We start from the raw sequence: 68,888 nt of genomic DNA on the forward strand, positions 1-68,888 counted from the left end.
ATACATCTAAAAAAAATGTGTGTCTCGTACCAAAACCCGTGCGAATGCACAGATTTGTTACTAGTTAACAATAACATATATAACATAATATGGATAGCAAAATTCAACCGAAACATAGCCTTAATTGAACTCACAAATATCATATAATACAAACATATATATATATATATATATATATATATATATATATATATATATATATATATATATATATATATATATATATATATATATATAAAAACAAAGATTTACATAATGCTCATTCTTTCTATATGATCAACAAATGTCTTAGGCGGTAAACCATTAGTTAACGAATCCACTGTCATTAAATTTAAACTATTATGTTCAAATGATACTTTTTGTTTCTGCACTTCTTCTTTCAACGATAAGTAGTTCAATTCCATGTATTTAGCACATTTAGAATAATTATCATTCTTAGATAAGAAGATAGTTGTAGAATTATCACAATAAATTCTTAGCAGCCTAGCTATACTGTCCACAATACCAAGCTCAAAGATGAAGGTTCACAACCAGAATGATTGAATTGTGGACTAATAGAACACCTCAAATTTTGCCGTCATATTTGAAGTAGCAATTATAGACTACTTTTCACTTTTCCAAGATATTGCTCTTCGAGCCACAACGATCCTCCTTACTGAAATGCGAACTTAACGTAATGAATTATCATTGTTTTCATTACATTAAATTTGTATTTCGGCACTTTCATCCAAGATGGATCATTGTGAATATCATTATCATTGTTTTTAGAAATATGTACAATGTGTTTCTTCCTTTTTAAATTTTTTACCATTCACTACTTTTTTTATAAAGTTAATTTTGTATAAAAATTATATTTATACACCAAAAAATGGGGGACTTAAGACAAAACCCACTCAAAAGCATCTAAATTTAAAAGTACGCAAACTAAGCCTAACTTTTTTTGCATAATTTCTTCTAATATCAATAGGCAAAGAGTAAAAAGAGTGAAGATATTAAATGTGCGGCTCTAATTAGAAAAATAATTATGCACATCTATTTTCTTCCCTACAGATGTGAGAGATAATAACATTCATGTCTAAGATTTCCTTGATGCAACTAAACAATCTGTTTTCTTTTGGGTTGCAATATTTTTCTAGATGATGCAATTTTTTCTTTGTTGAAAAAACAATTATACTTTTATAAAATAAATATCTTAATAAAAAACAAAGTCTCATACCTCAAAATAAAATTCTATTGTTGATAAATTGATTCCTTGATCAACTTTCTTTTCGTCCGGTCCAACATTAATAATAGCACAATGCATAATAGAAGATGTATTATACTAGTTGTATTCAATAATATGGTCCTCTTATTTAGATACTATTATCAAAGCTACCGTTGATAGCTATTATCTTTAAAATCCAAAGAGACAGTGTTTTGGAAATTCGATCAAGAATAACATGAGATTCATAGTTAGGTATCTCTAATTTCTATTATAATATTAATTATTATTTAATTAAAAATAATAGCGATGTAACTTATTACCCGTTTGTATGTTATTTATATATAACATTAATTATATAATTATGAATTCTATAATTTAATTAATACTACTTTTATTATTCTTAATATTTTATTAGAATATTTTAATAAAAGTATTATCCTCTCTTTCTTTTCTTTTAGGTATTGTTCTTAATCTATATAAAATTATCAATTGAGTTATTCATTATCTGATGGAGGGAGTAAATATTTTAATCATTATACTACTATCTATCGTGTTTTCAAAAACACCAATACATAATTTAAACGAAAAAATCATATTACTCTGTCATATTATTCTAAAAAAGATTTCATCATAGACCGAAAGACATTCATGCATTCATGTTCAAGAATATTGGAATATTTCTCGCATAACCTTAGATTCCTCTTAACATTATATACGGCACGCAGTATCTTCTTGGATTAGTCTTCACAAGATACTAAAACTTGGACTCTCATTCCTATTAGTCCCAAAAAATTATAAAGGTTATAGTTGTCTATGTTGACGGTTTCTTTACATGAACCTATGGAAATTGACATGAAACGTATCCCATTAAACAATTCAATTTAAATTTTTAATACAAAATAATTTGAATTAATATTTTTTTAAAGAATCATAATTAGAATAAATCCAGTATATATTATAATCATATACAAATATTTTACTATAAACATATACAATATTTTAATATAAACATATAAAAATATGAATTATATTGACGGGTATGTAATGTTTAGTCTTTTTGTTAGACCATATATGTAATGTTAAATAAGTGACATGTAATTAGATAATTAGATGTTGATGTGTAATATTATAAAGATAATAATGCATATACATATAAATAAATAAATAAAATTGGAGAAAAATTTATAAAATATTCCACGTGGGTCAGTCATGTAATAATCAGATAACCATAATATTTTATTACAATAATTACAAGATGATATAAGCAGTCATGTTAAACCGTAAGTAATATATAATTTAATATCACTCTATCACTATGTAAACTTGAGAAAACAAAAACCTATCAATTTACCTAAAACATAAATACTTTAGTATTAAAATATTAATGAATTACCTTTCAATAATATCTAAACAACTTGCACAATATTATATGTGTTACATATTTCATTTTTTATTTAAGTATAGTTTTATTTTGAGTAAAAAATACTTCTTCTAAAAATTGACTGGTAGATTTTTTTTTTATAAATGAAACACTAAAAATATCATTTGCATGTAAAATTCTAAAACAAGAGAAATATTTATTTGTCACCGATAAATTAATTAAATTTAAATTTTATTTATATTTTTAAAATAATAATATATTAATTTGAATTTATTTAAAATAAAAATTTATACTTTAGATAAAAATTTGTTTATATAAAATAAAAATAATTATAATATATTAATTTAAATTTAACGTATGTTAAAAAATGTCACCGGTGCCGTTGGCACTCTTCAACGGAAGATTTCTTACTCACCACCACCCTTGTAGCGCCGTTGACTTTTGATACAAGTAGGTCAATTTCTTGTTGACTTTGTGGGACTTGAGTAATTTGTTAGCGCAACAATCAGGGGTCGAGCGAGGAACATTCTATTTTGTGGGACATTTCTTGAGCAACACACGTTTGTGAGAGACACACCATTTTATTCACCCAAAATCTTAAGGTGATAGGAGAGTGAGTTCTCCCACTTATAAATGCTCACATCTCCACTTTCTTATTCAATATGAGACTATTTCCTCACACTACTCACACTTGATATATTCTGAACACTTTTTATATTACTTTTGAATTATGACATCTAATTCATTTCTTTTTTTGAAATTTCTAACATTATGCTAATAATAATTTTAGTTGGGAAGATTCCAAATTTTACCTTGGTTAGAGATAGATTTTGAGAAAACTCTATATAGAGTGACACTTCTCACTTTACAATTTGGTTTTATAATGTGTTATATCAAATTTTAATTCTAATATGATACTTGATTTTATCGGTTGAATCATGTGTTGCCAACTGTTTATATACATGTATCAAATCCAATTGGACGTGCCTAAATATCACATTGATTAGAAATAGAGTTTTAATAAAATTTATATACAGAGATATTTGTAATAATTGATTAGGTCAAAAGTCTAAATCTAAGAATTTTTTTCTATACTTCAGTTTTATTCAAATTATTTTTTAAAACACAAATCACTCAAAAAGTTGTTGAATTGTACAATTCATATATAGAACAAATATTTCTCCCAGATCCATTAATTAAATTAAGCATTTTTTATAATTTTAGAATATAAATAAGAAGAATTATAATATACTAATTTGAGTTTAATATATATTTAAAAAGTGTTTTCAATAAATTCATAACTAAATAATTTTAAAATTATTTTAAAATTATGACATCTAATTCATTTTGTTTTGACATTTTAACCATTGTCTTATTTTAACTACTAATGCATTAAAGATAGTTATAATTTTCATCTATATTTTTGGTCAGATAAATTTAGTTTTTTCATATATTCTAAATAAAGAAATAGAGAGATGAGGTGGTGGTGCTAAGCATTCACACCTTTTCATTTATTCACTAAAGGAATTTAACAACACTTAGAAAAGATATATAATTACATAAATTCTGACGTTGTTATGTAGAGTGATATTATAAAGGGTTAATAGTAGTTTACTCCTTGTAATATGAGCGTGTTTCGGTTTACCCCCACCGTTATCAAAGGCAGGTTTTGACAACGGTTTTTTTGAAAAAACCGTTGCCAAAAGGTAGGGAGGGGGGAAAAGCAAAATTAAGCGTGCACAACCGTTGTGATAGACTTAAAGATCTTGGTTTCGATTCTCAACAGAAACATTTTAGAATTTATATTATTCATGTCAGCATTCAATATACAACCACGATTAGTTGTTAAAATCGTTGTCAAATTATCTACTGTTTTTAAAAAAAGAATTCTTTGCTTCTAAAACTTTTCTCATATTTTAACCTTGAACACGCCTATTGACAACCATACTTTACTAACAAATATTAGTTAAGATACTCCACTCACCTTAATTCAAAAGATTTTTCAACTTGTAAATTCTATAATCTAAACAGTCTAATTGTAGTTATAATCCTTAAAAAAGACGTTAATAATTATAATATTGTGGGTAAAGACATGTGTTGTCGCCCATTAATATTAATTTTTTTAAACATATTTCATTATCAATGTTAATAATTCATCTTAAAAGAAGAAAATAAAGTTAAAAATATTAATAGATAAATGATACTTTTAAAAAAATACACACACCACCGAATCCCACCAAATGCACACGTTAAATTCATTGTTTATTTTTCTTAATATATCTAAGAAAATAATGAATGCTTATAATATTAGGTAATAAAAGAGCACTACTAATAATCCTAATGTCCCTATTTTAATAATCTGTCTCGAGCTGAAACTTTTCACCAACCTCACCTCAAAAATTATTAGTATTAAATAACCAGAACATAATCAATCAAAGATATATTCTAAAATCAACACATTTATCTGATATCTTATATTTTTGTTGAAAATTGAAAACGATCCAAAGTATGAAAAAAAAAAGAAGGATATTTTGAGAAAACATAAAAGGTAAAAAAAAAAAAAGGGTGCTAATAATAGTCTCCTTTATTCATTGAAAAAATGCAAAGAACAAAGACCATTATTCAGTGAAAATATATGATATCCAAATAAAAAGTAAAAAAAAAAATGCTTACTCAAATTAAAATTAATTGGCATATATTATTTTATATAGACCTTATAAAAGTTTCATTGAATATTAAAAAAACAAAAGAAAAATGTAAAAAAAATACGTTCGTAGTATTTATTTATTTACATTCTTTAATTTGCCAACTTATTGATATACATTTGTAAATATGAATTTGAAGTTCAGTTTTAATAATAGTATAATTCTAATCATAATTTTTGGTACCCTAGTTTATTCTTCAATCTTATTCTTCTCCTTAATAAAAATGATTATCCAACTAATCATAATCAATCAATGATAAGAAGACCCATTCAAACCTTGAATATGAAATCCACTAGTGTAACAATAATATCAAATAGTTTTTCTCTTTTAGATTAAGTGTCTCTGTTGTTTTACTTTAAAAAATATTTTTTTTATGAAAAATAATTTTAAAATAGTAAACATTATTTTTAACTAATTTTTTATTAATTAAAAGGTTAATTTTGAGAGTCAATAACAAATATATATATATATATATATATATATATATATATATATATATATATATAGAGTAAAATATAATCAAAATTACATAACTTTTTAAATAAATTATCTCAAAATAAAATTTAATCTACAAAATAAGTTAAAATAAAATGATGAAATATTTGAAGTAACATTTTTTAATTGATTCCTAACTATCAAACATTTAGTCTCGTACACCATCCCAAGTCTTACTAATATCCATACAATTTTTTCTTCAACTTGAGTGGTGCTTTTGTATAGCTTAAAACCCTTGAAGTCTTATTCATTTTAATGGCCTAACTTGAATTCGATGATTTAATTTTCAATTTCTTCATGTTTTGTATTACGAATTCAAAATATTTAAATAGTGACTTATCGTAGGAATTCAAAAACTTTTGTTTTTATTTATTTTTTTATTTATTTATTTAAGAAGTTATTTAGAAAAGATACAGTAAATGCATATTTAGAACAATTTTTTATCAAATGAATGCTTATAGTTAATAGGGGTGGAAGTAATATATAGGAAAAACTAGAGCATCAAATAAACACATTAAATTCAATATCTACTTTTCTTAATATATGTGGAAAGAAATTACATATAATTAGAGATAAAGATAGCACTACTAATATTTATAATGTGTATTGTGTGGTGTCCCTATTTTGATAGTATAATTAGTATTAAATAAACAAAAACGTAATCAATCACAGATTTCCACCATCCAATCAATAATTGAATAAACATCTTCCTATTTTTAAAATTATCATCACGTCACGTGCATGGATTTGGAAATTGGGATGATTAAATATGAGGAACAAAAGAAATATATATACAGTCAGACTTTATTGTCGCATATGCATAAAGCGGTCCTATCAACAACAAAAATATGTACAATTTAGTTTTAGTGTGACAGTGTTACAGAAGACAAATATTAGGAGACATTGTTGCAGGTTTGATATGGAGAAGTGCATAATTGAGGAGACTGTGACAGTTTTATACCTCACAAATATTTACAGACATTGTTACAGTTTGGTGGAGAAAAGTATAATGGGAGAGTATGTGATATTGGAAATCCTTGATAATTCAAATGTAATTTGGAAGCTTTTGAGATCGTTTTGTGGAAAGCAGTTTATTGAAAAAACATTTATGGAAGTCTGAAAAAATAAAGTTTTGAAGAGGAAATCCATTATCCAATTTGGAGAAATCGATTTCCTGAGAGTTGTGCAGTTTTCCATTTGTTTTTTTAATTGGGGAAATCGATTATCCCTCTTGATAATTCAAATGCATTGTGAAAGCTTTTGAGATCGTTTTGTGGAAAGCAGTTTATTGGAAAAGCACTTCAGAAAGTTTGGACAAATTTTCAAAGAGGAAATCGATTATCCAATTTGGAGAAATTGATTTCGTGAGAGTTGTACAGTTTTCTATTTGTTTTTTCAGTTGGGGAAACCTATTACCCCTGTTTGGAAAATCGATTTTCATCGCGATTTTTTGTGTTTTTAATTGCTTTTGGGCCTGGGCCTATTTTTGGTTCCAACTTATATTGTTTAGTATCCTAAAAGTACCCCTCATGTAATATGGTTTGAAGTTAATGCCATTTATTATTATTTTCCGCAATTTCTCTCTCTCACTCAATATCTCAATTAACTTCATCTTCTTCAACCCTCTATTTTCTACATTGATTCACCTACAAAATTTGTACTTGTTCTAACCAAGCGGTTGAGCTCCATTGGCAAGGAGCCCCGTCCAAGGACGTACTCGGGGAATACCGAGTTCGATTCCCAGGCGGAACAATCTTGCTTGGCCAGTGCGCATGCCTCTCCGCACGAGCCGGATTAGTGGCACACCTGTGGTGGGTCGACACCGGTGCGAATAGCTAAAAAAAAAAAAAAAATTGTACTTATTCCAACATGTGAAACACCCGACACCTAATGTGCAAATGACAGACAAAAAACAAACAACATTGAGTGCTTATTTAGCAATGGTAACACACCTAAAAAATAACCAAAAAAAGGAATTGTCATGTGAAAATGTTTCACGAACACCCATTTTTCTTACACATATGCCCACGTCCGAATAACTATGTGAAAAAATGTTATTGATTGAGTTCAACAAATAGTCGACTGGAGATAATTGGAATAAATTATGAAAACTAATCAAAGTTTGCATCATCTTCATCTTAAGCAACCGTTTTGCAATAATTGCTCAAGAATTATTGAAACTCGCATTCATGCTCTAAGAGATTTTTGCTATGCTAACCATACTTTGAAATCTTTGATTAAGCTCAAGATGGATGATGACATTGTCAATGGAAATCAGGATTGGACAACATTCTGGGCCATAACTTGCCATACAATTTGGTTCTGGAGGAATTAAAAAGAACACATTTATGATTATGTTCTCCCAATTATTTTATTTTATTACTACCAATCACTCCTATTATTCGTGGACCATAACTTGCCATACAATATGTGTCATGTCATAATCCTTAAATAAAATAATTTTGGTAGTAGTACTTAATACTCATTTTTGTGTTAATATAAACATGACACGTGCGCAAAAAGAGGCCACATGTAAATATGATTTATCATGATCAATGGCAACGTTTATGAAGTGCGTTTAAAAATAAGGTCTTGTTAACCAGTACCCTTAAGGTAATGATTAAGCATCCAAAAAAAAAATTTATAAAAAATTTAATATTTTAAATTTTGATGCATTAAATACGCAGATTACCAAGATAAATTTACTATTTTTTAAAGTCTATTGGTTAGCATTTTCCTTAAAAATAACAATTATTCTTTAATAACAATAATTGCTTCCCAAAAATCTAGAAACAATTATTCTTTACAAACAATAATTGCTTTCGAAAATTCTAGAAACAATTAGATTTAAACGTAATTTTATTTCACTGTATCTAAAATACACACACTATACGTTAGTTAATTTATGAGTAATTGATGCTGGATTTGATAAGAAATATCACCGTTCAATCTTCTACAATTGTAATTGGAAGAGAGTTAAAATTACTTGATATCATAATTGATTCTAAATCAGATTAGTCAATTCAATAAATCAAATACTGATGGGGAAAATAAATTAGAAAAAAAACTCCCAACATCTATACAATTGTGCAATACAATCACTGTCTAACTATTGTATTTTGTTTTGGCAAAGATTTTCTGTTTTTTTTTTAATCAATGGAAATTTTTGATTAATTAAAAAAATAAGAGGTATAAAGCGATCGTAAAAGATCTAGCTCCAAGAAATTAAAATGACAAAAGTCTCAGCTCTTAACATATTAGCTTAGCTAAGTATTGGCGTAATTTCTTATTCGTCCACCCCCTGTATACTATCATATCTATAATTTTTTCCTCTATTTTTTGTGTATGTACATTATTTTGAAAACATGTATCATTTCTATACTTTCATATTTCGTAAATACTCTCCGTTGCTGCAAGTTTGAGGATCTTCGCTCGCGCCCCTTTACCTTTAGAAAATCTCATGATCCATTCAATTTCTTGACTCCAGCCACCAACCGTGTGTTGGAGTTGCAGTCACGCCAGAATTTTTTGCCAAATCCCTTTGGTTCCGCTGCACTCAAACAACAGATGTTGTTGAGTTTCCTCTTCTGTGCATAAACAGCAGCTTGGCCTATCGACCATCCCGAAACGATGTAGCCTGGATTTTGTAGCAGATTTTCTGTTTTTTAATAACAGCTTGTTTGAAATCTTAAATATCGTAAAGATATATGTTGTAGATAGATTCTTCTTGACCTATTTTTTTTAAATGCAAATATAATATATTAATTAATAATTGAAAAAGGCACTAATAGCCAAAAAGTCACATAGATGTAGAGCTGTCAAAATGGGTTCGGCCCATCGGGCCGGCCCATAAGCCCAAAAATTTAACCGAATCGGGCCGTAAAATACCTTAAAAAAACACGACCCTGTCTTTTTGGGCCAAGCGGGCTTTGGGTTGACCCATTAAAAAAATACTTTGGTCAATTTTGGGAAAAAAAGATTGAGATAAGATATGATTTCATAAATATGTTTTCAAGTGATAAAGAAAAGTTAAAGAGGATGAAGATATATTTTCAAGATGATGTGATTAAGGAAATGGTTTAGAGATGGAGAGAAAATTTGATAAGAATTAGTGATAATATTAAGTTACTTTGTACTTTTATATATATATATATATATATATATATATATATATATATATATATATATATATATATATATATATATATATATATATATATATATATTTTAAACATCACTTATATACGTTTATGATGACTCTCTACTTATGTTGTGTTGCATTTATCCATTACATCTTTTTATAAAATTAAAACTATAATATTGAAATACGGGCCAGGCTGACCCATCGGACCGCACGGGCCTTTGAAAAATGGGCCGGATTCATTTTATGTGGCCTATTAAGCAATCGGGACGGGCCGAACCAGCCCATTTAAACACATTGGCCACCGGACCGAAGCGAGCTGGACCGGAGCGGCCCATTTGACAGCTCTACATAGATGGCACGAAAATGGCAGATGGAGTGTCAAACCAAGTCAAACAACAAAGACAATAGTAACACACAAAATAATAAAGTGAACGAGGCAAAAATCAAGAAAAAAAACCAAATAAGAAGAAAATCAACAGAGAAACCATAATTTAGACATAACTAGATTTCCAGTTACAGATACTTGCAAAACAAAAACCCACAAAAAAACCAACAAAAACACATCTTAAGGAAGACCGAAGCCACTCAACTCAATATTAGCTGAGAAACAAGAAAGGATTCTCAAGCTAAGCCAATACTATTTTCTATTGTGTATTCAAAAGATTTTTTTTTTAACATGATCAAAATGAAATTTTTATGGAGTGTCTGAAAAATATATAAGGTATATTGAAAATTTTAGAAGTTTAAAGGAATGCCGTAAGGTCAAACTTTTACCTAAATATAAACTCTTCTATTTTATGGATAAAAATTTATGAAATCTATAAAAAAAAAAATACTAAATTTTTTGATAGCAATATTGAATAAAGAGATCAAGAACATCATGATTCAAAATTACAACAAAATTATAAAAGTAGAGACTTTTACATATACTCATAAAAAAACTTATTTTACATCATTTAGCTTTGAATACAACACACAATTATTTTTTAGCAACATAAACTCAAATTGCAAGCACACTAGTACTATCTTATTGCAAATCACATGCTAGATGAACCTTGTGATTTCAACTTAGGGACCCAAATATAATTATCAGCTGGAAAAAAGTGACACACAGAAGAACTTCCTGGTGTAACACCAAGAACTTGAAATGAAACATGACTAGGTGCCCATTGTGATGTATCCATGTGACACACAACCATAGCTTCAACTTTATCTCCATTCTCACCCCCTAGTAATACTTTATACACCCTATTCTCACTTTCTTGACTATGACAATAAAAAACAGCAAAAGGGTAAGGCACAGTGTGACAAGCCACCATTTTTGGAGCTAGAATTTCCATCATAATTTCTACTATAGTGTAGTTTTGAAAAGTAACACTTGATTTTGTTTTATGCAAAGTTGCATAAACTTGGATTTCGGAATTTGAACCAAGAACATTTTGTGTGAATTCAAGCATGGATTGTAATGAAGTAGCGCAGAATTTGACTTCTCCTTTGATGTGTTTGCTTTCACATTCTTGTAAGGTGTTTTCCATGGCCATGGCTTGTGGAGTGTTTGGAGAAAAAGAGAAGAATTTGAGAAGATATGAGAGATGGTTTGATGAGAAAGGAAGTGATTCTGCTTTTTCTTTTGGCCATAACTTTGGAGAAGTTGAAGGGTCTCTCTTGGGAAAATAAATTTGCATTGTTTTTCCAACTTTTAAATCTTTCAAAGTGAAAAACACCATTAATGAAGGATCAATATTATGAGTCATATGATTATGTTGATGATGGTGTTGAATTTCCAATGATGTGTTTTTTGTTTCAACCAATTCCCTTGCTCGGTTTCCATGAGAACACTGCAAAAATTCAGTAATATTTGGAAATAAAAGAAAAATAAATAGAGAAAGAGAGATTCAAGAAAAGAAAGAAAGAAACATACCAAAAGGATTATGAGGAGATGAAGAAGGATGATCCAAGATACAAAATTTATTGCCATATTTCTACTTTCAACGTTGAATTCTTCACAAAGTTATCACTGAAGTCAAATGACTAGAACTATAAAGAGATCGAATTAGAACATAATCAAGTGGTTTTTATTTACTGTGGAGTTTTGTTTTTGCTTATAATATTTAATCTAATCTACTAGCATATAGTTTTCCAACGTTTTGAACATTAGTTCAATTTGGTATATGGGTGTTTTAAACCCCGGTTCAAACTTGCTAGTTGGACCGGAACCGAAGGATAGAGCGGTCCAGTAAAAGCATATGACTTATTGCCTAATTGATCCACTAACTAATGAATTAATGAATTTTTTAAACCGGCGGATTAATGTTTTAATATTTATTTTTTAATTTGATAAAACAACGTATTTTTGAGTTGGGAGTAAAAAGACTAAAATTGAAAGAAAAAAAAGGTTTTCCCTCTCTTACATTTAGAAAATCTTTGAAATCTATTGTATTGTATCGTGAAAAACTCAAGTCTCATATTGATTAAAGATAGAATCTACAAAGAATTTATATAAAGTGACACCTCTCACCTTACAAACCATTTTTTAAAGGGATAGTTACCTCAAATTCTAATTCTATCATGGTGTCACAGCTTATCGATTCGGGTCACCCACAATTTATATGCGCGCCAAATCCTATAACAATAGGCACATTGGGGTGTATTAAAAAACTTAGTTTCACTTATTACGTTATTCAACTTATTTGAGTGAATAATTTCATAAATTTTTGTGTGTAGATTTTATAGTAAGAAATTTATGTCAAAAACTTTATTTCATGAACCACTTATTCGACCACTAACTTAGTAATCTAGTGGCTTGATTGCATCGATGACTGGTACGAATTTTAAAATTACTGAAACAGTTTGGTTGAGCAGTATGGGTATTGTATATAAACTATCATCAATATTTCTCAACTAATGCAACTCTTTGAGGTGTACCAAAAGAGTTGTCCTCTAGTAAAATTAAGGGAGTAACGCAAGTCTTTGAGGTGTACCAAAAGAATTGTCCTCTAATAAAAACTAAGGGGCTAAAATGGGTTAAAGAGTCTGACCCTCCTTCTAGCACCAATGTTCTGATCGAACTCGAGGATGTTAGCCACTGATCATGAGGTTACGATGTATTGTTCACTTTGAGCGTAAGAACTCATCACACCTTTATCTTTTGAAAAAAAATCGTTCGTTGAAATGAGGAGTGTATGTTCTATAAAAATTACATTTAATCTCAATTCTCAAGCAATGTGAAATATCTTGATGTACTAGAACCGTTTCTCCCATGTCAAGGTTAAAGGGCTAAAAGTTCTAACCCTTAAGCATGTGGATCTCACCTTTTTACTAGCGCTAATGTTACAATCGACCTCAAATACACTAATCAATGCAGGTAGGAAGTATTGTCCATATTAGGTGTGAAATTTTTCGTTGCTTTGTCAACGAAATTTCCGGTACACCCTACCAAATTTTCGGTACGAGGAAATTTCCGGTAGTGTATTTGAAATTTCCGGTATACCAAAAATTTCAAATTTCCGGACAGTACCGAAAATTTCATTATAACTTAAATTTTCAGTATGTTTCAATATTAGGTTTTTTCAACGGTTGAGATTTTGTCGACACTTTTGGAGGGTCCTAATTGCACCGACACATATGTGTGGTCTAGAATGCATCATCATTTGTATAAATAAGGGTCTTAGGATTATTGAATAACATATCTCAACAAAATGTCTCTTCCTCAGTATTTGATTAATGTATAAGTGTATTTCGATGGCTGCAACCCTGCTGTCGGAGGAAGGCGTCTAGCACGTAGCTCTGTGGCATGCGCCTCATCAACAGCTTGAGCAACCGCACCGGCTCTATCGGTGGTCCGTCCCGCAATAGAACCGTCCCTGCCTCTGGTCCTCACTGCAAAATTTAAAAATAAAAGGAAAATAGCTTCTAATACCTGAAATTTCGAAATTTCCATTATGATAATACGCACCGGAAATTTCAAAATTATCGAAAATATTAGTAAATGATAATACTGGGAATTTTAAAATTTTCTGTAGCAAATACCGAAAATTTTAAAATTTCGAGTACAATATACTAGAAATTTCATAAATATACCATAAATCTAACTTGTTTTCGCCAAATTTCAGATACGCCTTCGAAATTTTTGATATCGTCAAAGAATTTGAAAAATTCGATTCTTCTTGTAAATTTGTAAAAATATGGTAATGAAAATTAATTGAATAATTTGATCTTTTTCATAGATTTGGAAGTGCCATATATAATTTGGAAGTGGCAAGATAAATAATTGAAAAGGGTGAGTATTGTTTTAGATTGGGTCAAAGCCCAATCCAATTAGGAGCCAAGAGCCATAACTTATCATTCAAAGTAAGGATGGAAAATTTTGTGTACGAACGAATATCAATATCCGTTATTAATTTGGTAAAATTATCAAAGTACTATATTGCATAAACATAAATATTAACTGCATAAATGAAATACAAATTTAATTGTTTAATCTGATTTACAATTTATCGTTAAAGTGAAAGTGCGGTATTAATATAATTGTGCTGTATGTTATTTATTTTTTTGTTAAAATAGGAGAAATTTTTTTATATATTTTCACAACATACTAATCTTTAAAAATTTAAAACAATGATATTTTTTAGAAAATTATCGAAGGTATAATTTATAAAGGATGGCAAAATAGGAAAATTAGATTGCACCTTGCAACTCTAATACTTTAGTATTATCGATTATGACGGCTGAATCTTATGATCATTCTTGTTTGTAAAGTTTTTTTGACTTAATATATTCTTTGATTTGATTAAAAAAACAATTATATTTTTAGATATTCACAAATACAAATGAATCACTCAATAAAACAACGATTCCAAACACAAATATTGAAGATTTTTTATAATAATCAAGTTTTTTTTTAAAAATATAAAATAAACTAATATTTCAAAAAAATTACTCATTTAACCCTGTTTGAGAATGTTTTTCACGTAGGTGCATGGCGCCTCCTATATATTTTTTTAAATTAATCTAATTACCTGCAGATTTAGTGTTATCTGCGAATTTATCTTACGTGGAAAATATCCCCAAACATAATTAGATAGATATTTTTTTTAAAAAAATATTAGTTTATTTGGTTTTTTTTTAAAAACTTGGTTAAACAAAAAATCTTCACAAATATTCATTAACTATAATCCAAACACAAGTCCACAAAAACAGAGTGGGAAAATTATTTTGTAGAGTCACCATGCTGCCCCCAGAACATTTGTGACAAACTAATAATTGTTCAATACAACAACACTAATTTGTTTATGTTTGGAAGATGACAAGACAGAAAATAAAATATATTTCATATTAAGAAAAAAACAAAACTTCATCACGTGAGTGCGCTAATAATACACGTGAATAACGACCCAACTTGTTTCTTTATATATATAATATATATATTTATTTTATTAAAAATATCAATATTGTCATTTAGCTAATTTATCTCCCAATATAATGAAAAAATAGAAAGAAAAAAATTTCAAATCTTTTGTACTAAACAATTAACAAAATATTATACATTTTAAATAATTAGGTTAAATATATTTTTGGTCCCTACAAAATTATCAAATTTGACTTTTAGTTCTTATAAAAAAGAGTCACATTTTATTTCTTATAAAATTATTTATGTTCGTAGTTTTAGTTTCTGTAGAAGGACTAAAACGTCATGAAAAATAATTTTACAATGACTAAAAATAACATTTTTTTATAGAAATTAAAAGTCAAATTTCAAATAATTATGGAACCAAAAATATATTTAATCTTAAATAATATGATATTGAATTTGATAATTTTAGATGAATTTATAATTTATACATTATTAAAAAGTTATATAAATAAATAAATTTTGAATGGGCGTAGTGAACATATGTAGAATAATTAAAATATATTACATGTTTTAGTCACATCTCAACAAAAAATAATAATATTTAAATTACCCTCTTTTATATAAATTATTCAAAAACTTTTTATTTATTTATTTTTTGTCTAAAGTCTTAATTTTCTTTTCAGGAACGTTTTCTTCCATAATAACGATGTATTACAATAATAGTATAGTATGGGAGACGGTTTAAAAAAAAAATCACTTTAAAAGAAGTTAAACTGTCTCACCCTAGAGCAAACCTATCTTTCTGTTCATAATGGACAATGATAAAGAAGGAGTCTGTAAATAGGTTAATGGTTAATAAACATGATGGAAAACAATCCTTAAAATCATAAGAAGACTGGTCTAAAGATGAATATGAATAATCTCATGGAAATTCATAAGCTCTCAATACCATATTCAATGGAGTTGACAAAAATATATTTAGACACATCAACATATGTTCCATTGCCAAAGAAGCTTAGGTGACACTCAAATCTACTCATGAGGGAACTTTAAAAATTCGCATGTCAAGACTTCAACATCTCACTACAAAATTTGAGAACCCGAGAATGAAAAAGGTGAAACAATCTCTGAATTCTATGTTCGTCTTCGTGATTTAGCCAATTGCTCATTTGCACTCGGTGAAAAAATGTCTCAAGAAAAACTGGCCACAAATATTCTCAAATATCTCCCAAAGAGGTTTGATATGAAGGTCATAACAATAGAAGAAACTTCAGACATCAATATTGTCAAGGTGGATGAACTCATTGGTTCATTGCTAACATTTCTATCTCACGGGTCACTATCAGCACAAAACTCATTTTATTCTTAATCAACATTAATTTAATTTTCAATCAACATTAATTAAGTTTATAAGATCATTGTTCATTTTGCAATTATGTATTTTATTTCAAATTTAAATGTATATCTATATACATTTTATACTATATTAAATTGGATAATACTCTATAATCATGTAAACAACTTATTTTCCATCTCACGATGCTATGATAAGCATGTTTATGAGTTATGAACATGAATTGATGTGTTGAGCATATTGAGTATGAATGACGTGTTGTTCATGTATGGTGATTGTGTGGCAGTCCAAAGAGTGGGTCATAAGAGTTGTCAGTGCTTTATGTTAGGATCAGAGAGGGGTCTTAACGCATTGATATTAATATGTACGATTCATGCATCATTTGTGTTGTGTCAAAAGGCATGTTCGCTAGTTCAGAGAGGGGACTAATGTCTTGTCCCAAGCTCAAAGAGAGGCTTGGAGCTCAGAGAAGGGGCTCATGGGTTCAGAGAGGGGACCCGGTTTGTGAGAAAAGAAAATGTTGAGTTGGTACCACATGCATATGCATCGAGTTGCATAATTGAGTTACATTATATAAATGAGTTGTATGCAATTGCCTATAGAATATGTATGTGTTGATACTCTACGTTGCAGTATGTACAACTTACTTTATTAATGTGATTTCTCACCCCTTTGTTGTTGTTGTTGTGGTTTGTGTTCCTCTTTGGATTACATATAAATAGGTAATTGAGTAGCTGCTTAGAGTGGAGGAAGGCGCGAGACTTTTCTTCTTTTATTTTCATTTTGCATCTTTAGATTACGTGCTCTGATCTATACAACTAGGCGGGGCGAAAGATTGTTTCCTTTTAAATCTGTTTATTTTATTTTAGAGAGTTGGATGTTATACTCTCGTTATTGTGATGATTATAACGTTTAAGGAGATTATTTATACACTATTTTTATTTTATTTAGTAAAGTGAATTCATGATACCTATATGATTTGCGAAACATGTTTACTTTTATAATCTCGCTTCAATGATACCTTAAATGAAGGTGAGCAAGCGATGACAGGTGGTGAATGTCTTGTTTATTAAATTATGTGTTACAGAGCAGATAAGTTTGATATCGAGTAACATCCTAAGTGTATACACGTATTCATTGTATGTTTTATTTTATTGTATTAAGCGCGGGGTTTTTAGGGTGTTACAACGCATGAAACAAAACTCAATGGTCTAATAGGTTTTCGCAATTTTTTATTGCCATAAATCAACAACATTACAAGCCTAATTTGCAGCAAAATATACTCTTACTACATTGTATTTACCAAAATGGTGCAATGTATTCACTTTCTTGGTTGGATAACTGTTTTTATTATTATTTAATTTCATTCATGTATCCTCCTCACCTAATAGCTAAGGATTATGAGAAGATTGGTTCATGACACTATCTAAACAATATATAATATGAACAATTGTGTACTGATCTGGTCATTGCTAGTGTCCTTGGTTTTAACCTTAGGAGATTGGTTAGAATGGAATGACAAAACTCTAATTTGTAAAGAAAAACAGTTCTTTAAACCATAGAAGCAAAAGGTTAAGGAAATAGTAGTGGTACGTGTCACGTGTTGTTAGAATACATGATAAAGGATATTAGTTTAGTTAAAGTTGTCAAGGAGCATACATGTTATATGATCCTTAGAGACATTTGTCATCAATAAAGATGTGATGATGGCTAAAACTTAATACTCTAATACTCTTTTTCCTAACCTAAAAATATCGACTTTTACACATTGATCTCATGCTCAGCTACGGAATTTTTTAGTGATATTAAGAATAGCAATGTGACCAAAAAGATCATAAATTGTTTATCCAAAGTTCCAAACAGTGCCAAAAACAACAAAAACGTTATAATAATGTGAAGAAACAAGTTATCTATTCTACAAAGCAAGCAAGATCTTCATTCATACCCAGAAATTAACTAACTGAGATCTTCTCGATCAACAAAATGGGGTCCAACGTTTGAGCTTTTAAATTACTCAAAGACATACTAGTAATAGAGTAAAGATTAATGCATTCACAACAATAACCATGGAAGCTATCGAAATGGATTAAGTTTTGATATTTTACTACAAATTCAAAGAATTATAACTAAAAAAAAGTGTAGAAATTTTGACGCGGGAGAATTTCACTGAGAGGCGGGAGGAGCATTTTAGATGATTTAGGAATTTTTTCAACTTTACCTCCCAAAAATTCTTTTAGAAAAATTTGACAAAAAAATTAAATTTTTTTTTACAAAATAAAAAGGTTAAGTAAAAAAATAATTAAAAAAGGATATTATATTCATGTCTTATATTCGATTTTAACAGGGATTTTTTTTAAGGGTTGAGTGAAAAATTGAGTGCCTTTTATCTACGAGTATTAGAGACCATATACCAACTGTGTCTTGTAATTTTGGGTCTCTAAATGATCTCTACATGAATCCTTTTTTTACAGTCACTAAAGGTGTGCGTTAGTATATGGCAAATTTCTTGTAGTATTTGTATGGTCGGAAACAATTTCTTCGACAATGGAATAAGAGATTCGAGAAGTTCATGGTGCACATATTGTACTAAAAGTCAGTTTGACCACCGTGTTTACTTCATATTTTGACCCGGAAGTTTACTTGTGATTTTGTTGCTTTATGTGGATGATATCCTTACAGCCAGCGACACTGTTGAAGAAGTATTAAGGGTAATGGTTGAACTCGAACAGGAGTTTGAGATTAAGGATCTTGGTACTGTCACCAGAATTCTTGGATTGACATTTAGAGAGATATAAAGTAGTAAAAATTATTCTTATCTCAAGAGACCTACCTATGAAATATTCTCGACAAGTTTGATATGTCGAATTCAAAGCTTGTTGTAACTCCGATAAATTCTCAATTCAAGTTGAGTATAACTCAGTGTCCCAGTAGTGAGGTCGAAAGAACATATATGACTACTATATGATATGCTTACATAGTAGGTTCTTTGATGTATGCTATGGTCTGTACTAGGCTAGACATATCATATGCAGTGAGCCTTGCAAACAGGTACATGCTCAATCCTCAAAAGGTGCACTAGCAAGCTTTGAAGTGGATTCTAAGGTACATAAATAGGTCTCTGAGAAGAATCCTGATTTGTGATGGAACCTGTGGAGATGATAGCAAAGAAGAAATTGAAGGATTTGTCGACTCTGATTATGCAGGTTGTATGGATCCCAAAAAATCTATTTTTGGATATGTGTTCACTATGTTTGCCACTATAATCAATTGGAAAGGAACACTTCAGGAGGTTGTTTCCTTACCAACCACTGAAGTAGAATATACTTCCCTCACTGAAGTTGTGAGAGAAGCATTGTGGCTTGATGGTTTTGCTAATTAGTCAAAACTTCAAGGTCAAGCAATCACTGCTAAATGTGATAGTTAAAGTGCAATACAGCTGTCAAAAAATTCAGCCTATCATGAGCGAACCAAGCACATCGATGTGACGTTGTATTTTGTCAGAGAGATAATCAAGTGTGAATAGGGGTGTTCGCGGGCCGGTTTGGTTCGATTTTGAGAGAATCCGATACCCAAACTGATTAAAATTATATGGATTGGTTTGGATTGGATTTGTAAATTTTTACAATAAAGCCCAAACCGAAACGGACCGAGAAACAACGGGTTGGTTTGGGTTGGATTGATCGGGTAGATAAACAGTGCAAAAATATTTGAAAAAAAAAAATTATTTATGGAAATTAATTTTTCATAATAATATAAATACATAGTATTAATAGTGTTCAATTGTAAATATTAATTTTTCCCTAATAGATTAAAAATATCTAACAAGAACAATATCTAACATAAAGACTTTTGAATCTATAAGTAATTACTTCAGTTAATATGATAATGAATGTGTTTCATAACTCTATGCTCAATTACATAACTCTATGCTCAATTACCACTACACTAATAATTTTCTAATAACTAATTAAAATAACATAACTTATCCACATACAACATTTCACTTTTTTCTTGTTGAAGTTGAATGTTTGATAGTAATTTTCAAGGTAATTAATTATGATTGGTTTGGGTTGGGTTTGCGGGTAGAAAATTAAAAATCCGATGTCCGAACCAATTGTCATTGGATTTCATTGGTTTGGTTCGGTTCTAGCCCGAAGTGAAAAAATGTCCAACCCAAACACTATAGTTTGGTTTGGATTGCGGTTTGGTTTGGATTTACCCGAACCAATGAACACCCCTAAGTGTGAAGAAGTCCAAGTGCTGAAGGTTTCGACTAAAGACAATGATGTTGATATGATCACCAAGACATTGTAAAGTTACAAATTTTTCTTATGTATGTAGTTGATAAAGTTGCATGAAGAAAGCTAGTTTGTTCCCTTGATGTTATAGAGTTTGTTCCATGGTGGAGATTTGTGATAATTGGATCGAACTCTAGTCTCGACAAGGGTTGGTTCAACAGAATTCGAAGTCTTGCATACTGTATTCGAAGTCCATTCAAGCATGCAGTTTTCGAAATATGCTATGTTGTTAGTGTGTCGAATTGGGAGAGTCTGCTAGCTCAATTGCTTAAGTTAGCTTGTTGTTTAAGTTAGCTTAGAAGTTTACAAATAGACTAGTTCTCTCAGGTTGTTGAGAGAGCATTGGTTGTTGTTATTCACTTGTAATCTTTAACCCTAATTGAGAAAGTTAATAGTAAAACAGTTATAACCAATCCAGATTTCTTCTTCTTCTTTCCTCTTCTCTTTTTTTTTTTCCGTAAAACTAAAGGGTTTCTTGTGTTTGTTCAAGAAACTTAATCTTTCTTAAAATTTTAATTTGTTTTTGACGACACTCGTTACAACAAATTCTATATTGTATAGAACCCGTGCGGATGCACGGTATCTTGATAGTTCATAGAAAAATGGTCAGCACATGTATCTTCCTAGTTCAATATTGCTAGTTCATAGATAAATATTTAGACATTATTTTTTTTATTTTTTTTCTAATTCATCATTTTTTTTTCTTCCATTTGTTTTCATAATCCTTATTTTATTATAATTATTAGCATCCACCATTTTTTTATTCTCTCGTTTCTAGGCGCTCCCATGGTGAAAATATATAAGTTAGAAATTGGTGCTTCAAGTCAACCGTAAATTGGTGCTTCAAGTCCCACCATAAAAACAAGCGCATCGTTACTCTTAATAATCTTTATTTTTTAACTTTATTCAAAACATATTTAGTAATATTTATTTTATGAAAAAACAAGAATATAAAAGTATAAAACATCCTTAATCTTAATTTTTGTTTTTGAAAAATGATATGAATCTTTAACATATGATCGATATGGAACACCCACTTTTTTTATCGATATGTTTTCCTCATACGAGTTAATGTTTTCTCTTCCTCGGGTAGTGGTACAATAAAATAAAATTTGTAATCAAATTCATGTAATTAATTTTCATACATTATGGGAGAGATGGATTCAAATATTTGTAGTAGAAACTCTCATGATTGGTAATCTTAATAATATAATGCATATGGTCCACATAGATCGGATTGTTTCCCCGAATACTGTTCTACAGATATTTGTTCTTTTCAAAATATATGCTGTTTTGGGTTTGCATTATATTTGCGATAAAAAGGTATGCATTATATAGCCCGACAAAAAACAAAACACCACCTAATGTTCTGTCCGTTAGTTTTTGCATTTATTATAATATTCTGTTTCGAAATCATAAATGACTATTACATAAACAACAAGATAATCGAGCTTCTGGTGCATCACGTTGATGCGATAATGTGAATCGAAGGTTGTGATTACGGTGTTTTTTGATCCAGAGGTATTAGTGTTGATATGGTGTTGTTAATCGGTGTTGTTGTCTCCGATGCGGTGTATCTGAGAGGGATATCTGCATGATTATCACTTCAACGCCCAAGTCAGTTTATAGTTCAAGATAGATGATGGTGAAAGTGGAGATTAGAGATTGTGTATCTTAGAATCCTGTACGAAGGTATTTATACATTGGGCCTCGCGGAATAGGCTAGGTAGTGGGCCTTGTGCTATTGGGCATTTGGCCGACGCAGAGCAGTGGGTCTCGGGTCTTTGGCCAACACAGAACAGCTGCCCCTACGACTCGTCAAGCATGTTTGATGTCGGGGGAGTCTTTCAGTAATAATGGTCAGCCTTTAAAGGAAGTTTAACAAGGCGTCTCGACTTGCATGTGCCGCTTTAGCTTTGCCAAAACGTGATGCGAATGTGAGCATGAAATGTAATCCCATCATCAAAATATTTTGCCGTTTTTCTTTAACGTGTGACCTGAAAAGGTATGGAGTGATGTGTCACAACTTTCTGTGTGCTTTCCGTCGATTTGTCCTTATTTTTTGTTATCGATCAAATACGTCGATTGCATTCACATATATAAAGATAGAGAGAACGTGGAGAAACTTTGTAGTATTCTCGTAAACTAAGTTTCCATTGTCACTTTGAGTTTTTCCTCTTATTTGAGAGCACTTACTTCCCAGAGTAAGCGCCGTAGCACATTAATAATTCTAAAGCACTTAAGCTTTTGTTTTCCAGCTTCTTTTCTCGTTTCAGCACCTTCGCCTTCCTATTTCAAGGTACCTTCTCTTCTCCTCAGCTTTTACTCAAGTTTTTATCGTGTTTTCATTATGATGAGTGGTAACTCTATTATCGTTGAGAGTGACTCGGAGGGTAGTGTTTCTTCGTCTTTAAAAAGGGGAATGGAACTCGAATCACATTCCTTCTCGTCTGTCTATGGGGGTCTTGAATCGAGAATCATTATTTTATGTGATGATTCAAAGATGGAAGAGACATTTGGAGAATCTTTGTCAGATGAAGCTTTCTCCTCTAATACTTCAAAATCTTTATTTCCTATGAAATTCGACAGGAGTGAAAATCTTATCAAAAAATCGATGCCTCCTTCCGTCTTGACTGAGAGATAAATAAAGGCTTCCTATCAAATGAGAGAACGTACCACTACTACGGAATACACCTTCAGTGAAACTATATTACGACGACAATATATCCACCATAGTCATATCACATTTTCTATACGCATGTTTTTTTTATGGATAAAGCTAACATGTGCCCCAAAGGCACATGTTAAGAAACCTAAAGATAGAAAATTTGTATTGGAAAATATAATAAACACATTAATCATCAACTTTTAATTAAAAGAATGCATAATTTCTAAGAAAATTTTTCCACATTTAGCTTTAACATGTGCCCTTAGGGCACATGTTAGCATTACCCTTTTTTATTAAGAAACTTTCATAACATATCCTATAAAGAACAGTTGTAATATAAGTTGGGTGACAAGTTTCAAATATCAGCATCAACATTTTTTTAAATTTTTACAGTAAAAATAAGCGTGCGTCCCTTAATATTTTTTTAATTTACTAATTGAAAGTATAACAACTGCGATTGTTTTATTTAAACGTGGTTATAAGTTTCATATATCACTACGGTTGAAGCTCTCAACCATTGTGAAATTTTTTCCAACAAAAACAAAAATATAGCAGGTACTTTATTTCGTTCATAACACTTATGAATATTCACCATCCTCTTCGAATATCATTTATAGAAGCGAAATCTTTATCATCATATTCGAATATGATTTACGGAAGCGAAATCTTTATCATCCTATTCGAATATCATTTATGGAAGCGAAATCTTCACCATCCTCTTTGAATATCATTTTTGGAAACCTCGAGTTGTTGAATGATTACACCTCTTTATCTTTTTAAATTTCTTTTTCCATTCTTTGAAAGTTTTGATATTCCTTCTTACGCATAACAAGTGTATTCTTGTTTATTCTCTGATCTTTGTAGGTTTTTTGATTCCTAATAGAATTGTGTCATTGATGTAATACAAGTTTCAATTTAAAAATGGGTGTATTGTTGTTTCTGGTATGATATGATTGAGAATTATTTAGAAATAATATCACAACGGTTGTTAATTCAATTGTTATTATAAGTAGAATAATAAAACCCAAAAATGGTGTGTTATGAGCCGAACCCATGACCTTTCTATTATAACACAACAGTTGTTTCCATTATAAGTAGAACGCTATCTAATATATAACAACAGTCACACGCCCGTTGTGGTAACCTGCATATATATGATCACACGCTACCTAACAATGGATATGCTACCGGCATTATATGTATTTCACAACCGTTATTATTTGTGCTTTCTGTAGTAGTGTGATGGTTGCTTTATTCAAATGTACCCAGAGTTGACTGGTTATGACCCTAGCGACACTGAGATTGCTCGTCATATAGAGTGCCAAGGGCGGCTAGATAGTGTGTCATGGGTGAATCCTGATGACCATCATAAAGCCAATGGTGTATCCGATTAATAAAGTCGTCCAATGCAAGTAGGTGCCATTGGGTGGCTGTCGAAATAGTTGGGACTCCTTCTATTCTTGACACCATCAAAGTCATAACTCATGCCAGCATCATAGTTGGAAATTCCCTAGATTGGGTGATTGTGCCTATAGGTCCAGATGAGAGGGTATGCAGCTCTTTTGAGGGTTGCTCGATTCCCTGTACGGATTTCTTTTCACTAGGTTGGGGATACATATATCCTTCTTTGATTTTGAGGTGGTCGTGATGAATCTTTATGGCAGTGTTCCAACTTTATGTCGGGTATAAATTTTGGAAACCTTCATTGGGAATATTCTTGGACCTCTTATCTGTGGCTCGTACTTCGCTGGATGATGCTCGGGATCAAGGATTAATCTGCCTTCGTCCCTAAGTGCCTTGGTTCAACTCTTTTACTTTTGAGTGGGTGAACATTCTTGAGCGTTTCTTTCTGGTGAAACATGTCATTTCTAAGGCGCATATGGCCTTCTACTCATCTTTGTCTTCGGTGGCGAGCGTCTGCTCTTACAAAAGTGGGTTTTAAAAATCTTGGTCCATAACTTATTTCCACCGGCCCATCCCTTCTTATCATTTCGAGCTAACTTCTCTATCCTCCGAGGAGGTTAAAATAAAAGAGGATTTGTATGTCTGGTATCAAGGACTCGGATATGAAGAAGGGTTTGGAGCTGATGAAGCACTATCTTTTCAACAAAAGAAAAGACGAATAGATACTCGCGCGATTATTTATGCCTTTAAAAATCCCGAGAGACAAAAACTCTTTCGCGAAGATAGGGAATTCAGGCGCCTTTTTTAGTTGTGCAACTTGTGCTTTCGAAGATGTTGTAGCAACTTGTAAGAGTTTGTAGTGTTCGTTTAAAATTCATTACCAATGGCAACTAGTCAGAGACCCGTGCTCCCGCACAGGTGATTTTTTTTTGGTGTAGTATTTTTTTAATGATATGAATAATATAAATAAAAGGAATTATGAGCAATATGCATAATTAAAAGGAATCGTTTTACTTAAATAGAGTTAGGGTTTCATCGATTGCTTGTTATACTCCCAATTCTTTGAAAACCGAATATCCATAAGAATCGTTTTAAAATTTGAAAATAAATACTTTAGTTTTCAAATAAAAGTCATTGTTGTTTATAATAAAATAGACATTGTGTTGAAAGTGGCCCGTAAGATTAAACATTTTATTATCGTATTCATGTGCTAATTTTGTGCATAATATGTAGTTTGGTTAATTGAATAGTAATTGTTTGATAGTAAATGACCATAAAAACTCAATGTATTAAAGAACCATATAAAAAAATGACATGTGAGTTGGAGAAAAAAATAAAAATTTAACAAATGCAAATATAAAATTTTAAATATAAATGCAAAATATTAAATAATTTAATTAACTGTAAATTAAATAATAATTATATAGATTTAACTTAAGTGTATTAAATAATCTTACTGGAGAAAACAATGATCCCAAAAAAGGATTAAGATATGTCAAGAACACAATAGCAAAATAGGACCAAGTAATTTAATATTTGACGGTCCAACAACAATTAAAAGAAAGGGATATGAATCACTATTGGTTAATGAGTAAATAAAATTGAGAAAAATCATTAAAGATATAGTCACACGTGAACATTCCAGAAAGACATGAGATAAATATTTTAAGCTCAATGAGAAGAGCCTTATATCATTTGATAAGACTTGGTTATTGCTGATATATAATTATTATAAAATCACTAATAATTAAAAATATTTAAAATAAATATTTAACAAATCACCGATATGATAAATCCAATACGTCTAATAGCTATAAATATTTATAAAATTATTAATAACTATAAATATTTAAAAATATTTTATTAACTAAAATAAAAAAAAAAAGGATTATGGTGATAATGACCCGTGAAAATGAAGATATTTTTGTTTGAATATAGTTGATTCCCGTAAAACTTCATGATATTGTTAAATTGAATAAAAACATTCTTATTTTCTACGAATTTAAAAAATTTGATAATTTGATACTTTTGGTAATAATAAATTAATAATAAGAATAATTTGATACATGATAAAAACAATAAATTTTAAATTAATATAATAAAATTGCAGACATGCAAAATTAAACACGGTATTTACATTATGGTTTTAATAAAGAGTTTAAAGGTAGTGCACTGACAATGTAAACTAACTTTATACATACAACTAAACAAAACCATTACACTAGTCATGTCATATTAGTTTTTTTAAATTAAAATTGTATTTTAATTAAATACATGGTTGTGATTGATTGACAGTGTAATATCTCTTTTTCTCTTTAACAAAATAATAGTAAGTTAAATAAACACAATTTTTATCTCTACTTTTTAATTTTATTTTGATTGTAATTTTTCTCCTCTCGTCTCTATTTTTCTATTGCAAATAATTTTTTTTAAAATGAGTGTGTAGTGTGACAATGAGTTCAAACTACATTTATTGTGCCTGTTCATATTCATTTTATACATTTTTATGCCATAATTAAATATGACTTCTATCATCTATGGCTTACATGTGATGCCGTCATTCATGCAATAAAGTTGTAGGAAAAAATGTTATTTAATTCGGATCAATAAAAAACTAACACTTGGGGTATCCATTCAATAAAGTTGAAAGAGTAAATACATAATTTGTTAGATACGGAAATACCCTTTTATAAGCATTTGTAACACATTTTGTAATTGCTTTCAACTATAAATGCAAAAAAGTGTTGTGACATTAACACTCCTTCATGTAGAGCTGTCAAAATGGGCTAGCCCATATGGGCCGGCCCGCCAGGCCCGAAAAATCATAGGGCTTAAGCCTTAAAATTAAAGCCCATATTTTTTAGGGCCTTTTTAGCCCAGCCCTAAAAAGCTCGCTAACCATTAGGGCTAGCCCATATGGGTCGTGGGTAGCCCATTAGGCCCGCATAATTATAAATTTTTAAAAAATATATTAATATTTATATTATCTTACTCCAAAATAGCATATTGATTTTTCCCACTTCACTAAATTTTATCTCTACTTTATTTAATCTTTCTCTTTTAAATATTATACATTAATATAATCAACATTTTTTCATTGTATTATATTAGTTTTTCTCTTGTAATAAATATTCAAGTATTATTTTATACAATCTAGACATATATTGTATCTAGAAACACATTATAATATTTATAAGAGACAATATAGTACTTAAAAATGTATTATGTTTAAAATAACATAATTTTTAATCTTATTTATAATAAATATTATGGAGTTTTTATTTTAATTTTTTAAAATAAAAAAGCCCATTTAGGGCCGGGTAGTCCGAAGCCCATCTAGGGCCGGGCTCGTGTAGTAAATCTCGAGCCCAAATTACACAGGGCCTTTTTGGCCCAGCCCTGAAAAGCCCACAGGTGTTATGACTTTATCAAAACTAATGTTATTGTATCAGGATTTTTTTTATCAAGGTCTTATTCCATTTGTTATTTTTTTTTTTAGATTTACAAATCATAAAAATATTACCCGTGCGGCAGCACAGGTTTGTTACTAGTCCATTAAATAAAACTGAAAGAGTGAGTACGTAATTTGTTAGTTACGAAAATACCTTTTTATTTGTGCAAATAAATTTTGCTGAAAAGACAATTTAGTCAATTTGAAAAATCTATTAATAATAAAAAGATAGTATACTACAATAGTTGAATGAGCTTTTATTACTCTAAAATTAATATATTATAATTTATATCTACCTATTATCAAATTAATTTATTTTAAATCCCTGAACTCCATCAATAAAAAAATAGAGCTCTAAATTTTTTTAAAAAAAAGCTTTTATTTTCTATTATTATTGAGCTGATAGCCCGTGAGAAATCAATAATAAAATTAAGGGATAATAGACATTTATCCCCTGTCATATAGGCGAGATTCGGGTTACCCCTATTTTTTTTTTTTTTTGGATTACCCCTTTGAAATATGAAAAATTCTATGATTTACCCCTCTAGGACCCCTGTAAACTTGTTTTTTTGATTTACCCCTGGGTTTTTACTGTTTTTTACACGCTTAGGGGGTACCTTAAAAATACAGGGGGTAATCCAAAAAAAATTTTAATAGGGGGTAATCCGAATCTCGCCTATATGGCACGGGGGTAAATGTCTATTATCCCTAAAATTAGTTATCATACATAGCTTCAATAATTTTCCAAAGCATACGGAAAGATGACAATTTTACCCATCTGCTTACTCTCAAAAATCACTCATAATACGCACCGACAATTATTCACGAAAATAAACGGGTATGGACGTGGATACTGGTACCGCAGTATCATCCCGCTTCATATCCGCACAATATATATTTTTTTATTATTATATATACATTTATTACGTGTATGTTTATCAATTTTATTAATATGTTTCTATTAAACTTGTACGCATTTTAATAAAAAAAAATTATTATTTCTTAAATCAACAATAATATTTTTAAATTTTTTTAAATGTTTGTTAAAAACCTAGAATGACATGATAAATTACAATTTATTGATAATTTTTTATTATAAATGCGGGTAAACGGATACGGGTATGAATACTTAACTACCTATAAGGGACAAGTACGGGTATAAATATTAATGTCCACACAGGCCGAGTATGAACTTGAGTACGAGGATTTTTTTAAAATTGGATTTTTTTTAAAACTGCAAATATGAGAAGGGGGTGCTATAGTACTTTAGCCATATGTATTACAGAAGCACGTGGTCGATCACGTGTTATCTCTCATATAGCTATAAATAAGTGATTAAGTAGTTATAGGAATCATTCATCAAAAACCTAAAATCATATACTTTAGTTTTATTCATAAAGATGATGAGACCTCTTTTGCATTATTGCCTCTCTTGCTTCTCTTGGTATGCTTCACTTTTCTTACATGCATGTACACAATCTTTTTTTTTTTTTTTTTTCTAGAAGAATCCTTATCCTTTAGTAGTAGCTAGGGGTGTTCTCGGTGCGGTTTGGGCGGTTTTGACGAAAAAAATCATCCGAACCGCAAGAGAAAAAACCGTGCGGTTTGGTTTGGTTCGGTTCGGTTTTAAAAAAAATCCGAACCAAACCAAACCAAACTAATGCGGTTTGGTTCGGTTTTTTACAAATATTTTATTGAATCATACATATACATATAGATGACAACATAACTTTGTATTTAGACATTCATACACTATCAAATAACAACAAAACTCGTCATATTTTGACAACAACTTTCTATTTAATATGTAAAAATTAAATTAGACAAAAGTGAAATAAAAAACATAAAATAGTAGTATAAAACAATATAAAAATTATTAGAATGAAAAAAAAAATAGAAGAGACGAGAGATTAGTGAATGTGAAAAAGAAAAAACAAAAGAGTTGAGAGATTAGAGAAGAAGATGTGCGATAAAAACGAAACTAAAATAGGGAACATTTGCATAAAAATGAGAAGGTGAAAAAGAAAGAATATAAGAGAGTAGAGATTATAGAAAATGAGGAAAGATGTATGTGGCAAAGAAGGCGCGATAATGCTATTAGAGATTTAAGAAGATCGGGACTAAAATCATATGTTTAACTTTGGGTTAGATGTGAGATAAATAAAAGTTAGGTTGTAACATAATGCGGTTTGATTCGGTTTGGTTCGGTTTGCAAAATACAAACCGCAAACCGAACCGAACCGTGCGGTTTTGTTAAAAAATGACCCAAACTAATCCGAACCAAATGCGGTTTTTTGCGGTTTCAGTTTGGTTTGGTTTGGTTTGCGGTTTTCTATTGGGTTGGTTTGGTTTTGATCACCCCTAGTAGTAGCCTCTTTCATTAAACTAAATAAAAATATTACCTAATAGAAAAATAGCACTATAAACCTTCTAATATTACACTTAATTGCATAATTAATTGCTTGTTCACTTTTTGTGGATGTTTTTTTCTCCTCCTTGATTTTTTTTATAATCTTTTATTTTTATATCAATTTTTAATCTTCTATGTCATTCATCGTACTTGTTATTAATTAATTGTATTATATGTCAAAAACTGCTACTTAAAATAGATGTTGCATGTTTTAACCTTTGTCTTATGTCTTTTCCATGTTTTGCTATAAAGATTGTAGCAGTAGTAGAATCAAGAAAAGACCTTAGAGAGAACAACATTGATGTTGAAGAAATGAAGAAAGACCTCGAAGATTTTGAACCAAGGCGAAATGTTTCAGCTTTTGGAAACATTGAAATTGGTGCTGAATTCACAAAGGATTTTGAACCAAGACCAAGTAAAGTATCACTAAATATGGAAACAATGAAATTGGTGCTGCATTCACAAAGGATTTTGAGCCAAGACCAAGTATCACTAAATATGGTGCATAAATGTAAAAGAATGCTACTTCAACTATGATGGAGTATATTTAAATAAGTCGTTGATGCTTCATGTTCAATGATTAGTAAGTATGTATCATGAATTTATGTATTTAAGCTTTTTGAATAATTGTTGTATTCTTGTGAGGTTAACTGAGATTGTTAGTGGAACTTTCACTTGTTTACCAAACTTGATTCTCATTTGAAAATTTCTTCACCCACCTCCTAACCTTCTTGGCCACTTCTGATGAATTTACCACAATACCTCTAGTTTCGGAAGTTCATTTCCGAAAACATACCTTTTTTGATAAAAAAAGGTGTTTTCGGAAATGTATCTCCGAAAAAGTGTTTTTTTTAATATAAAATATTGATTTCGGAGATGCATCTCCGAAATAAAGTTATTTTTCAGAAAATGTGGTGTTTTCGGAAGTTCATCTCCGAATTCACCTCCCTTGGAGGAATTCGGAAATGTACTTCCGAAATATTGTCTGGACAGAAGAAAGATGAAAAACAAGAACAATTCGCTTTATTTAATCGGGTGAAGATTACATCGATCACATTACATAAGATTAAAGTTACATATTGTTAAACACGGGTAGGTGGGGATGAGTCAACATTTTGATAACGTCGTCCGCCGATCTTTGAAGTTTCGCGTCCAACTCGATCGGGCCCTTCGAAGAAAATCGGTCGAACGTTGTCCACAAAACCGCTAAATCTTCGTCGTTCTTGATCTCAAAAGGTGTGAACTTAATGTGTCCCTCGTCGTTAAACGATGGCGAGCGGTATTCGAGCTTGACAACCTTTCGATTCTCGGGATAGTGCAAAAGCGTGTTGAGCGACGTTATCTACTCCGCAAACGGCGTGTCGCGCGAGAAATGAAATTGGAACGGCATCGGGTAGCCGGTTTCAAAGTAGACGAATGCTAGGTGGGGGTAGGTTTGTGTCATTTGTGTTTTGTGGTGTGAAGAGGATGAAGAAGAGTGTTTTGTATTTATAGACTTATTGGAGCAATGATGGCCCAACAAACCTTATCCTGCCTCAGGGGACTTTTCGGAAATGAACTTCCGAAAATTGGAGGCAGACTAGCATATTTCGGAAGTTCATTTCCGAATTATGCAGAAACAGAACAAAATTTTGCATATTGTTGATTGCTTAGTGTGTTGTGTAAATTGAACAAATGGAATTCACAATAAACATAAATTAGACAAAGATGACATAAAACATACTTATATTATATATGTATTGAATCGGTCCGATTTTACATGATAAACAACAATACATACAAAAATGGTCATTACAAACAAAAAACGATCCGGAACAAACTAAAATTCACCGAACCAATCGGTGGATCCTAAGTCCAAAATAGGTATGTTCTTCGACCGCTCTCTATTTTGCTCGCGCTCTTGGCTCATCATTTCTTCAAACTCCGCCATTCTTGAAACAAAAGGATCCGGCCAAGTCTCCGCCTCATTTGAACGATGTGTCGTCCATTGACAAGAAGTAGCCGGTATAGGACACCCCGGTTTCAAAAACACTTGGACGAAGTGCCGCGATCGTAGATACCCGATGCATATGATCCGGCCCGACGCGTCCAATGGCGGTCGACTATGAAGTGGAAAGAAAGTCTCACTTAGTCCAAACCTCGTCAAATCGACGCATACAATATCATATGCACTTGCTATTAGATGACACATATCGGGGAATGACATCCACTTCGAAACCGGAGCGATACCGGTAAGTGATGGAACAAGTGAATCATGAATTTTCGCAAAGTTTTCTTGATTTTCATATAGTCGGACGTAGATGTCCCGATACGAAGTCAACTCCGCAACCAAGATGTCTAACTCGATTTGTCCAAGCGCACACGACTTTTTCTCTAACTTTGTCAAGAATGGTGGATTCGACGTAATGACAAAATGTCTTAATGGAACCACACAAAGACCTAAAGTGTACCAATTTCTCGGTATACACCTCTTCGGAGTATGCATCCAAAATTTCCCTCCATGCCGCCATTATCCTATCAACCACAACACCGGCTTTGATAACTTTACCGTTTTCATCCGGCCTATCTTTTGTCCCAACCGCGGGTTTCAACTTGCTTCTCACGTTGCAAGTTATGTGATACCGGAAAAGTAACGCGGTAGATGTCGGGAAGACGGTATCGACCGCATTCATCAAAGCATTGTCCCGGTCGGTGACAATGACGTTTGGCATAACCTCTTGATCAACTAACAAAGACTTGCAAATTCCCAAGGCCTATGTAAAGTTGTCTTCTTTTTCACACTCCAAAAAAGCAAACCCGACCGAATAAGTCTTGTCCGTCGAGGTCACACTGACTATCTCTAGAAGAGGAAGCCTATATTTGTTTGTCTTGTACGTCGAATCCATGACTAGAACGGTTGGAAATGTGTTGAATAATTTGATACTTTCGGGATGAGTCCAAAAAATATCACGCACCGTAACTTTGTCCTCGGAGGTTCGGAAGCTTGAAACATATTTGTTATCGCCTAATAGTTTCAAAAGTTGTTGCATTTTCGACCGAGGGCCCATATTCAAAACTTTGAGATTGTGTTGTTCATTGTAAACTTGTTTGATATTTGAAACGCTATCCGGTTTCTTACGCTTCAAATCGGCAAGTATGTTGCGAGGCGCCACTTTAACTATCGTTAAGTCCAATATCACATTCCTCTCTTCGCGGGACAAACGGCACGCCATTGGATGTCCGTGTAACTTGACATCCAAGGCATGATTATGAATTCCACAAATTACGGTTAACCGCCACAAATCATCAACCCTCCAAGTAGCACGCAACTTAAAAGGACACCCGCACTTTCTCGATCCCGTGTCGTCGTGTTTTAGCACCCGGTTTGATTGTACATAACTCCCACCTCGTTCGCAATTCAAAACAACGAAAGCTTTCCGCCTACTATTTCCGTTGTCCGACCTTAAAATAACAATTCCAAATCCAAGTTTACTAGCTTCGTTCCGAACCCACTCAATCAATTGTTCGCGACTATCGAAGCTCCGATCATTTGTAAATTCTTGCCGAACATCAACCGCATTGATCATAGGATTAACATCGATAACCGGATCGTTATTAACGCTGACAACTTCTGGAACTACTGCGTCATCGTCTTGCACAATGTTGTCCGGATGCACCATACCTAACAAATGAAAAAATTAGCAAAAGTTGGCCAAAACAGTTTTTTTTTTACTGCCAGGGCATATTTCGGAAGTTCATTTCTGAAATTTGTTAGGTAATGTATTTCGGAAATGAACTTCCGAACCATATCAGTTTCAGCATAATATTCATCAATCAATGTAGTGAAATAGGGGAATAAATGAGTGATGTTTACCTGAAATTGTAGCTTTCTATGCTCCCTTTAACGTGATCAACGGTTTGAAACTTGATTTTAGGACGAAAAGTGGATGGAGATTGATTGGGTTTTGGAGAGGGTTTGGGGAAGTTTTGGAGAAAAATTATGAAATAGTGAAGGAGGGAAATTTGTATATGCAGCAATATTTTCGGAAATGAACTTCCGAAAATATTCACGGTTTTGAATTTTTTTTGACTTCGGAAATGTATCTCCGAAAACACCACTTTTTTGGTGTTTTCAGAGATGCATTTCCGAAGTCAAAAAAAATTCAAAAAAAAAATAACTTCGGAGATGCATCTCCGAAGCAGGGGCAGTTTTGGGTTTTCGCTGGGGGTGACCCCCATAGGGAGGTGGGTAAAGAAATTTTCTTCTCATTTTCCTAAATTTGAAGAGATTGTTGTAACTGCAGTATTAATTAAAATCACTCATGTTATTGTTGTGAAAAATCATTAATTCAAGTGTTGTAAGTGATTATTAGGTTTTGGTAACCGGTTATAGGATGTAGTGTTTTTGGCTGTTAGAACAGGTGTAATCGGTTACCGCGTCTTGGTAACCGGTTACTTCTGAGTTGAGTTCTAATTGTTGAAATAATTATAACCGATTATAGGTTTGGTGTAACCGGTTACATGCAGTTAGTTTTAGTTTTTGAGTTTGTTACTTGTGTCTCAATCTAATCTATTGTACTTGTATATATACCTCTGAGGTATCATTGTAATGTTAATGCAAATGTTGTACGAGCATATTTTCACCCTCAATTACACCTTCCTTAATTCTCCCTCACTCTCTCCCTTCCCTCACTCAATTTCTCCATTTTTAACAGCCTTGTGGTTCCAAGTTCTAACATTTGGCATCAAGAGTCTGGTTTGATCTACCAAACACCTAGTGTTCAACATGAATTCAGTCTCAAATGAAAGAATCTCTACAAAATTACTCCTCCTTGATGCGAAGAATTACAACAAATGGTGCAAGCAAATGAATGTGTTGTTTCGATACCAAGAAATTCTTGAAGTAATCAAGATGTTGGGAAAAAACCAAACATATCATAGAGAAAAAAGAGGAGCACAATAACAGCAAAAGATATTAACGTGGAAACTCCCAAACCGGAGAAAAATCACGACCATTGTCAAATGACAACCAGAGAATAACACTGTGTGAAAATTGTTACAACATATAATATACCCTCAAATACCCCAAACCCCCAGTACACCCACACTCTCCAAAACAAATATTTAACTATATCTCACAATACTCTAATACAAGAGTATAAGAGAACAAAGAAAGTTAAATACAAAATTAAAGTGTTTTTTACTGGTGCATTTTATAAAGAAAAACTTGAATCTCATATATAGCTTTGAACTTCCTCTTCCTTCACAAAACTAGGCAATGTGAGACTTCTTCAACATGTATATTTTCCATTTACCCCAACAATCTTCACCTTGATTGAAAATAATACATTAATTTTCATTGTCTTTACCGAAAATCATACTCCACCGTAAAGAGTATAGTCACTTGAAGCTACACCACTCCAAAAAATTTCATATTGTCTTCACCAACAATCATAGTTTTAAAAACTATCATATATACTCCATCTAAAGAAGAGTATACTTCACTTGAAATTAAACCACTTCAAGAATTTTCACATGCCGAAAAACAGGTTGAAACTTCCATGTTGGTAGGAAACTCTTTAAGCATCGACATAATCTCACAACACACTTGCATCAATGCCCATGTGTTAATTCGCGAGCAATAACTCGTCCTTTTCCATGACAGCAGAAATGTCATGAGGACACACTTCTCAATTTTCAAATAAGATCATCCTTTCTCACGGTGAAAGAGACATTGTTAGCATTTGACTCAGAGTCCTTCTCTGACAGTGCCCCATCAAGACACTTATACTTTATATGTCCAATTTTTCCATATTTCCAACATTTCACACCCGTTTCCCTATTTTAATTCATATAAGACCTTCCTATAGAAACCAACACTGAGTTTGATGAATTAGTATCCACACCATTCAATCTTCTTTCTTCAGGAATAATTTTACTAGTAACTTCTTCATAACTCGGAGTTTCCTTCCCATATATCAAAACAGGTTTAATATGCTCATAAGAAGATGGAAGAGACCAAATGAGTCTCAAAACTTTATCTTCATCATCAATCTTAACTCCAATAGTTTCTAATTCAGAAACAATACTATTTAGAACACTTAGATAATCAGATATTTTTGTATGTTCATCCATATGAAAGTTATGAAACTGCTCCTTCAACAACAACCGATTTATATACCCTTTCTTTGATATATACCTTCAAGTTTCTCCCAGAGCTCTTTGGCTGACGACGTACCAAGAACAATCGCAAGAATATTTTTAGCCAAAGACATGTGAATTATACTCAAATCTTTCAAATCTAGTTCCTCTCACTTCTCGTTTTTCATGTTGGAAATATTTCCTTTTAATGCCTTATGTAATCCTGATTGTATCAAAAATCATGGACTTGAATTTTCCACAAGCCAAAATTGATTCTTCCATCAAATTTCTCTATGTCAATCTTCACTGCACTTGAAAAAATTGACATTGCAACTAAAATTTTTCTTGCAACAAAACAACAATTTCTCAACCAACACAAAGCATAAAATTTCTTTTATGATATGGAAGATCAGACTAAACTGCAACCACAGAGTATACTAAAAAACTTATACTCCACCAAATCAAGGCTCTTGATACCGGTTGTTGAAAAAAAATTAAACATAGCATAGAGAAAAAAGAGGAACACAATAACAACACAAGATATTGACGTGGAAACTCCAAAATCGGAGAAAAACCATGACCATTATCAAATGAAAACCAGAGAATAACATTATGTGAAAATTGTTACAACATATAATATACCCTCAAATACCACATGCCCCCGGTACACTCACACCTTTCAAAATAAATATTTAACTACATATTACAACACTATAATACAAGATTATAAGAGAACAAAGAAAGTCAAAAATAAGCTTAAAGTGTTTTTGACTAGTGCATCTTGTAAAGAAAAACTTTAATCCTATATATAGCCTTGGACTTCCTCTTCCTTCACAAAACTAAGCAATGTGAGATTTTTTTCAACATGTATCCTAACACAAGAATGGTGTGAGTCCTCTTATCGAAGGTCCGACGGATGCACAACAAGTAACACATAAGGAAGGAAATAAAAAAGATTTCAAGGTGCTATTTTTAATCCATCAATGCTTTGATACGGATAAATTTGAGAGAGTTGGTGATTTACTGAAATCTTAGAGAAGACATACCCATGGGATGACAAGGCCAAGGTTGTGAGATTACAAACTCATAAACGCCAACTTGAGTTGATTCAAATGGAGGAGAAGGAGACCATCAAAGATTTCATGATGAGAATTACTCGGTTGATGAACTAAGTAAAAGCATGTGGAGAAACGATTACGAAGCAGTATGTTGTCGCGAAAATATTACGTTCTTTGACAACATGAATCGATAACATAGTTGTATCAATTGAGGAATCGAAGGATCTTGCATCGATGAGCAAAGAGGATCTACAAAGCTCTCTTGAGCCACATGAGCAAAGAACGAACGAGAAAATTTGTGATAAGGCAAAGAGGAAGGCAAGAAATCAGAGGAAAATGAACCATGAAGAGTAAACAGAATTTTCAGAATTTTAGGGGAAAGATATCCCAAAATTCCAAGAATTTGGCTTGTCAAAAGGGTAAGAGCAGCTGCAACAAACAGAAGAAACACAAACAACTCTTATCGTGTTCCGCCGAGTTGGGTTTATTATATCTAATGTCAATTGTTTGTTTCACTAACCCCTCTTTGAACATACAACCTAGTAAATTAATTTTGGAAATAATCATATGAAAAATTATCTTATATTTGAAACATATCTTACACTAATTAATATTTTTTTAGCATTATGTAACTCATCATTCATCTCAAGCTTTTTATAGTTAAAATCTCTCCAATACTTCTAGTTTTCGTTAGGGATGGCAAAATGAATGGATTGGATGAATATGAATTGGATTGTTAATGGATGGATCAAAATAATTCATTAGTCCATTAACAATCCACTTAAACTTCCTTAAAAATATTCAATCCAATCCATCCATTAAGAATAAAATACATCAAATCCTTACAATTAGATCATTTTAATGGATGGATATCCATCAATCCAAAAAAGTAATTTAAATATATTCATTTTTTAAATAAATATTTTGTATAGAATATTTGTTTTACGTTTTCAAAAATGTAATCAAATATTTCATATTCTCAAAATAACACTAGATTTTTTAACTATATTTTCAAGAAAAAATTTGATTTTACTGTATTTTTGAAGAAAAAAACTCAATTTTTTCTGTAATTCTGACAAAAACTCAATTTTACTGTATTTTTGAAAAAAGACTCGATTTTACTGTATTTGCAAAAAAAATCGATTTTAATGTATTTACGAAAAAAAACTCGAGTCTTTTAAATTTCAAAAAAACACGATTTTACTATATTTTCAAAAAAAAACTCGATTTTTATGTTTTATCATAAAACTCAATTTTAATATATTTTGAAAAAACTCGACTTTACTGTATTTTCGAAAAACGCGCTTTTACTATATTTTCAAAAAACTTGATTTTACTGTAATTTTGAAAAACTCAATTTTACTGTATTTTCAAAAAACTTGATTTTACTGTATTTTCAGAAAACTATATCTTACTGAGTTTAAAAAAAAATTGATTTTAGCGTATTTTCTAAAAACCTGATTTAACTGTTTTTACAAAAAACAAGATTTTACTGTATATTCAAAAAACTTGATTTTACAGTATTTTCAAAAAAAAATGATATTACAGTATTTTTGGAAAGACACAATTTTATCGTAATTATGAAAAAAACTTGATTTTACTATATTTTTTAAAAAACTCAATTTTTAGAAAATACACTAAAATCGGGTTTTTCCAAAAAATACATTAAAATGGAGTTTTTTCAGAACAGAACTGCTATATCGTACGAAACCAATTACTAACGAAATGCAGCAACACATGACTCTAAATTGAAAGTTGCACCATATATATAGGAGATAAAACACAATTTATATTTATATTTATTAATAATTATAATAATAATAATAATAATAATAATAATAATAATAAATAATAAAAGTAACCACTACTTCTTTCCAACACTCCTTGTTCCTCCTTCTTTAACGGGCTCCCGCGTTTCTATGTAAAAAAACCGCTTCCATACTAAATTCTGCAGTAGTTGTGAGTGCCCCCATTTTAATGATTTTAAAACTTCTATTTTCCAGCAGCATCGTCTTCCTGCAGTAGTCACCATAGCTAGTATTAGGATTCATCACCATAGCCATCTCCAGCATTACACCTCCGCATCCCGTCGTCCCAACTGCTTCGACTCATTGCTACAGCCATCTCAGACACAACACCTATGAAATTCATTGTTCCAACTATCAATTTTGATTTCTTACATTGAAGCTCTGTTGATTTCAATTGTAACAATCAATCACAAGTAAAATTGTTGTTTATTTATTGTTTTATCATTGCTTTTAAATCGCGGCATACAACACATATTGTCAATTAATTGATTTGGTTTATTCATATATTTTTCTGTTTAAAATTTATTGTTTTAGTGGAGGAAAATTATGCATCTTTTAATATAGAGGGAAGAAGTGAAGAAAATAACATATTTGATCAGAGTATTGATGATGAAATTGCTTATGAAAATGAATATCCTACACCTAGGATGAAATTTACCTCTGAAGATCAAGTTACTGATTATTACATAAATTATGCTCGTTGTATGGGTTTTGGAATTGGTAAAATTAGTTCAAAAAATGGAGAGGATGGAAAAAAGTACTTTACTTTAGCGTGTAGTCGTGCAAGAAAGTATTTGAGTAATTCAAAGAATATTTTGAAGCCGAATCCTATTTCTAAAACACAGTGTAAGGCTAGGTTGAATGCTTGCATGTCTTTAGATGGAACAATTATAGTTTCAAGTGTGGTTCTTGAGCATAATCATGAATTAAGTCCAACAAAAGCTCGATATTTTAGATGCAACAAGAAATTGGGGCCTTACATGAAAAGGAGGTTAGAACTTAATGATCAAGCTGGGATTAATGTGAGCAGAAATTTTCGATCTTTGGTGGTTGAAGCAAATGGTTATGAGAATCTTTCTTTCGGAGAAAAAGATTGTAGAAATTATATAGATAAAGTAAGGCGACTAAGACTTGAGACAGGAGATGCTGAAGCTATTCAAAACTATTTTGTTAGAATGCAAAAACAAAATAGTAAATTTTACTATGTAATGGATGTTGATGATGAAAGCCGTTTACAAAATGTATTTTGGGCTGATGCGAGATGTAGGGTTGCATATGAATATTTCGGTGAAGTGGTAACTTTTGACACCACTTACTTGACAATTAAATATGACATGCCTTTTGCCCCTTTTGTTGGAGTTAATCATCACGGGCAATCAATTTTGTTGGGTTGTGCTCTATTGTCAAATAAGGATACTAAAACTTTTACTTGGTTGTTTAACACATGGTTAGACTGTATGAATGGACGTGCACCAAATGCTATAACTACTGATCAAGATCGAGCAATGAAAAATGCAATTGAGGTTGTCTTTCCAAAATCTTGTCATCGTTGGTGTTTATGGCATTTAATGAAAAAGGTTCCAGAAAAGTTAGGTAGCCATTCAGATTATGAGTCTATCAAAACACTTTTGCACAACATTGTATATGACTCTTTGAGTAAAAGTGATTTTATAGAGAAGTGGGAAAGAATGATTGAATATTATAAATTGCAAGATAATGAATGGTTGAAAGGGTTGTTTGTTGAACGGGATCATTGGGTTCCTATTTATGTGAAAGACACATTTTGGGCTGGAATGTCAACTACACAACGAAGTGAAAGTATGAACTCATTTTTTGATGGATATGTAAACTCAAAGACAACACTGAAGCAATTTGTTGAACAATATGACAAATGCATTGAGAGACAAAATTGAAAAGGAAAACATGGCAGACTTTGGTTCATTTAATGCAACAATTGCTTGTGTAAGTCATTTTGGTTTTGAGTTACAATTCCACCATGCATTTACAAATGCAAAATTTAAAGAATTTCAAGTTGAGGTGGCTTCTATGATGTACTGCAATACTCTATTTGAAAAATTGGAGGGATTGAATTCAATATTTTCTATTACCGAAAGTAAGAAAGTATTTGACAAAATTAAGGACATAATGTTCAAAGTGTCTTTCAATGAGAATATTTTTGAATTACAATGTACTTGTTGCTTGTTTGAGTTCAAAGGCATTTTATGTAGACACATTCTTTGTGTACTTAAGCTGATTGGCAAAACTGATTTAGTGCCAACTTCTTATGTTTTATCGCGGTGGAGGAAGGACATAAGACGAAGATATACACTTATTAAATGTGGCTTTGATCAATTAGTTGGAAATCCAGATCTTGAACGTGTTAATAAAGCTTGTGATGCTTTTTATGAAGTTGCTTCTACAAGAATAAATACTAATGATGTATTGTTGAAAGTGATGAATTGGATTGAGGACTTGAAAATTGAGTTAACATGTGAAGAAATGTCTCCTTGAATTAGAGAAGACAATTTAGTTCAAAGTCAAGCGACTAGAATTCTTGACCCTACAGTGGCTCGGAGTAAAGGACATCCTCCTTTCAAAAGAAAAACCTCTAAAGTTGATGAACTTGTAAAGAATAAACTCATTAGAAAGAAAAAGCAAAATAGAAGTCAGAAGAATAAAAATAATCCAAGTCAAGAAGAGGTTATTCTGAGTTCTTCGTTTTTATTTTCTATATATGTATTATATAACATATTTGTCTAATTTTGACTTTTTTTACTGCAGATGACAGGTACATCTAGATGCCAAGAAGTTGAAAGTGGAGAGACTATTAGATCTCAAATTATTGATAACATTAGCACACAAGAAAGCACCCAAGTAAATGAAATATACTGTTTGATTCTTAGTTATTGTGTTAAATACAGATGATAGTTTATTTTGATTATTAATATTACACTTCCTACTTTTTTTTGTATTATTTGTAGTGTGAGCAAAGATATGTTCAGAAGAGCACTTTTGTAGATGATATAGCTCTCTTCAATCTAAATCAAGAATACACTAATGTTGTAAATCAGGTGAAACGTGCAATCATCTGCTATATTTATATTATGTTACTGATTCTAATTTTGTTCAGCTAGTGTCTCTTAGTTTTATGGTAAAATATTTGTAGATGTTGTTGATTGGCTGTAATTTTTGGTAAAACTCATGTGTTTCTATCTTGTCAAATCTGGTGTCATGACATGCTTTCTACTGTTGTGAAGTTTTTCTTATGCAGGCCTTTACCTGATGTCAAGGCCGATGTCATGACATTCGCAGCTGTTACGTTCTTTTCTATTACTATTTATGGTTATGTGATCTGATAAGATCCTATGCGCTTTATTTGGTAATGTTGGATTCTGATCTGATTCAAGGACGTCTTTGATGGTTATTATTTTTAGTTCCTTGATTTATGGAAATTAGTTTTATTATGGTTAAAACTAATTTGGATCCAAGGCCCAGTTGCTGTGTTTTATGAAGGCTATATATTCTACGAAGAAGCTGCTGATCACGTTAGGGTTTTTGTTTGAGAAGCTTTAAGAGTTCTTTGTTTTAAGTTTTCGTTCTAGCCTTCTTGTAAGCCAAACAATCATCATGATGATTGTCTTGGTCTAGGTGTTTTGTGTTGAGTTGTAAGAAGTACTCAAAGCTTTTAAGCAAGAGTACTATTGTACTTGATTAAAGTTTTTAAGCAAGATCAAGTTGTGTCTTTGAAGTGTGTCTTCTTTGCTATTCGTTGAGTGTTTTTCATCACTGCTGTGATTGAGGGGGAGTGAGTAGGATCTCTGATCTAAGTTGTTTAGATTGAAGTTGCATTGGGTAGATATTAAGTGGAAGGAGTAATCTTGATCTGTATTACCTTTAATTGATATTACTTATAGTGGACTTCCTCCCTGGCTTGGTAGCCCCCAGATGTAGGTGTGATTGCACCGAACTGGGTTAACAACTTTCTTGTGTTGTTATTCTGTTTACTCCTTGTTTATTTGTTTAAAAGCATTCAGATAGTAATGTCGTGACATCCTGTTCGACATCGCGTGTCTGAGTCCAGAATTTCAATTGGTATCAGAGCAGGCACCCTGCCTGTTTTTACTGGGTGAGATCTAGGGACAGTATTTTCTGGTACTATGGACAAAGAAGGTGGTGGATTTGTGATTAGACCACCCATTCTGGATGGTTCCAATTATGACTATTGGAAACCTCGCATGGTGGCTTTTCTGAAATCCGTGGATAGTAAAGCATGGAGAGCTGTGAACAAAGGATGGGAACATCCTGTCATTACTGATAAAGATGGCAAGAAAACTCTTAAACCAGAGGAAGAATGGGACAAAGATGAAGAGGCATTGGCGCTTGGCAACTCTAAAGCCTTAAATGCTTTATTCAATGGAATTGACAGGAATATATTCAGACTAGTACACCAGTGTGAACTAGCCAAAGATGTCTGAGATACCCTCAAGACTACTCATGAGGGCACCTCCAAAGTGAAGATGTCAAGACTTCAACTGCTAACTACGAAGTTTGAAAATCTAAGGATGAGAGATGATGAAAGTATTAAGGATTTTCATATGAATATACTTGATATTGCTAATACCTCAGGAGCTTTGGGAGAGAAAATGTCTGATGAAAAGCTGGTGAGAAAAATCCTTAGATCCCTACCTAAGAGATTTGATATGAAAGTTACAGCTATAGAAGAGGCACAGGACATCAGCAAAATGAAGGTAGAAGAGTTAATTGGATCTCTTCAAACCTTTGAGATGGGGTTCAGTGAAAATTCTGAAAAGAAGAACAAAAGCATAGCTTTTGTGTCCAACTCTCAAGAAGAAGCAGAGGAAAGTAGAGAAGAGAATCTATCTGAATCTATAGCTATGCTTGGTAAACAATTCAACAAAATTATGAGAAGAATGGATCAGAAGCCAAGACCTAATGCCAAGAACATCTCATCTGACATCAGTAGATCTTATGACTCTGGCAGAAGAGCAAAACCAGAAGAAAAGTACAATCACAGCAAAGGGATTCAATGTCATGGATGTGAAGGGTATGGACATATTAGAGCTGAATGTCCTACTTATCTCAAGAAACAAAAGAAAGGATTGTCAGTCTCCTGGTCTGATGAAGATTCTGAGAGTGATTTTGAAGAAGAATCAGCCAAACATGTCACAGCCCTTACTGGGGTTTGCAATTCTGATGAAGATTCTAGTGAAGATGAGCTAACCTTTGAAGAACTGGCAACCTCCTACAGAAAGCTGTGTATCAGAAGTGCTGAAGTTTGTCAACAAGGTGAAAAGCAGAAGAAATACATAGTTCAGTTGGAGGCTGATAACAAAGGGCTTAGTAAAACTATATCTGAACTAAACAGTGAAATTATCATGCTACAATCCAAACTTGATCAGATGTCAAAATCTGTAAAAATGTTGAACAGTGGCTCGGATATGTTGGAGGAGATTTTGCAGATTGGAAAAAGTTCAGGAGATATGTCTGGTATAGGATTTGTTGCTGCAAAGAAACATTCCCAAGATAGTAGCAGAACTAAACCTGAAGCTGAGATGTTGAAACCAATGTCAAAACATGTGACTCAACATCACGAGAAAAGTGAAATGAAGAGAAAGTTTCAAAGATGGAGATGTCATTACTGTGGAAGATTTGGGCACATTAAGCCCTTTTGCTTCAGATTATATGGATACCCAGATCAAGCTCATTACTACAAACCTAAGCAGATCATGCCCATCCAGAAGCAACAATGGAAACCTAAAAATATGGCTTTAATAGCCCATACATCTCTTAGAGTTTCAGCCAAAGAAGATTGGTATTTTGACAGTGGATGTTCCAGACACATGACTGGAATCAAGAATCTGCTTGTTGATATCAAGAATCATTCTACTAGCTATGTAACCTTTGGTGATGGAGCTAAAGGAGAAATCAAAGGAGTTGGAAAACTAGACTGTTCAGGAGTGCCAAATTTAGAAGGTGTTTTGTTGGTCAAAGGCCTGACTGCTAACCTCATAAGCATCAGTCAACTCTGTGACCAAGGATACCAAGTCAACTTCACTAAAGCTGAGTGTGTGGTTACTGATGAAGAAAAGGAAGTAGTAATGAGGGGAGTCAGATCCAAAGATAACTGCTACTTGTGGGTGTCTCATGAATCCAGCTACTCAACTGTATGTTCTAAAGAAGAAGAAGCAAAGCTGTGGCACCAAAAACTTGGTCACCTTCATCTAAGAGGTATGAAAAGGATTATTTCTCTGGAAGCTGTGAGAGGAATTCCTAAGCTACAAATTGATGAAGGAAGAATATGTGGTGAATGTCAGATAGGAAAACAAACCAGGATGTCACATCCAAAGGTTACACATCTGACCACTTCCAGAGTTCTTGAACTGCTCCATATGGACTTGATGGGACCAATGCAAATAGAAAGTCTTGGAGGAAAGAAATATGCTTATGTAGTTGTGGATGACTACTCCAGATACACTTGGGTAAACTTCATCAGAGAAAAGTCAGATGTGTTTGATGTTTTCAAGGACCTATGTCAAAGAGTTCAAAGAGAAAAAGAAAATGGTGTTGTGATAATTAGAAGTGATCATGGAAAGGAATTTGAGAATCAAAAGTTTGCTGATTTCTGCTCCTCTGAAGGAATACATCATGAATTTTCATCCCCTATTACTCCACAGCAAAATGGGGTTGTTGAAAGAAAAAATAGAACTATTCAAGAATCAGCCAGAGCCATGATCCATGCTAAGAATCTTCCTATCTACTTCTGGGCTGAAGCCATGAATACTGCTTGTTATGTCCATAATAGAGTTACCTTAAGAAAAGGAACCTCTACCACCCTATATGAGATCTGGAAGGGAAGAAAACCCACTGTCAAATACTTCCATGTGTTTGGTAGTAAGTGTTACATTCTTGCTGATAGAGATCACAGAAGGAAGATGGATCCCAAGAGTGATGAAGGAATCTTTCTGGGCTACTCTACAAACAGTAGAGCCTATAGAGTGTTCAACTCAAGAACCAGAATAATAATGGAGTCCATAAATGTTGTGGTTGATGATGTCCACAATCAAGCAGATGTCACAGAAGATGTCGGAACATTCTGGGATATTACAGCTGAAGGATCTACAAGAGAAGATGATTGCAGTCCTACTATCACAGAATCTGAGACTGAACCTCCTAACAAGAGTCCATCTATAAGAGTTCAAAAAAATCATCCTAGTGAACTTATTATAGGAGATCTCAACAGTGGAATTACTACAAGGTCAAGGGAAGTAGTTTCAAACTCTTGTTTTGTGTCAAAAATTGAACCTAAAAATGTCAAGGAAGCATTAACAGATGAGTTCTGGATTAATGCCATGCAGGAAGAACTAGGCCAGTTTGAAAGGAATGAAGTATGGGAGCTGGTACCAAGACCTAAAGGTACTAATGTCATTGGAACAAAATGGGTTTACAAGAACAAGTCAGATGAACTGGGAACTGTTGTCAGAAACAAAGCAAGGCTAGTTGCTCAAGGATACACTCAAGTTGAAGGAATTGACTTTGATGAAACCTTTGCTCCAGTTGCTAGACTTGAGTCAATTAGATTACTGCTAGGAGTTGCTTGTATTCTAAAATTCAAACTATATCAGATGGATGTGAAGAGTGCTTTCTTGAATGGATACTTGAGTGAGGAAGTTTATGTGGAGCAACCTAAAGGTTTTGCTGATCCAAACCATCCTGACTATGTGTACAAACTAAGAAAAGCTCTTTATGGCCTAAAACAAGCCCCTAGAGCTTGGTATGAGAGACTAACTGAGTTTCTTACTGGTAATGGGTACAGGAAAGGAGGAATAGATAAAACACTTTTTGTTAAAGATGAAGGAGGAAAGATCCTGATTGCTCAAATCTATGTGGATGATATTGTGTTTGGTGGGATGTCAGACAAGATGACTAGACATTTTGTTGATCAGATGCAATCAGAATTTGAAATGAGCCTAGTTGGAGAATTAACTTATTTTCTTGGGCTGCAAGTTAAACAGATGGAAGACTCAATCTTTCTCTCTCAGAGTAAGTATGCTAAAAACATTGTTAAAAAGTTTGGAATGGAAAATGCTACTCACAAAAGAACACCAGCTCCTACTCACTTAAAGTTGTCCAAAGATGAAAAGGGAACCAGTGTTGATCAAAGTTTATATAGAAGCATGATAGGAAGCCTGCTGTATCTCACAGCCAGTAGACCTGATATTGCTTTTGCTGTTGGGGTGTGTGCTAGGTATCAAGCAGATCCAAAGATCAGTCATATCAATCAAGTCAAGAGGATCCTGAAATATATGAATGGTACTTGTGAGTATGGAATGCTCTACTCTCATGGGTGTGAACCTATTCTCACTGGATATTGAGATGCAGATTGGGCTGGAAGTGCTGATGACAGAAAAAGTACTTCAGGAGGATGTTTCTTCTTGGGGAATAATCTTATTTCATGGTTCAGCAAGAAACAAAATTGTGTGTCTTTGTCCACTGCAGAGGCAGAATACATTGCAGCAGGAAGTAGTTGCTCTCAGCTTGTTTGGATGAAACAAATGTTAACAGAATACAATGTCACACAAGATGTCATGACATTATATTGTGACAACTTAAGTGCCATTAACATTTCAAAGAATCCCATTCAGCATAGCAGAACCAAGCACATTGATATTAGACACCATTACATTAGAGATCTTGTTGAGGATAAAATAATTGCCTTGGAACATGTTGCTACAAATCTTCAACTGGCTGACATTTTCACAAAAGCTTTGGATGCAAATCAATTTGAAAATCTAAGAAGTAAACTAGGCATTTGTCTTTGTGAAGGATTATAGCAATTAATTGGGTGTGGGACCAGCATTATTTCTCTCTCCAAATATTTGATATCATTACACATTAAAGTGTATTTTCCCCCCTTTTACAATTTGCCCAAACGGTTTCCATTCCCCCAAAACCTATCCTCCACACTCACGCTATCTCTCTGTGTTTCTGCATTCACAAACCTTTACCCAGCTTTCCATTTTCTCTCACCATGTCTCAGAGTTCTCCCTCAAAGAAATCTTCTCCCTCCTCTGAAACAGCATCAGGATCTAGGGCACCCAATGTGGTGAGTGATCAAGATGTTGTGTTGGATGTTGTGCCATTGAACTCTGTTCCTTCTACCGATCCTGTTAGTAATCCACCAAGAAAGATGCATGCAAGAAAATCAACTGGTGGATCTGTTCCAGAAACTTTTTCTGTTCAAGGTAGAGAGGGCTCTGCTTATGTTCACAATGCGATCGCAGATATTGTCACAAGAATCTTGAATGAAGGGCACCAGGTTGATGGAATATCTGTTCCTCTAGCCCAAATTCCTGCCTCTGAGAACAGCAAAGATGATCAAGATGGTCAAGATGATGCTAGCAAAGATCAGGGTGATATTGAGACATCTGTTGACAACAATGATGAGAAGACCCCTGGTGCCAAAGATGTTGAGACATCTGAAGCTATCAATGTTGAAACATCTGGTACTAAAGATGATGAGATTCTTGAACCTGAGAAAGCTGAAGAGGTTCCTGTTGCTCCTTCTAAAGAAACCCTTAATGAAGGCCCTACTGTGCATGATGTGGTGAATCTGGATGATCTGGATGATTCTATTGACATTGCTGATGATGAGCTCATCTCTAGCATCTCTCATAGAGTCAAGACTCGTAAGGGCAAACAGGTTTGTGATCAAGATTTTTCTAAACCTCAAGCTACTCCTCAAGTTACTCCTCAAAAGAAGGTCACTATAAAGAAGATCAAGAAGGTCCCTGCTGAACCTTCAACCACTGGAAGCAAGACTGCAGTGAAGAAGAGGAAAGAAAGAAGTGTTTCTGCCCCTGAAGATGATGTCTTAAGTGATGTCCCTGACATCCCATCAAAGAAGAAGATTGCTGTCACAAAATCCTCCACAAAGGTTCGTGATGTTCCTTTGGACAACATTTACTTGCACTATGCTTCAAATGCTATCCAGTGGAAGTTTGTTTATCAAAGAAGGCTGGCTCTAGAAAGAGAATTAGCTAATGATGCTCTGGAATGTCAAGAGGTCATGAAGCTCATCAAGTCTGCAGGTTTGATTAAAACTGTTACTCATTTTTCAAAGTGTTATGAAATGCTTGTGAAGGAATTTATTGTGAATTTGTCTCAAGATTGTGGTGATGGAAGAACTGATGATTTTCATAAGGTGTATGTTAGAAGAAAGTGTATAGATTTTTCCCCTGCTGTTATCAACCTATATCTAGGTAGAGATGCTGAGGCTCAACCTGAGCTTGAAGTGACTGATAATGAGGTGTGCAAGGTAATCATTGGTGGTAAGGTTAAGAAGTGGCCCATAAAGAGCAAACTGTCTGCTAGTTCTCTTAATGTCAGGTATGCATTGCTGCACAAAATTGGTGCTGCTAACTGGGTGCCTACCAATCACACTTCTACCATTGCTGTTGGCCTAGGAAGATTCATATATGCTGTGGGAACCAAGACAAAATTTGACTATGGGACTTACATATTTGATCAAACTATGAGGCATGTTGGTACCTCTGTTACCAAGCTTCCCATTGCTTTCCCATCTCTGATATGTGGGATAATCCTCAAGCAACACCCTGGAATTCTGAAAAGTAAAGATTCTGTATGTAAGAGGGAGAGTGCTTTGTCTTTTCACTACAAGCTGCTTCAGAGGTCTGATGACATGACATCTGCTGGGACATCACAACCCAGCAAGTCTGTGAACAAATCCCTTCTTATTGCTGAGCTGAAAGAGACTTGTCAAGAGTTGGACAACAGGAAGCTGAAACTTGAAAAGCTCATCCAAAGTCTTGAGCAGTCTACAGATGATGACCTTGCTGGTGAGAGGGATGGTGACAATATGGATGAAGACAAAGGTGCTGAGGAAGAGGCTGAGGAAGAGACTGAGGATGCTGAAGCTGAGGGTGCTGAAAGTGGGAGTAGTGATGCTGCTGAAGAGACTAGTAGTTCAAGTGATGACAATCCTGGTGGCTCTAGTGATGAAGACAGTGATGGGTCTGATGATTAGCTCTGATTCTGATTGTGTTTTGGCTCCTTTTGTGGCTAAAAAAGGGGAGTAATGGTGGTTGTTTTGTTGTTTTGGTGGTCTTTTGGTTTTTCTTGTTGGCTGATGGACATGGTTGTTTTTTTGTTGTTTTCTTTATTATGGGTGTTCCCTGGTTCTCCCTGACAATGACAAGTGGTTTCTGTAACAGTTGATTAAGTAGATGTTTTCTGGTTTTCTGGTGATTAATCAAGATGCTGTTGTTTGCTTACAGAATTTATTTTTCTGTTGTTGGCTGCTGTGTATGCTCTGATATCTGTTTGGTTACATCTATTAGTGTTTTAGCCAAAAATTTGCCAAAGGGGGAGTTTGTAGATGTTGTTGATTGGCTGTAATTTTTGGTAAAACTCATGTGTTTCTATCTTGTCAAATCTGGTGTCATGACATGCTTTCTACTGTTGTGAAGTTTTTCTTATGCAGGCCTTTACCTGATGTCAAGGCCGATGTCATGACATTCGCAGCTGTTACGTTCTTTTCTATTACTATTTATGGTTATGTGATCTGATAAGATCCTATGCGCTTTATTTGGTAATGTTGGATTCTGATCTGATTCAAGGACGTCTTTGATGGTTATTATTTTTAGTTCCTTGATTTATGGAAATTAGTTTTATTATGGTTAAAACTAATTTGGATCCAAGGCCCAGTTGCTGTGTTTTATGAAGGCTATATATTCTACGAAGAAGCTGCTGATCACGTTAGGGTTTTTGTTTGAGAAGCTTTAAGAGTTCTTTGTTTTAAGTTTTCGTTCTAGCCTTCTTGTAAGCCAAACAATCATCATGATGATTGTCTTGGTCTAGGTGTTTTGTGTTGAGTTGTAAGAAGTACTCAAAGCTTTTAAGCAAGAGTACTATTGTACTTGATTAAAGCTTTTAAGCAAGATCAAGTTGTGTCTTTGAAGTGTGTCTTCTTTGCTATTCGTTGAGTGTTTTTCATCACTGCTGTGATTGAGGGGGAGTGAGTAGGATCTCTGATCTAAGTTGTTTAGATTGAAGTTGCATTGGGTAGATATTAAGTGGAAGGAGTAATCTTGATCTGTATTACCTTTAATTGATATTACTTATAGTGGACTTCCTCCCTGGCTTGGTAGCCCCCAGATATAGGTGTGATTGCACCGAACTGGGTTAACAACTTTCTTGTGTTGTTATTCTGTTTACTCCTTGTTTATTTGTTTAAAAGCATTCAGATAGTAATGTCGTGACATCCTGTTCGACATCGCGTGTCTGAGTCCAGAATTTCAATATTCAAATTTTAAAAGCGTTAATAATTTATATCATGAATATTTTCTTTTTGTAGGAACAATATCATGTGACCGAACAATCATCACTATACCAACCATTGTCATAAAGACAAGGATCAATCTCTACTTGAAGACTTCAAATTTAGAAGATTCATATTTTAAGAATTTAGATTTATTTTATGTTACCAAAACAATAATTTTGTTTGGAAGGATTTCTGGTTTAAATTGAATTTGATCCCTACTGTTATTATAACAGTGAGCTTTGGTTACTGTTATGCGTTGTGTTAACTTTGAGACCATTAAACTTTGTATTCAATAACTAAATACATTTTTTTTAGTTGAGCACTTGTGTTTGAAGTGTAATATGTTGAGACATGTGTGTTCATGCTTTATTTAGTGCTTAGATATTAGAGTAATGCACTTTCTAAGACTATAAAGCTATCATAGCAAAACTATCACATTTTCATGTGAAAAGAAAATATGTTGAAAAAATCATCTTAGAAGTCATGAAATTCTTGCTCAAGAAACCTTTAGTTTTCTTTTAGTCATTTTTAATTTAATTATAGTTATTCATCAAAAACTTTTTTTTTTTTGGATTTTGGTATTCCAAAGGAAGATGGTCACTCTTTATTTTGAAAGTATGTTCACATCGAGTCGTCGACCAAATGTAAATTGAACTTTTCAATATTATACTTCTATACTTGTTGCATAGTTTTTTGCTATATCAACATTTCCTTGCTGCATAAGCAAATTAATATTAAGGAGTCATCATTTATGTTGAGCTATTTTTAAAATTTTCCAAATTAATGTGTATTCAAAAGAAACAATCAGAATATGATGGCTTCAACATCTTTAATTACAAGTGATTCTAAATAGAAGAGACTTTTTATGAAGAGATTCTAAATAGAAGAAAATATTCATGAACTCTCACTAATTACATTGACTAACAAACATAAATTCATCCATAGATTACAAATAAAGGGCACATCCATATTGGACAGCAAACTAGTGAATGGTTTTTGTACATAATTGAAAAACAGACGATGATTTTCGCAACAGCCATATAATGACAGTACCACAATAGCCACAAATTAAAATAGCCGCATGACGATGTAACTCCAAGCAATCAAGCACCAGCAAGACACCGACCAGATGAACTGTTACCAGAAAATAGTGCCAGCACATGCAGTAGAGCACTAGAGTCCTACTCGCGAGAAATTGTTACGACTAGAGACACAAAACTCTAGTAGACTCCGGCTGAAACCGGACCAGCATTGCGCCAATAGCCGCTCGGGTACAAATGCGTTTGCAGATCGCGAAACACCACATCGACCCTGCTAAAAAAACAGCTGCAACGATGACGAATACACCACAGAACCAAACTGAGTCCTTGATGACAAAATAACTTGCGAAAACACAGAAGTGTAAGCTAGCTGCAACTGTTGAATAGAGGTCTTAGCTGCTATGATCACCCCAAGCAAGACATCCCCAGCTCCAGACTATACAAACTACCATACATGACCTACAAACATCCTTTATTATTATACTAATGCTTCTTACTATATTATCTCAGCTCTATTGCTCCATTTACCACCTTTTAACGAATCCTGTTGAAATATCAAAATATCTCATGAATTAGTTTCTCACTTTGAAACTAAATTCATATGCAATTGAGAGAATTGATTTATTCTAACATTTGAGTAGATGCAGACCCTCCGGTCTCTAAATAATCGCAATGAGCTTTCATAAAGAAATTCAGAACATCCATGAATTCAAATAAAACACAGTTAGGCTATGTTTTGTATTAGCATAGAATCATGCAGAACACTCCACCATTTACTAAAGAGTTTAATGAAAAGTCAAAAAATTCAACTAGCACAAGAAAATTAACTACCAAGAGATTTATATGAGATTTTGATTTTAACTACAAAAGATAGTGCATGTCATGCTCTCAAATGGCATGTTGAAAACACGATGTGGATGGGAAAGTATTGGTAACCATAGTCAAACTATCATCACATTAAACAGGAACCACATAGAAGTTTAGGTTAGACATGAACTACATAGGGGTTGGGGATTATTTATAAAACACAATTGTCTGTTCTAGGATTTGGTGAAACTGAGATGCACACTAAAACTTAGATAAATAAAATAGTTAAAACATCTCAAAGTTTCATTTACCATATCACATGTCTTTCCCCACCGATTGAATACCCTTATGAAATTAATTGAACGACAACCCTCTGTTGAAAACTGGGAACCAACAACGCTGTCGTTAGATCAGAAAGGAAAATTATCAGGATGGGTTGGTCGTCGTTGTTCTTTGCGGATCGAAAAGAAAAATCGTAGAGATGGATTGGATGTATTTGTGTTGATAATGAGATGTATTTTTTTTCTTTTTGTTGAATTGTTCAGAGAAAAAAAATAGGAAGCAAAAAAAACATACACGAGAGAGAATGGTCATATTATTTTCACGTGGATTTCATTCTTCGCTTTCGGAGGCAATTTATTTCGTAATTTTAAGCATTTTCCTTTTCAGAATAAAATAAAACTGAGTTTTCTGAAAATAAAGTAAAATAACATTTTTTTTGAAAATACAGTTATATCAGGTTTTTTTGAAAATACAGTAAATTCGATTTTTAAAAAATACATTAAAACTGAGTTTTATGAAAATCCAATAGAATGAGGTTTTTATTAAAATAAGGTTAACTCGAGTTTTTCCAAAAATACAGTAAAATCAAGTTTTTTAAAATATAGTAAAATCGGGTTTTTTGAAAATAATGAAAATTTGAGTTTTAAAAAATATAGTAAAACCAAGTTTTCCAAAAAATACAGTAAATTCAGGTTTTCCCAAAAAGTACAGTAAAATTGGGTTTCTCTAAAAATACAGTAAATTCGAGTTTTTCTAAAAATATAGTAAATCTTTTTTTTTTGAAAATACAGTAAAATTGAGTTTGGCCAAAAATATAGTAAAATCGAGTTTTTCCAAAAATATAGTAAATCGGGGTTTTAGAAAATACACTAAAATCATTTTTTAAATACAATGAAATCGATTTTTTTCAATACAGTAAAATTGGGTTTTTTGAAAATACAATAAGATTGAGTTTTATAAAAAAAATATAGTAAAATTGAGTTTTTTAAAATACTTTAAAATCGAGTTTTTCAAAAATTACAATAAAATCGAGTTTTGCAAACATACAGTAAAATCGAGTTTTTCAAACATACAGTAAAATCAGGTTATTTTGGAAAGACGGAAAAAATTCAAGTTTTCTGAAAATTTAGCAAAATTGAGTTTTTAATAATAATACAGTAAAATCGAGTTTTTCAAAAATACAATAAAATCATTTTTTTTAAAACCCAGTAAAATCTAGTTTTTTGAAAATATGATATAATCGAGTTTTTTTTAAAAATACAGTAAAATCGGGTTCTATCGACAAAAATTGAGTTTTTCGAAAATATAGTAAAATCGAGTTTTTCAAAAGTACAATAAACTCGATTTTTTCAGTATTTTTAAAAAAACTCAATTTTTTGTATTTCCGAAAAACTCGATTTTTAAAACAATTTTTTATTTTTTAAATGATGTAATAGATTTAACAAATATAATAACAGTAATCCATTGGATCATTAAAATATGATGGGTGGATTGGATCAATCCATGTATATAAATGGATGGATTTTGTCAAATCCATTAACTTACTTTTTAAGTGGTGGGTGGATTGCATGAATTTTGTCTTAATGGATTCAATTGTCACCCGTAGTTTTCGTTCAATTTTCTTCCATATTAGTTAAATAAAGAACTTGAAATATTGAAGAGATTTTAACCATGAAAGAACTCAGATGAATGATGAGTTGTAGAATACTTGAAAAACATTAATCAGTGTAAGTTGTTCTTTAAATATAACACAATTGTTCATAAAATTATTTTCCTAACCAATTTTGAGAAGTTATATGTTCAGTTAGGGTTTAGTGAAATAACCAATCCACAATAGATTTAATAAACTCAATCGTATTTCACTCGTCAATTTTATGTCAAACCGAGGTGAAAGGTGTTATATCCGTCAGTGGAATGTTAAAATTGAGGGAAAATGTGTCTTTTGCCAGTTGAGAATTCTAAAATGGATCTCCCTAAAGATCGAACCCATGTGAAGAACACTTTACCCCCTGGTTACTTCAAAACCGAGGAGTAATGTGACAAGTTTTCATGAGGCCCTCGGTTACCTTGCCTCTATAATCGAGGTTGAATCCCCATCTCGATCGAGATTAAATGTGTTTTATAGTAGTGTAAGTGTGTATAATCTTTCCATTGCATAAGAGAAACAAAAATTTTTTAAGTTTGAAGCTAAGAGAGTGGTGGTCGGTTGGAAAAGAGAAAACAAAAGATGCTTCACCGAATATGTGAAGATGGTGGCCCGTCGGATCTGTGTTCGACGGCGGTGATCGGCCAAATTTGCTCTTCCTTATTTCTCCTATTTTGATTTGTTTATTGTGTTGTCGTTCGTGAGGGTGAGAAGAAAGAAGAACAAGAAGGGTGGTTGAAATGGTTGAACAAACATAGGTTGTTAGTTTATTATGTAGTTGTTGTTTGTTGTGTTGTTGTTTTGCGAGTATGAACAAGTTTTGTTACTGGGAGAGTGAAAAGACTTATTTAATTTCATTCGTTCCAATGATATAGCGACCTGATTTTCACATCACAACATGTGTAAATCTGATTAGCCACGTAATTCTCACTTTGCAATGTTCTTTTTTTGCGACGTGATTTTCACGTGGCAAAAACACATCGCTGGAAATCATTTTTCTTATACTGTGCTTGGTAACGTGAATGTCATATCGCAACATCTCTTTTTAGCGACGAGTTTTTCACGTGGCTGTATCATACCGCGGAAAACCATTTTTCTTATAACTATAGGGTGGGAGCTTATTTTATTTTTAATTGCTTATATAGGCCAGGGTTAGCATTGTTCACATTGCCATAGTCCAGTTTAATTTCAACCTTCTAATCTATATACCTCACATGATGGTGCAACACATAACATATATTATAACGAATTAACGACCAGCATTATAATATTAGCAAGTTACAGAAAGAAACAATATATAGTTAGTTAAAAATAGAAATGATTGCATTGTAGGAGAGGTGGCATGAAAATGCAAAACGGTTTCTGGGTCGTGTGTTACTATTACTATGTACATTCACCATGCTCATCTCTTTTTCTTTTGAGATTCCTCCTCCTCTTCCTCCCTTTCTCTCTCACCCCTTAGGTAATAACATAACATAACATTTATCCAAATCAATTACTTTCAAACATCTAATGTAACATCATATTCATAATTTTTCTATTTTTTGTTACAGGTTTGATGATATATAAATGGTTGGGGTCAATATTTGAGGGAGCGGGTGTGGCTTCTCCGCCTCATTCATTTTTGTAAATATATTTTTATCAATGGCTGAAGCCAATTCCCCAACAACATCTCCACCGTCTGATTCATCGCCACCTCCGTCACAAGACGCGGCAAATAATCCATCTTCACCACCACCATCACCACCAGCCGCTGATAATTCATCTCCACCACCGTCATCCCCGCCACCATCTTCTCCACCACCATCATCACCTCCTCCGTCATCTCCACCTCCGTCATCTTCACCTCCATCTTCACCTCCTCCATCGTCTCCCTCTTCGCCTCCTCCATCATCTCCGTCTCCCTCTCCGCCTTCTGACTCTTCTCCATCTCCGCCTTCTGGCTCTTCTCCATCTCCACCTCCGCCTTCGGACTCTTCTCCATCTCCTCCATCACCGCCGCCACCTCCATCATCACAAGGCCGCTCACCATCGCCTCCAAACGGGCAAGATTTTTCTCCTCCTCCTCCGCCACCACATCATCGTTTGTCACCTCCAAAATCATCTCACTCGAATAACAACCACAATTCAAATAATGAGAATGGAAGCCAATTGAGCACAGGGGCTATAATAGGAATTGCAAGTGGAGTTGGTGTATTGCTCCTTGTCATTTCCATACTCCTTATTGTATGTTCAAGAAGAAAGAAGAGATCGCCACAACCTCACCTTCAATTCTACCCGAATCAACCACCACGCGGTATATACATATATTGTGAATGTGTTTTCTAGAACAACGAATGTGATTTTTAAGATGATTGATTTTGCCATCCAAAAAGAGCAATGCGTTGCAGTCCATTTGCTTGTTATTTCTATATAATCTTTATTATATATAATATAATTTGAAAATAAATCTGTGAAATTGCAGGTCCAGGTCCTAATCATTATGAGTACAACAATAACCGTGATCACATACTTAATATTCCTCCACCACCAGGTGGTGGTGGAGGTTGGGGTCCACCACCACCTCCTGGTGGTGGTGGTGGTGGAGGTTGGGCTTTACCACATGTAGCCAGTCTACCTCCCCAGCAATTCAGCAGTGACATGAGTACCTCGAGTTACTCCGGATCGCAAGGTCCTGTATTGCCACCACCACATCCAACGGTTGCACTCGGGTTCAACCAGAGCTCATTCACTTACGATGAGTTATCGGTTGCTACTGGTGCATTTGCACAGCGAAACCTGTTGGGTCAAGGCGGATTTGGATATGTACATAAAGGTGTTCTTCCTAATGGTAAAGAAATAGCAGTGAAAAGCCTCAAGTCAACCAGTGGACAAGGTGATAGAGAATTCCAAGCTGAAGTTGATACTGTCAGCCGCGTCCACCATCGCTATCTTGTTTCGCTTGTTGGATACTGCATTTCTGATTCTAAAAAGCTTCTTGTTTATGAATTTGTTCCTAACAAGACTCTTGAATATCACCTTCATGGTAACCTACTAGCTACCTCTTTCAAACTTGAACTTTTTACTAATATCACTTAGTGAGTTTGATTTAACAGTATGATACACAATTTTTTGCAGGAAAGGGTCGACCTGTGATGGATTGGGCCACAAGGCTTAAAATCGCGCTTGGATCGGCCAAAGGACTTGCTTATTTACACGAGGATTGTAAGTGATTATCTACTTATAATCTAATTCTCACAAATAACTATAACATGCACTTTTTTTTGTGATTTAGTTCATTATGGATGAAGTTATTATCATTAACTTGTTGAAACAATAACATGCAGGTCATCCTCGTATCATTCACCGAGACATAAAGGGTGCAAACATTTTACTCGAAAACAATTTTGAAGCAAAAGTATGTTTATCAATCATCGTATATGTTTAGTTATTTCGGAATTGTATATACATGTCTCCTCTATTTTTCTTTAGTAATTAATTGTTGGTGATTTTATCTATTTAGGTGGCAGATTTTGGATTGGCAAAGTTTAATCAAGACGCTAACACTCACATTTCTACTCGCGTCATGGGAACATTTGGGTAATTAACAAATACTAATCCCAACATTTTGCAAATTGCAATGAATTTATAATTATGCATCTGTCTAATGATTCATCTACTAATTCAGGTATATGGCTCCTGAGTATGCATCGAGCGGTAAACTAACTGATAAATCTGATGTCTTCTCGTACGGTATTGTGCTTTTGGAGCTCATAACTGGACGACGACCGGTTGGATCCATGGGTGATTATGAAGAAGACAGTTTGGTTGATTGGGTATATATTACATTTCATCCTTCAACATTCATTTAGTTATGAATGTTTCTAATAATAACTTTGTTTATGAAAATGCAGGCTAGACCACTTTGTACAAAAGCATTGGAAAGTGGAATACTTACTGGATTGGTCGATATCCGATTAGAGGACAATTATGACAAAAACGAGGCAATACGAATGATAGCTTGTGCTGCTGCTAGTGTTAGGCACTCGGCAAAAAGGCGTCCGAAAATGAGTCAGGTAAAAACGAATCACTACGCATAATGTTTTATGGAATTGAGGTATGTTGATAATAAATATATGAATGTTAATTGAATAGATTGTAAGAGTACTGGAGGGAGATTCTTCACTCGAAGCGCTTCATCAGGACGGAGTTAAAGCTGGACATAGTACTATGTACAGCAGCAGCACAAGTGGAGATTATGATGCAGGAGCATACAGTGCTGACATGAAAAAGTTCAAGAAAGTAGCATTTGAAAGCGGCGTAACAAGCAGCGAGTACGGTGGAACGAGTGAGTATGGTCTCAATCTTTCGCTCTCTAGCAGTGACCAACCTTCTTCTGAATATAGCAGGAAGACTGGAACTGCAACTGGAAATGTAAGCCGGATCAACACTCCATGAGAAGCAAACCTCATCTGATATGACATGATATGATCCAACTGTATTTTTGAACTAGCTAGATTGCTAAGAAAAGTAACAGATGAATATCTAACCACAAAATTTTAATTCAAGTAATGGTTGTTGATGTTACTTAATTCTTGACTAATTGGCAGAAAAGTGCATGTATTGTCTATTTTCCTTGTGGTGGATTTTGTATAGTTTTTGCAACTATGATTCTCTAATTCTATAGTGATGTATTTTGGCTTGGGAAATTTAAAATTCAACAAACAGTTCCATACTTTCTATCTTGGAAAGAAAACATAATTCCAAGACTTATTTTGATGCAATGTTAAAATAATTAAAAAAAAATCTATCAACTAAATCATTTATTTAACTAACTAAAAAGATAAAATTAAAAAAAACAATAATAATAACATATCTCTATAGAACAATATTTTTATTACTCGACATAAAAAGATGATAGTCTTAATATGGATTAAAATTGTTGTTGCATAAAGGTTACAATAACAGTATGATATTCATCACAAAATTTGCAATATATTGAACTAAAAATTAATACAATGGAACAATCTTTTAGGTAAAAACGTAAAAGAGTATACTTTCATTTATTCATTTTGATGTAGTCTAAAATCAATTAAAAAAAATCAAATAAAAAATACTAATGATGAGTCCGGTGCGATGAGGTCTATTAGATGGTGGTAGTCTTTCTGTCTCATATTACAACTGTTTCATATTATAAGAGAAATTCACTTTTTAGATTTATTAAATAATTAATATATTTGATTTATAGACCAAATACATTAATTATTCAATAAATAAATTTTTCTTATAACATGGGACGGAAAGAATAATTGAGAATATATATATATATATATATATATATATATATATATATATATATATATATATATATATATATATATATATATATATATATATATATATATATATATATATATATATATATATATATATATATATATATATATATAATGTAAGAAAATGTTAATTTTAATATTTGGATTCATAGTAAATAGTTTTGTAAATAGAAGAAGATAAACTTAATATACCCACTACCTATATACAATCATTTGATCATCGTGAATAAAAGTTTCAAATGGCAAACTCAACGTAGTCAATATTTGAAAAGTAAATAAGACACAATATATATCAACAAATAAAATTGGACTAAATAGTCATAAAAGTATTTTTATCATTAAAAAGAAAAACTATTCCCTGCTATTACAATTTGCCGCATTTACATATTCCATATCTTTTCAATCATTAGATTGAGATGAAACAGTTAAAATTTCAAAATAAATATTTTTTATTGAATATAAATTTAAATGGTTCGATTTTAATCCAATCATCAAAAATATGACTAATGCGTGAATGTGACAAATGAAATGAGTGACTATGGTAATTAGAGCTGTCAAAATGGGCTCGGCCCATTGGGCCGGCCCATAAGCCCTATAATTTAGCGCGGGCCGGGCCGCAAAATACCTTAAAAAAACACGACCCTGTCTTTTTGGGCCAGCCCACGGGGCCTATGTTTTTTATGGGCTGGGCCGGGCCGGGCCGAGCGGGCTTTGGGCTGGCCCATTAAAAAAAGATTTTGGTAAATTTTTGAGAAAAAAGATTGAGATAAGATATGATTTTATAAATGTGTTTTCAAGTCATAAAGAAAAATTAAAGAGGATCAAGATATATTTTCAAAATGATGTGATCAAAGAAATGGTTGTGAGATGTAGAGAAAATTTGATAAGTATTGGTGATAATATTAAGTTACTTTATACTTTTACATGGATGATTTTGTGGTATTCATATATATTTATGGATAAATATTTTAAACATCACTTATATACGTTTATGATTACTTTCTACCTATGTTGTATTGCATTTATCCATTACATTTTTTTTATAAAATTAAAATTATAATATTGAAATATAGGCCGGGCTGGCCCATCGGGCCGCACGGGCCTTTGAAAAATGGGCCGGGCTCATTTTATGTGGCCCATTTAGCAATTGGGCTGGGCCGGGCCAGCCCATTAAAACACGCTGGCCCACCGGGCCGAAGCGGGTTGGGCCGGGCCGGCCCATTTGACAGCTCTAATGGTAATCTCGTTTCCAATAAAAACGTAGTTATAAAATTCCCGCCTTATTAATGATTTGCCGCTTTAAATAAAAGTGAAAACACTATATGAAGAATTAAGGTTCATATAGTTGTTATGAGGAGTATAAATAGCCTCCATGTATCTATTAGATGAATTTCAAAGAGGGTTTATTTACATATGATTTGATGAAAAATTAAAAATATTCTAAACTAACATGTAATTTATTTTAAACTTAGTTTCAATTTTGAGGAGGATATTTTTCTAATATTTTATGTGATCATCTTAATCTATTTAAAATTCTATTTTATATTGATTTATTTAAAGAGTCAGTCTCTTTAAAATTCAATTTTATATTAACTTATTTAAAGAGTCAATCATATATTAATAATGTAAATTTATTTTAAACTATTAACTAATGATGTCATTATGTATTCTTTTAAGTTAGACTAAATTTTTTAAATTACTTGTATAGCATGACTGAAAGATATATTTTTATTGGATGACAGTGTAAATCAGTGCATCTCCATTAAATTCATATTTAATTAGGTTAATGAACTAATTAAGGTTGCTTAGGTGAAGTGGGTGTATGTGTGCAAACCCAACAGGGAAGGCAAATTAGGTGTTAAGGATTTAAGGTTGCTTAACTTGGCTTTGTTCAATAAGTCGAGGTCAAGGTTGCTCGAGGATATAGAGTATATGTGAAAGAATTTGTTTGGTAGGTATGTGATTCAGGTTGGTGGTTAGATGGAAAACTTGTGAAATGCCTTTCCTCGGTGAAGACGAGTTTCCCTCCTTGGGTTTGTAGATCTCCGAAATGGATCGCCTTTTCATGTACTAGAGTGGTAGGGGATGGTATGAGAACTAAATTCTGGTAGGATGTTTGGGTAGGAACAATTTTGTTGTACGTTTCTTTTAAGATGTTTTTTCGTATTTTTGAGCAAAAGGATGTAGTGGTAGAGTTTATGGGCCATTAGCAAAAGAATGCTTGATTTTGGGATTTTAGGTGGAGGCGTCTTCTTCGGGTCTGGGAAGAAGACCTCCTTGCGGAGTTTCATAGGTTTATCGTTGGGGTGGTTAAGCAAGGTCAGAAGGATGTCTGTGAGTGGCTTCATGACTCGTTAAGAGGTTTTTCTATGAGGACTTCTTATTCTAAAGTTTCCTCTTTGGAGGAAAGTGTGGATAGTAGCCCGACTCAAGAGCTTTGAGGTTTGGCGAGGAATTGGAAGAGTTTAGCGCCTTCTAAAGTGGTGGTTGTGAATACAAGACCACACTCACAAAGATGTTTTTGATCCATGGCAAACTCCACAAGCAAACAAGCAACAAGGCACAAGCAGAAGAACTCAAAGAAAAGCAAGCATTGGTCACTCAAGACAGAGCAGGTCGACCCACTATGCATATAGGTCGACTCAATACAAGTAAAACAAGAAGAACTCAGAAAAATAGCAGTCAGGTCGACCTACTCCCAACCCAGGTCGACCTAAAGTGGAGAAATTTACACATCCTTCTGCTAGGTCGACCTACACAACAACTAGGTCGACCTAAACTGAAGAAAAGTCCCCAAAACGTATCTGAAGAGGATTCTGGTCGACCTACTTCCTTAACAGGTCGACCTAACTGGGAACAAATGTTATTCAAAGCAAATGCAGCTCTGTTAGGTCGACCTAAGCACTACAAGAGGTCGACCTATTTGATCAAAAATGCCAAAATTTTTGGTTTTCTCTGCTCCAACTGATAAGCTCTCATATATATTGTCCAAGGTTCATTATTGCAGTTTTCAACACCAACAACTGAAAGATACACAAAGGCTTCTCATCTTCGATCATCGACACAACTCCAACACAACTACACACAATCATTTTTGCGTTGAGGGTTTGCGTTCAAGATCGATAACGTCCATGGAACGGAATTGAAGATTCCTAGTGGGTGAAGATTTGTGGGGTTTTTGGTGAATAAAATCTGAGGGTTTTGTCCTCCAAGATTGGTGAATTTTGGGGGTTTTTATCAAGAGGCTTCATCAAGGATCCAGCTGAGTGTGAAGATTGAAGAACAAGTGTTCAAGCAATTCAAGACACTGCAGAAAGGGATCAAAGTGAAGCTCATGGAAGACCTTGATCTGGCTCAAGATTAAGGGGGAAGAAGATTCAAAGGATCGACAAATTTGGTTTATTGTTTATCGCTTTGTTATCTTCTTTGTATAAACTGCTTTCAACATTAATGAAAGATTTCCCAATTTCAGTTTGGAATTGGGGGCAGACGTAGTCGTAGCGAGGACGATCGACGAACTGCCTAAACAAATATCGTGTTCTTGTCGCTTTTATCTTTTCATTTACGTTCTGTTCATATTTGGTTATAATTGCAAATTGATCAACGATTCGAGTGTTAAAATTGTGAATTAAGAACTTGTATAAACATCACAATTCATCACACATTGAATCACCATCAATTTGATCATTATCACCAAGTGTTTGTGCTTTTGCTTCTTTCATTATTACTGCATTGCAAATCAAAGTTTATGAAATCAGAAGTTAATCGATTTTCTATAGTGAAACATATTAATTCGATAACATATCATTTCATTGTTAATCTCAATTATTTTGTGGTTTTAATCACATATACAACCCTTGCAATATCGGTCCGGAATAGACGCAAGTCGATTCAGAACCGCTTTAGCTTTAGTTCGAAATAATTCCGAAAAACTCTGAGAGATCTATTCACCCCCCCTCTAGATCCTTAGGCCAGCGTCTAACAAGTGGTATCAAGAGCTCTGGTTAATTCCGTGCTACGTGAAACACTTATTGGAAAGATGGCTTCCGGACCTAAAGGGGCTCACAATAGAGCTCCAGTTTTCAACGGTGAAAACTATGGCTATTGGAAGGATTGTATGTGTGTCCACATCAATGCAATTGATAGGAACATCTGGACAGCTATTGTCAATGGTCCCTTTCAGATCACCATGACAAATGCAGCTGGTGCAGTTGTTCCAAAACCAGAAAATACTTGGGATGCTGAAGATGAAAAGAGATATGGATACGATTGGAAAGCGAGAAACATTCTAATCTCAGCTCTAGGAGTTGATGAATACTATCGCGTTTCCCATTGTAGATCCGCTAAAGCTATGTGGGACACATTGCAAGTTGCCCACGAGGGAACGGATGATGTCAAACTAGCTAGAATCAATACGTTAACTCAAGAGTTCGAACTCTTCCACATGGAAGATGGTGAATCCATCGAAAACATGCAGAAGAGATTCGTTCACTTGAAAAATCGTTTAAATTCTCTTGATAGACCTATTTCCAATGCAGTTGCTACTAACAAAATCTTAAGATGTTTGAACAGGGAATGGCAACCCAAGGTTACAGCAATAAAGGAAGCGAATGATCTAAACACTTTAGACATTACCACTCTCTTCGGTAAACTAGAGGAACATGAACAACACCTTAAATGCCTTGGCATGCATGAGAAAAGGGCAAAGAAAGAGAAGAACACAGAGAAAGAGGTAGAGAAGAAGTCAATAGCTCTAAAGGCTTCAAGCTCCAAGACCTCAAGACAAGAGCTAGAGGATAGTGATACAAGTGATGACGAAGACTCCGATGATGAGGAAATGGGACTGTTTGTGCGAAAATACAACAAATATCTAAAGAAAAATGGAGCAAAACATTCTGACAAAGGCTTGATCAACTATAGAAAGCAATAAAACAAGTTCAAACAAGATGACAACAACAAAGGAAAAATCAAAGGTCCTTGCTTTAATTGTGGCAAAGTCGGTCACTACAAACTGGATTGTCCATACCTTAAGAAAGAAAAAGAGAAGAACCAAAGCAAAGGTCATAACAAATCTAAAAGAGCCTACATAGCATGGGAAAGTGATTCATCTAGTGAAAGCTCATCAAGCGATGAAGAAGAATCAGCAAACTTATGCCTTATGGCTCATCAACACAAGAAAAAGAAAACTGTAAGTTATCTTAAACCTGAACTCATAGATAAGGTATCTCATTCTCAACTAAAACTTGCTTTTGAAGAATTACATAGAGATGCAATTGAAGCTTTCAAACTTTTGGCCTCAAATAAGAAAATCTTTTCATATCTTGAATCAAAAGTTGAGAAAACCGAAAAGGATATGGAAGCTTTAAAACAATCTATGCTAGACATTCAAAAGGATAAAGTTGAAATAGATCCTACATCATGGTTTGGTTGTGAGACATGTCACATTTGGCAAAAAGAAGTAAGAGATCTAAAAGCCAAATTAGACAAGGCTCTACAACCAAAAGTGACTTTTGCGGTTGATCCAAATAAGTTCAAAAGATCGTATACTCCTTTATATAGTAAATACACTTTTGTACCAAAAGAATCAACTAGCAAAACAGCATATTCTCATCATATTACCTGTCACTATTGTTGCAAAAAGGGTCATACCATTGAAAAATGCAAATTTAGGAGGATTTTGGTTCCTAAAGGAGTATTTCAATGGTTGCCTAAGTGTAACAAATTATGTACTCACTACCAAGGACCCAATGAAAATTGGGGACCTCCCTCTCTAAATTAATTTTGCAGGAAAAGTGTCTTGACATTGCCGAAAGGTTGTGGTTCCTTGATAGCGGATGTTCAAGACACATGACGGGAGACATATCTCTTTTCGTTGAGTTTCACGCAAAGAAAAAGGGGTATGTCACCTATGGAGATAACAATCGGGGAGCCATACATGGTAAAGGAAGTGTAGGTAACCCTTCTACCACAACTATAACTGATGATACTGCTAATAGAAGGTCTTAAGCATAATCTTTTAAGTATAAGTCAATTGTGCGACAAAGATTTTAAAGTAACGTTTACAAATTCTGGCTGCATCTTAGAACATACTAAGAAAAGAGACATTATGTTTAATGGCTTAAGAGTAAACAATATCTATATGCTAAACTTAGATGAGGTATCTAAGTCTAGTACCAAGTGTCTAATTGCTCTAGGCGAAGACTCATGGCTTTGGCATAGACGTCTCGCTCACATAAACTTTGACTTACTTAACAAGGTTGTCACAAAAGACTTAGTAATCGGCTTACCTAAAATGAAGTTTTCAAAAGATCATCTATGTGATGCTTGTCAAAAGGGAAAGCAAACAAAAATCTCTTTTAAATCAAAGAACGTGGTTTCAACATCACGCCCTCTTGAACTACTTCACATGGATCTCTTTGGCCCTTCAAGGACTAAAAGCATAGGTGGAAACATCTATGGTTTTGTCATTGTCGATGATTACTCTAGATTTTGTTGGACAATCTTTCTACCTAGTAAGGATCAAACTTTTCCAGCTTTCACACAATTTGCAAGATTATGTCAAAATAAAATGAACACCAAAATAGTTGCAATTCGAAGTGATCACGGTGGAGAGTTTGAAAACTATCTTTTTGAAAAATACTGTGATAAACATGGAATTGAGCATAACTTTTCAGCTCCTAGAATACCACAACAAAACGGGGTGGTTGAACGTAAAAATCGGGTTCTGGAGGAGTTGGCAAGAACAATGCTGAATGAGGGTAGTCTACCTAAGTATTTCTGGGCTGACGCGATTAGCACCGCGTGTTATGTTTTGAATAGGATAATAATACGTCCTATACTGAACAAAACTCCATATGAATTACTAAAAGGTAGAAAACCAAACGTATCTCATCTCCATGTATTCGGTTGCAAGTGTTTTGTTTTGAACAATGGTAAGGATAATCTTGGTAAATTCGATGCTAAAGCTGACGAGGGCATCTTCCTTGGTTACTCACAATCTAGCAAAGCATATCGGGTATATAATAAAAGATTACTTATAGTAGAAGAGTCAGTACACGTGTCTTTTGATGAATCTTATACAATATATGTCGAGAAAGGTCTTTCGTTTAATGGTGCAGATCCATCCACTGAAGACATTGTCAAAGATAAGGAAGACGAGAATGAAAATATTGTAAAGAAAGATGTTGAGAAAGAGAAAGATGAGTCTCATGATGAAAATGAAAAAGAGAGCATCTCAAACAATGAAGAACTTCCTAAGGCCTGGACAAATGTGAAAGACCATCCAATTGACAACATAATAGGGGACATCTCAAAGGGCGTTACAACACGCTCAAAGATAAGTAACTTCTGTCATCATTTTGCTTTCGTTTCACAAGTTGAGCCGAAAAACGCTAAGGACGCATTACTTGATGAGCATTGGCTAATGGCCATGCAAGAAGAATTAAACCAATTTAAACGGAATGATGTTTGGGACCTAGTTCCTCATCCGGGAGATCATCAAGTAATCGGCACTAGATGGGTTTTTCGTAACAAACTTGATGAAAACGGCGTTATTACTAGAAACAAAGCTAGATTAGTTGCCCAA

At 33.0% G+C, this 68,888-nt stretch overlaps 3 protein-coding genes and 1 pseudogene across 3 annotated transcripts; 3 read left to right on the forward strand and 1 right to left on the reverse strand.

Moving 5' to 3' along the window:
• Positions 1 to 10,795: 10,795 nt before the first annotated feature.
• Positions 10,796 to 12,063, reverse strand: LOC131654945 (BURP domain-containing protein BNM2C-like). The gene is made up of 2 exons (XM_058924868.1): positions 11,851 to 12,063; positions 10,796 to 11,767 (listed from the first exon to the last, which is right to left on the reverse strand). Exons 1-2 carry the CDS (start codon positions 11,905 to 11,907, stop codon positions 10,967 to 10,969), a joined length of 858 nt encoding a protein of 285 aa, XP_058780851.1. The 5' UTR covers positions 11,908 to 12,063; the 3' UTR covers positions 10,796 to 10,966.
• Positions 12,064 to 38,388: 26,325 nt separating this feature from the next.
• On the forward strand, positions 38,389 to 43,019 carry LOC131657585 (protein FAR1-RELATED SEQUENCE 4-like; annotated as a pseudogene).
• A 5,883-nt stretch (positions 43,020 to 48,902) lies between these two features.
• Positions 48,903 to 50,918, forward strand: LOC131657586 (uncharacterized). Its single transcript, XM_058926969.1, has 2 exons — positions 48,903 to 49,754; positions 50,190 to 50,918. Exons 1-2 carry the CDS (start codon positions 48,903 to 48,905, stop codon positions 50,916 to 50,918), a joined length of 1,581 nt encoding a protein of 526 aa, XP_058782952.1.
• Positions 50,919 to 57,308: 6,390 nt separating this feature from the next.
• LOC131654946 (proline-rich receptor-like protein kinase PERK4) lies at positions 57,309 to 60,678 on the forward strand. The gene is made up of 9 exons (XM_058924869.1): positions 57,309 to 57,450; positions 57,542 to 58,284; positions 58,453 to 59,013; positions 59,106 to 59,192; positions 59,315 to 59,385; positions 59,491 to 59,567; positions 59,656 to 59,803; positions 59,882 to 60,043; positions 60,123 to 60,678. The coding sequence occupies exons 2-9, from the start codon at positions 57,633 to 57,635 to the stop codon at positions 60,423 to 60,425; spliced, it is 2,061 nt and encodes a 686-aa protein (XP_058780852.1). The 5' UTR covers positions 57,309 to 57,450; positions 57,542 to 57,632; the 3' UTR covers positions 60,426 to 60,678.
• Positions 60,679 to 68,888: the final 8,210 nt, after the last annotated feature.

The sequence above is a fragment of the Vicia villosa genome, linkage group LG3 (assembly GCF_029867415.1).
Source record: "Vicia villosa cultivar HV-30 ecotype Madison, WI linkage group LG3, Vvil1.0, whole genome shotgun sequence".
Taxonomy (NCBI): Eukaryota; Viridiplantae; Streptophyta; class Magnoliopsida; order Fabales; family Fabaceae; genus Vicia; species Vicia villosa.

What these genes read in the sequence shown, in the direction of transcription:
- LOC131654945 (XM_058924868.1), bottom strand. Translation starts at nt 11,907, where the DNA reads ATGGCAATAAATTTTGTATCTTGGATCATCCTTCTTCATCTCCTCATA. An exon ending in ATCTCCTCATAATCCTTTTG is followed by an intron (nt 11,768 to 11,850) that starts GTATGTTTCTTT and finishes GAATTTTTGCAG; the next exon opens with TGTTCTCATGGAAACCGAGC.
- LOC131657586 (XM_058926969.1), top strand. Translation starts at nt 48,903, where the DNA reads ATGTCTCAGAGTTCTCCCTCAAAGAAATCTTCTCCCTCCTCTGAAACA. An exon ending in AAGATGATGTCTTAAGTGAT is followed by an intron (nt 49,755 to 50,189) that starts GTCCCTGACATC and finishes GAGGTGTGCAAG; the next exon opens with GTAATCATTGGTGGTAAGGT.
- LOC131654946 (XM_058924869.1), top strand. Translation starts at nt 57,633, where the DNA reads ATGGCTGAAGCCAATTCCCCAACAACATCTCCACCGTCTGATTCATCG. An exon ending in AAAACAATTTTGAAGCAAAA is followed by an intron (nt 59,386 to 59,490) that starts GTATGTTTATCA and finishes TTATCTATTTAG; the next exon opens with GTGGCAGATTTTGGATTGGC. An exon ending in CGCGTCATGGGAACATTTGG is followed by an intron (nt 59,568 to 59,655) that starts GTAATTAACAAA and finishes CTACTAATTCAG; the next exon opens with GTATATGGCTCCTGAGTATG.